The 72,089-nt window shown below is 37.2% G+C and overlaps 2 protein-coding genes across 3 annotated transcripts; one reads left to right on the top strand and one right to left on the bottom strand.

Moving 5' to 3' along the window:
* Positions 1-6,900: 6,900 nt before the first annotated feature.
* Positions 6,901-8,127, bottom strand: LOC121427843. The gene has a single exon (XM_041624412.1). The coding sequence runs from the start codon at positions 8,125-8,127 to the stop codon at positions 6,901-6,903; it is 1,227 nt and encodes a 408-aa protein (XP_041480346.1).
* A 19,809-nt stretch (positions 8,128-27,936) lies between these two features.
* On the top strand, positions 27,937-70,647 carry LOC121428030 (probable cation-transporting ATPase 13A3). Of its 2 annotated transcripts, none has more exons than XM_041624605.1 (30): positions 27,937-28,271; positions 32,648-32,738; positions 34,338-34,508; positions 35,809-35,876; positions 36,393-36,536; positions 37,172-37,252; positions 41,372-41,441; positions 41,985-42,119; positions 42,706-42,772; positions 44,101-44,232; positions 47,613-47,777; positions 48,454-48,564; positions 53,117-53,163; positions 53,548-53,736; positions 54,140-54,201; positions 56,781-56,925; positions 58,349-58,459; positions 58,824-58,977; positions 59,802-59,925; positions 60,550-60,674; positions 61,678-61,856; positions 62,841-62,954; positions 63,301-63,533; positions 64,400-64,496; positions 65,543-65,615; positions 66,263-66,413; positions 66,841-66,989; positions 67,410-67,498; positions 68,487-68,570; positions 69,568-70,647. In XM_041624605.1, exons 2-30 carry the CDS (start codon positions 32,661-32,663, stop codon positions 69,721-69,723), a joined length of 3,504 nt encoding a protein of 1,167 aa, XP_041480539.1. In that variant the 5' UTR covers positions 27,937-28,271; positions 32,648-32,660; the 3' UTR covers positions 69,724-70,647. The 2 variants fall into 2 exon arrangements, with proteins under 2 accessions (XP_041480539.1, XP_041480538.1); XM_041624604.1 differs by having other exon boundaries at positions 62,838-62,954.
* Positions 70,648-72,089: the final 1,442 nt, after the last annotated feature.

Here is a 72,089-nt window from a genome sequence, read left to right as displayed (position 1 = left end):
AGACGCAATTCCCCCCAATTTACCTCCATCCACGTCACTATAGAGCTAGATATCATTCTCTTCATCTTCATAATCATCAATTTGAAAATCCAAAATCGAGACAAACTTCTGGGTTTTCTTTCATTTCGTGATCGAAGTATTCAGTGCCCGGGGGGGGGGGGGGTGGGGGGGACTTCCATTCACGAGTGGATACCATGCGCGACCATGGGGTCTCGAAAAGCACCCTAAACACGTAATTTACATATTCTGAAAATGCACCCCTTAACAAGTATTGGCGTGTGAAACCCTACCCTTAACGAGATTTGGAAACAAAATCTCTTGGCAAATATTCCGTGAAATGATCCCCTAAACAAGTACAGGAATGTTTTATTGTTACGAGTCCTTCGGTCGTCTGCTTTACCTTATTGGTTTAGTACGACCCCAGCTTCTACACCTCGCGGAAATCGGACTCTAAACACGAAGTGTTGGGGCATAAGCATCTACTATTATTATTATTATCCTTTATAAAATATTTTAATTTTGTTTTATCATCCCCGCAAATTCGACCCTGAACACGTAATTTTCCTAGCGAAATAGATACCCTTTTTTCATTATTTTTGTGTTTTGACACCCATATCACGTTACGTACGTAACGTGCCCTATCGTGAAAAAGACATCCTTTTTACGTGTTTTTTTTTTGGTCGCGCATGGTATCCACTCGTCAATGTAAGTGGCCCCCCGGGATTCAGTGACAGTGTGGAGAATACGTGCCCTCGGAAAAGGTTTTGCATGCAAGCTAGTGGAGCTTGATGTGGGAGAGCCAATCACGTCTCTCGTACACTTATACACGTCATCAAAAAACCCAATTTCGCGGACGTAATTGTGCGTGTTTGAAGCATTCAGAGAGAAAACTTTAAACTATCAATTAAATGAGTTTCATCGGTCTCTATGATAAATGGTATACACCAACGTGTTCTCCTTAAGGTGTTGTGGTGTGTTATGGTCACAGAAATGGACCATAACACACCATACAACGCCCTCTCAGGCGCCAAAACAACAATTCCTCTGGCAACTACAACTAAATCTTTACCTTTACCTCTATACCGTGTATACCGATTATGATCATTTTGATTATGATGTTTATTCCTTATTTATAGTTGGGTTTTCTTTGATAACTTATACTCTTTTAATGCAGTTCAAAAATAAACAAAAACAACCAACAATTGAAAAAAATGAAAAATAAAAATACACCTCTTAAATCTGAATTTAACAAACATATTGTTTTATTTACTTAGAATATACAGGATATAGTCATCTCATTTACCTTCACACTTTATTACGTTGTCTGTTCTTTATTATGATGTTTTTACTTGATGATTATAACGATGATATGATATATACACGATGATAATTATGAAGATGATATGTTCATTCCTAATATTTAATGATAACTACACTGTAAAAACTATGGTGTTAAAACTGACACCAATTGGTGTTAATAGAGGACCACACCCTGAGGTGTTAAAATTACACCCTAGAGATTGAACATAACACCAAAGAGTGTAAATGTAACAACCATAGGTGTTGTAATAACACCTATAGGTGTAAAACTAACACCACCAATTTAACACCGGTGTAAAATAACTGGTGTGGTCCTCTATGTACACCGGTTAACACCACAGTTTTTGCTGTGTATAATGATGTTTATATTCTGATGATTCATAATGATGATTAACGGTGATTATTTAATTCTTTACGATAAATTCTGTTCAAGATACGATGATAGATCATGACCTTACAACGACTGATAATACAACTATTAGTGCCCCCTACAGGTCACCGTCCCACCGGATAACACACCGCCCTCTCAGGTCGATGAGAATTCAGCAATAAAATTACGGTAAGTACAACTGTATAATAATATAGGTATATTTACCCAGGGCAGCCATATCAGTTTCGAAAACTGTTCTACCAACGGGCCCTGCTATTATTATTACCCCGGCTTTAGCTGAGCTACCTAGGCGCTCAAGCATTCAAGGAATTTCTTCCTACCGGGTAATATTAAATGTAAATCATATTCTAACCATATATGTAAAACTCTTAAGCGTAATATAAACGCATGCAATATTATACCTAATATTAAACCTAATTAATATATATATATATATATATATATATATATATATATATATATATATATATATATTATATAATATAATATATATATATGTTAATACTATGTACGTTCCATCTGATTTCCTTTTTTGTAGGCCTGACGAAGGCCGATGATGGCCGAAAGCTTGCAATTAAAAAGAAACCTGAGACCTACGTCTGACTCGTCGTTATTTCTGTCTTCCAAGTATATATGCATATATATATATATATATATATATATATATATATATATAATATATATATATATATATATATATGCATATATAATATATATATAGGGTAAGTGCAGGTAATTGGAGACCACTGAAGCTGAAACTATCCTGCCCTGCCTGCGCCTGGCTATAATGTTGTTATAGCGCCATTTACAGTTTCTACAATACTTCTGCAAGATCACTCTGCTTGTTTACGATACAGGTCGTCATTTAGTGCAGCAAAAAACTTCGAAATAGGTAAAGGTATGAAATTTTCATCTTAAAATTTTGCTCTGGTGTAAAAATTCATTTTTCAAGGAATGTTGGAGCGTGTTCACATAGTGAAGAGGTGATCGGTAAAAGTACTTCCAATGGGAGGTTTTGTAAGTGGGCTAGCCACATAAACACTAAAAACGGCCACTGTGCGTTGTGTATGGGTGATACTGTGGCCACAATGAACTGGTCAGTCCAATTATGAGTGTAGGTAATGGGGGACACCAACATGGCGACTGTTTGTTATGAATGGCAGGTGTCACAGGAAAGTCCTTGACCTCCTGCTGGTGGCTTTATTGTCCTTGTGGGAATGAAATAGCCAAAAAAAAAAACATTAATTGCATTTAAAGCATCTTTTCTTTTATGCAATGAACCAAAAAAAAATGACTGCAGAAATAAAAATAAATATGGGCGTACTTTCCTTTCTTTTTTTTTCTTCAGAAAAGTTATTCTTAAAGCTCTTCAGAAAATTTATGATTTAAAGCATCATTTATTAATGCAAACAAAAAGACATGTTTTCAACCACATCTGGTTCATATTGTTTTAAAATGATGTTAAAATCATTAGCTACATGTATTTCTGTAAGAAAAGTGTTTGAACTTAGCATGACAGTCCCATTTTTACTAAAGTTTTCTTGCAAATAACATGATTTGTAACTGTCCCTCATTACCTACACATGTAGGTAACGAGAGACCTTTGATGATGACGTTATTAATCCTCATTATCTTATTAATCAATTAAAATGTGTTCACCATTTTGTTACCAAACATAGAGTAGAAGTTGCTGAAGAGGAAAAAAACCTTTTAAGTGTGTGTCATTTTCCATGTTCATGTTAATTATGCAAATGAGCTTAACGGTCTCCAATTACCTACACTTACCCTATGTATATATATATGTATACACACATGATGATGTACCCGAAAGCTTGATGAAGACGGGTATTGACCTTTGCTACGGCCCTCCCCATTCTCTTGTTCTCAAATATAATTTTGAAGGAGACACGTAAATCGCCAATATTGATCACAAGGAAAGAATATGCCATTTCTCGAAAGAGTATTTTCACCGAAATAATTTGATACCATATTAAATGTACTATAGGATTACACTTGGAAAATAAATAGGCATTCTCTGCTGTGATGTCAATTTTGATTTTGCGCCACAACTGCCGTTCATGCATCAAGATGTCAATGAAGTCATAATTGTAAAAGAGATTGTAGTAAAATCTATCTTTTCAATAATAATCGATATTAGAATTGGTTAATAACAATATAGTTTCAACTCTCAAGTTTATTTAATTTCAAGGTCAAGTCCACCCCAGGAAAATGCTGGCTGGAATGAATAGAGAAAAATAGAAATAGTATAGTGCTGAAATTTTCATCAAAATGGATGTAAAATAAGAAAGTTATGACATTTTTAAGTTTCGCTTATTTTTCACAAAACAGTGATATGCACAACTTGGTGAGTCAGTCGATGATGTCTATCACTCACTATTTCTTTTGTTTTTTATTGTTTGAATTATACAATATTTCATTTTTAATAGATTTGACAATAAGGACCAACCTGACTGAACCATATTATATTAACCATGTTAACAGTGCTAATTCCACATGTTCAGGGAGGAATTAATCGTTGTATCACTAGACAATGAGGAGAAAATTAGAATATTTCATATTTCGTATAATAAAGTACAAAAGAAATAGTGAGTGGATGATGTCATCAGCTCCTCATTTGCATACCAGCCAGGATGTGCATATAACTGTTTGTGAATTTAAGCAAAACTTTAAAATGTCATAACTTTCTCATTTTACATCCGATTTTGATGAAACTTTCAGTGCTATGCTTGTTGGATTTTTCTCTTTGTATTCAATTCAACATTTTGTTGGGGTGGACTTGTCCTTCAAAAGAGATTTTGCAATGACGTTTACTGCAACTCTTGTAGGATAATGCCATCACATCTGGAAACATTCATTTCAGCAAAGAATACCTCCTGGGACCCTTCACACAAAAGTTAGCGTTAATCGCTAATTTTAAAAGAGCAATTCTGATTGGTTCCTAGTCAGTCTACTGAGCAAAATGCACATGAAACAATGATCTTGATAGGCCATTTCATTTGGCGTTGAAATCGCTATAATCTTTGTGTTACGGGGCCCTGATCAAACGTTTGGTTACACTTCGTAATTCCGAAGGTTCTTAATTCCGAAACACGTAAATTGCCTATACCTCGATGTTCGTTAATCCGAAAACGTAAAAGGGTTTAATCCGAACATTTGTGGCGTTATTCCGAAGGTTCGATAATCCGAAAACGAAATAAGGTTCGAAGGTCTGAACGTTTGTTAGTCCAAAAACGAAATAAGGTTCGTTGTTCCGAAGGTTCGTTTATCCGAAAATGAAATAAAGTTCGCTAATCATTACCTTATTGGAATAACGAACCTTCGGAATTACGAACCTCGCTTTGTTTTCGGACTAACGAACCTTCGGAATTACGAACCTCATTTCGTTTTCGGACTTACGAACCTTCGGAATTACGAATGTATGCGCAAACGTTTAACACATACCAAATGAATGTGGTATCAAAATATTTGAGGGACGATACTCTTTCCGTTGATAATATAATGGTTATAACTGTTCCCCATATAATAAGGTAAAAATGAATGACTTGTATAAAGTGAATTGACACGGTACATTAATTACTAATTTAGACATATTATCAATGACTTCTATAACTATGCTGTGTGATGATGTGTAGATGGGCGTCCCACAAGCAATGTTTCCAGAAAACATAGACACGAAAAGCATACAGAGCAAAAACTAGAGGACCACACCAGTACTTTTACACCGGTGTTAAATTGGAGGTGTTAGTTTTACACCTATAGGTATTATTACAACACCTTTGGTTGTTATATTTACATTTATATAATAAAATATTTTACTATATAAGATTTAGTAAGATACTGTTAGCCTTAAACAAGTTTGAGACATTACTTTGTGTTCGAGTTATTATTCCAAAACATACTGAGACTGAGTCTACACTGCAAAAACTCCGGTGTTGATTTAACACCAGCCTGGAATCTATATATGTCGTGACAAAGGAGAGGTGTTAATAACACGAGTGACGTTTTGGTTTAACACCGGATAGGTGTTTATGCAACACCAAGTAGTATTAAAACAGTATCGGTTTGATTATAAACTGGTGTTGTTTCAATACTTCTCTGGTGTGGACATATAGATTCCGGGCTGGTGTTAAATCAACACCGGAGTTTTTGCAGTGCAATCGTCACATATGATATAATACAAAGCGATGAGAAGAGTGAATGAAAATCGTAAAAAAGGGGAGGGTAACAAAATCCTTGCAACGAATATTTTGCTATATTGCCCAATGCAGATGATGAATTTCTAATCAGAGTAAACCACAGACGATAATTTATCAACCTTAAGAAATACAGGCCCAGTGTTTCCCGTGGTTTTATAATAACATTAATAATATAGGGTATTTATATTGCGCACATATCCACCCTGTTAGGTGCTCAAGGCGCTCCTATATTACCCGGCTAAGCTAGGCGTTCATAGCGCACACAGCTTTTTAAGGAATTACTCCCTACCGGTACCCATTTACCTCACCTGGGTTGAGTGCAGCACGCTGTGGATCAGTTTCTTGCTGAAGGAAATCACGCCATGGCTGGGATTCGAACCCATGACCCTCTGTTTCAACGTCCGAAGACTAATCCACTGGGCTACAACGCTCTACGTAATAGCTTTCCTGAAATGTATTACAAAATTGAGTAAAGCATTTATTCCTTAACTGCAGTTGTTACAAAAATGATAAAATCATTTACAAAACATAAGCACTTCTATTTTACAACAAAAATCCATCTCCATCATTCTAATACACTGTTAGAAAATTTATCCTTAAAATAAAAGAAGTTCCTGCAGCAGAGTCTCGAGAACACCTGTAATCTTACCGATTTGCGTAATCTTACAAGAAATTGGTATTTAGAGTATGGAATCTTACAAATTTCCTTGAATAAAACATCCTCTTCCCCTTTTTAAACAGACCTGTTCTGTTAAATTACAGAAAAATTCCTGTTTTATGAATTTACAGAATGATTCTGTTATTGCTTTCTGCAAAATCTTCTGTTTATTTTCTGTAAAATCACGTTTTTTTAACAGTGTAGTACTTGCCAGTATATATATGCCTGCAATCTTAGAACTGCAATAATTTGTTTTAGAAATTAAGAATTTATTGAAAAAGGGACAGATGAATCATAGTTCCCTCTCCCGTTATTCATTTCCCACCAACATGACCAAGCTTGCTGAGTATACTAACGAACAACGCATTGGTGTCCTTCCTGAAATGTTCATTGACACCGTAGTAGACAAATATATTGATGATGTGGTTGATGATACGCATTTGAACAAGGAAGTTGACTGTCATTTCCCCGACGGTCGTTTGCTGCATCTGCTTGATGTATTTCTCGCCCAGATTTTCAAGTATCACTGCAGGCATAACGGTGAGGACGTAGATGACGGTGACGATGAACATCATCTTCGTCATCCTATCTCTCTTGGTACGAGGCTTAGAGGAGGTGAGAGATGGAACAGCCTTTGGATCGGCCGGTTCTGGTCCTGCAGCTGGGGTTGGTGAAACCTGATTTTTGGCGCCAAGGTGGCACTTCGTGTATGAGGATTCCGGGATATCAACAGAGCCAGAGACTGAGGGAATTGCGAGATGGTCAGAACTAAAGGCGACCCGTGAACGTGAAGCGACTTCATGGATATCCGTTTGTTCGGAAACGCTTCCTTGCTGATGAGACTTGCCAGGAGTAACGAACGGAATGTCATCTGCATTTTCTGTACGAGGTTGACTCTGAGATACAAATGTGCTTCCGGAATCGTTGGTTGACACGGGGGCAGAACGATTACTTGGTTGGATATAGGCAGTCTCCTCAAAGTGGCGTTTGATTTTCCTGTAGATCATCAAGTAGCAGAAAGGACAGCTAATACCAACAATCAGGTAGATGATGTTCATCAAGGTTAAGAAAAAATAGTGGAAAATCTTGGGCCCGTTGTACGTGCAAACTACACCGACTGCATTGCCGTAGAGAATAAATGGTATAGAAAATGTAAAACACAATGAATTGGTGACGACAACCCAAAAGACGGCTTTCCTTTTTGAGGTTCGCCAGTTGAAGGGACTGCAAACCATAATGTATCTATCGATGGCAATGACGCTTGGCATGAAACCAGTTTCGATGGCGAACGTTCGACGGAAATACCAGAAGAAGACACAGTTAAACTGGGTTCGAAAACTCGGATTGACAGCCCAGATGATGGCTACAATGAGAAGGACGCTGCTCATCAGGTCGATGACGGCGAGGGTGATGAGGAGAATGTCTGTGGACATTTTCGGTCTTTTCTTCGTGAAAACGCGAATGATGATGGCGTTCCCGGGAATTCCTAAAAAGCAACAGACGACCAGATAAGCTACGTAGGTTGCGACCATTGCGTCCATCTTGCAGAATTGTTATCAAATGCACGGCACTCTCGGAATATGCACTAGTATATATAAGCCGTTATTAATTGGTAATAAACAAAATGGCCAACCGCAGATGGAAATCGTAAAACTCAACCGTGAAATTGACGCTACATTGATAAATTATAGGACAGTAGCGGACCAGGGGGTGGCGCAGGGGGCGCCCCCTAATATTTGAGCGGCACCGAAAGAAAATAAAATAAAGAAAAGGCGCTGCTTGAAAAAAGAAAAATAAAGGAAAGAAAAAAAAGAAAAGGCGCCGCTTAAAAAAAATTATACACTGGTATAATATTGTCATTAGTCAAGCAAAGACTATCCCCCACAAAAGCACAATCATATCATCTCCCTTATCTTTTCTTTTACCCTTTTCCCAACAACTTCGCCGGTTAAAGATAATCAGCGGTGCGCTGCCTGCATATAACTGGCGCCAATCAAGAATAATCAGCGCCACCTTAATCTAAATCGGCGCCGGACAAGAATAATCAGCGCCATTTGGTTATAAATCGGCGCCAGACAAGAAAAATCGGCACTGCCAGAGTCTTAACCGGCGCCGATCAAGAATAATCAGCTCCACCTAAATCTAAATCGGCGCCGGGCAAGAATAATCGGCGCCATCTGGTTTTAAATCGGCGCCGGCAAAGAAAAATCGGCGCTGCCGGAGTTCGTAACCGGCGCCGATCAAGGATAATCAGCGCCACCTATATCTAAATCGGCGCCGGTCAAGAATAATCAGCGTCCCGTGGTTCCAATAAATAGGCGCCGGTATAGAATAATGAAGAAGGGCCTATTGCCAACCAAATCTAGATTGGCGCCGGTCAAGAATGATCAGCGGCAACTGGTTATACATTTTATTGTTGAATGATCATAACAAAGCTTATCGCATGCCCTTACAGAGTGGACTGGGCGGGGCAGTTGCCCACAGATGTCATAAAATCTTTAATTTGTTTAAAAAATACCAGAATCATACAAAAGCGTAGCAAATCCTTTAATTTTGATCTTATTTTCCAATGCTTTAAAAAAAAAAGGTAGGTAACTTTTCTTCATTACACATTCCACATAGTGCCACCACTATGGCCTTTAGTGTAAGACAGCTACTATATAGTGTATTATGAAGATGATTCGATATTTTAGTCCAAAACTTTTCTGAAACCCGTTGCTAGTACCGGGAATGTATAGTTACCCAACCAGACGTGTATTCGTTAGACCTTAAACCACAAATTCGCGATCAGCTGTTGTGAAAAACAATTATTTTTCCTCAAGATTTCATGAAAAGTAACTATGAAAAATTTGCAATTGTGAGATGTGCACCAAATCTTTTATTACACTTGTAAAAAAAAAATAATCGCCCCATTGAGCAGCTCGATCCCTTTACTCTATCGTTTTTATATGATTTTTTTCAAAAATTTTCTTGAGTCTTGCTCTTGCCCCCCCCCCCCGGAAATATCTGCGTGTGATCATACAAAATGGCATGACTGGAAATCTTACATTTTGAAAAGAGCATTTGTCAGGATCAGACTTTACCCCCATTTCAACATTTTCTTTTATGGCGCCGGTGAAGTGCAAAAATATGTGCGCCGCTCGGCAGTGCGCCCCCCCCCCCCCCTTTCGCCAAACGCTGGATCCGCCTGTGCAGGAATTCATAGAAAGAACAGCAAATTGGGACAAATACAGGCAGGGGAATGTAAAGTTTCACATTTTCAGTGATCTCTTAATTCAAACAAACCTTTCAACGAACATGCCGATTTTCTTCAATCTTTTGGCTACCGTGTTTTTCATTGTTTCTATCATTCCAATGAGCCTTCGGGTCTTTTCACATGTGAATCTTGAATTACCATTGTAATGGTGAGTGCAATTCGTCCTTATAATCATCGGCCCTTTCACACGGAATATTCGTACCATAATTTGAGTGAACTTAACTGGAATTCACCTCTGGAGTAGAACTTGAATTAATTTTCGTGATTGTGATTAGCGTTCGTGCCCGGGCGTTCGTGATTCTAGTTTGGTTTCACACGTGCTAGAAATTCGTCATTAGCCTTATTTTTCTCTGAAATCAATCATTTAATTACGATTCTTTTTTTGTCTCACCTGCATAGCAGAGTACGTGAGACTAGGCGCTACTTTCCCGACGGCGGCGGAACCGAATCATAACCGAATCGTAAGAGTAGAAAAAATGTCACAAAAGTCCATCTCATAACACATCTATAAACACCATCGCATCCTATAAGAACACACCGTACTTATGATTTGGAATTGTTCATTGTTTAAGCCTGGCGCTTATTACTTCATATAAATGATTTGAAAGGTTTTTTTTCAACTTCAAATAAAGATACTGATTCAAATACACAAAACATTGTATTTTCGCAACGGGAACTAGAGTTACATAAAATATGAAAAATATGAAATATTGCTGAATAAAACGATTAACCATAATAAATGGTTGGATTAGCTAAAGCATGGTAAGGTACCACTCATAATTTTAAAAAAAGGAGTGGATCCAGGATTTTCCAAAGGGTGGGGACACATTTTTCCCGAGGAAATATTTGACAAGCCAAAAAAGGGTCTTCACTTACACTTACAAGGGGGGGGGGTGGCTAACACTTACGTTTTAACCGCATTTTTACATTACAAATTCTGATTGCGCCTCTCAAGGGGGGCGGCTTTGCCCCCCCCCCCCTCCCACTGGATTTGACATATGATATGCGTTCCTTGGAGGCACTGCGAAGGGGTGGGGAGCGAACACCTAATTGGCATTTTTAGACTTTTTTGAAAATACACAGGTCTAATATTACTAGCCGGGTTTAAAAGTCCGTATCCCAGCCACGGCGCAATTTCCAGCAAGATTTTTAGCAAGAAACTGACCCAAAATGTGCTGCACTCAACTCAAGTGAGGTAAATGGGTACCGGTAGGAAGTAATATTCCACAAGAAGCTGTGTGCGCTCTGAACGCCTAGCTTAGCCGGGTAATATAGGAGCGCCTTGAGCACCTAACAAGGTGGATATGTGCGCAATATAAATCCCCTATATTATTATTATTTCAAAACTCCGATCTTACTTGGGTCATGGTCTAACTCTGTGTTAATATCACTGGAAGCCCAAACTCTCAAAGCTGCTGTTAGATTATTTATTTTCCTATTTTCTCTGGACTCTTTCCTCATGTTTCAATCATGAAGGTATAACTACTTCAGTAATTATTCCTTGCCAGTTGTCATTGAATCGATGACTAATTCCTTTCAATTATGCAGTGTTATGTGAATGTCAAATGAATGTGGGGGGGGGGGACACAGATCCACTGGGAAATAGCATATGTGCGGTAAAAACAAGGGATGCTTTATAACACTAATTTTGATTTACCAATTGGACAACCACAGCGTCATTAAAAAAAATGTGTTTCGCACGGTAAATTAATTCCTGGCAAAATAGGCGGATGAATTTAATTTAATAACGATATGATATATTTTCCACTTTATACATTTCAAAGAATCGGCATGAATAATAGGCTCGGTGCAAAAATGGCAGAGGTATAAATGACCAGTCTTAAACCCCCATGCCAAAAAAAATCAAAAAGTCCCTCCATGATGTATACAGTAGATTAAATACGAAAGGTTCTGAGAAGAAAATGATAATGTTGGACTAACAGAAAGGGTAACATTCTTAAATCATACTGTAGTCTTCCGCACCTAATTGATAACACTTGAGTTGGTATTTCTTATTTTTCCTGGACTTACATGCACGGCCTTCTCTCGTCTTATTAAACTTTGAAGCACAGTTTGGATCATAAGTTTTGTACTTAATGGATAAAAGGGGCAATTTACCCTGAAATAAAGTTTATGGTAAAAATAGCAGAAAATAATCAAAATGATATCGGTGAAGGTCTAAGGGAATTCATCAAAGATTTAAAAAGCTCTTAGAATTTTATATTTATACGGTGACGTCATTTGCGAGCAGTTTTCCCCATATCTTCTCTAATAAAAAATATCACTGAAATTTCATTTAAAAAAAATAAAATGGTTTTTATTGTACCTTAAGTGTATCAACATACAAATCATTTCACATCCACTCCTGAAAGATTTTTTTTAAGCAAGCATGAACCACTGATTAAAAAATTGAAAAGTATACATTTTGGTGCATAAAATACGGGGCAGTATATGACGTCACAGATCAACAACTCACACTCCTGAAGAGGGACAGTCAACCTGCCAAGGGCTCCGTAACACAAAGGTTTGCGGTGGATTGCAAATATGAAAAAAGCGCATTGATTGGTCCCTGGTCAGTATTTTACAACATATACGCATGTAACGTTGATATTGATTGGTCAGTTCATTTAGCGATTGATCGCTAATCTTTGTGGTACGGAGCCCAGAACGTCGAGTCTCTCTATGGTTCTACTCATCATCTCTACTCGCCGACACAAGCCAGCATCTCCTCATCAGCTCTACTACTCACAAGCTGTTCTCAACTCACCAATCTCTTCTGGTTTACAGTCCTTTTCAGGACTACATTCAAGAAAGATTACTCTCAAATTTCTACACTCTCGCCTATCCATTTCTTTTTCTCATTCTATCCACTGTGCCTATAACATTCCACATGGTGTACCGTCACATCAGCGATTGCAGCTTTAGTTCCACCTCCCCAAGATGTGCACCCCCCATACCACTTTAGTTCCACCTCCCCAAGATGTGCACCCCATACCACTTTAGTTCCACCTCCCCAAGATGTGCACCCCCATACCACTTTAGTTCCACCTCCCCAAGATGTGCACCCCATACCACTTTAGTTCCACCTCCCCAAGATGTGCACCCCATACCACTTTAGTTCCACCTCCCCAAGATGTGCACCCCATACCACTTTAGTACCACCTCCCCAAGATGTGCACCCCATACCACTTTAGTTCCACCTCCCCAAGATGTGCACCCCATACCACTTTAGTACCAACTCCCGAAGATGTGCGCCCCCATAACACCTTAGTTCCACCTCCCCAAGATGTGCACCCCATACCATTTTAGTTCCACCTCCCCAAGATGTGCACCCCATACCACTTTAGTTCCACCTCCCCAAGATGTGCACCCCATACCACTTTAGTACCACCTCCCCAAGATGTGCACCCCATACCACTTTAGTTCCACCTCCCCAAGATGTGCACCCCATACCACTTTAGTACCAACTCCCGAAGATTTGCGCCCCCATAACACCTTAGTTCCACCTCCCCAAGATGTGTACCCCATACCATTTTAGTTCCACCTCCCCAAGATGTGCACCCCAATACCACTTTAGTTCCACCTCCCCAAGATGTGCACCCCCACACTACTTTAGTTCCACCTCCCAAGATGTGCACCCCATACCACTTTAGTTCCACCTCCCCAAGATGTGCACCCCCATACCACTTTAGTTCCACCTCCCCAAGATGTGCACCCCATACCACTTTAGTTCCACCTCCCCAAGATGTGCACCCCATACCACTTTAGTTCCACCTCCCCAAGATGTGCACCCCATACCACTTTAGTTCCACCTCCCCAAGATGTGCACCCCATACCACTTTAGTTCCACCTCCCCAAGATGTGCACCCCATACCACTTTAGTTCCACCTCCCCAAGATGTGCACCCCCATACCACTTTAGTTCCACCTCCCCAAGATGTGCATCCCAGGCCATACCACTTTAGTTCCACCTCCCCAAGATGTGCACCCCCCATACCACTTTAGTTCCACCTCCCCAAGATGTGCACCCCATACCACTTTAGTTCCACCTCCCCAAGATGTGCACCCCATACCACTTTAGTTCCACCTCCCCAAGATGTGCACCCCATACCACTTTAGTTCCACCTCCCCAAGATGTGCATCCCAGGCCATAACACCTTAGTTCCACCTCCCCAAGATGTGCACCCCCATACCACTTTAGTTCCACTTCCCCAAGATGTGCACCCCCCATACCACTTTAGTTCCACCTCCCCAAGATGTGCACCCCCATACCACTTTAGTACCACCTCCCCAAGATGTGCACCCCCCATACCACTTTAGTTCCACCTCCCCAAGATGTGCACCCCATACCACTTTAGTACCAACTCCCGAAGATGTGCGCCCCCATAACACCTTAGTTCCACCTCCCCAAGATGTGTACCCCATACCATTTTAGTTCCACCTCCCCAAGATGTGCACCCCCATACCACTTTAGTTCCACCTCCCCAAGATGTGCACCCCCATACCACTTTAGTTCCACCTCCCCAAGATGTGCACCCCATACCACTTTAGTACCACCTCCCCAACATGTGCACCCCCATACCACTTTAGTTCCACCTCCCCAAGATGTGCACCCCATACCACTTTAGTTCCACCTCCCCAAGATGTGCACCCCATACCACTTTAGTTCCACCTCCCCAAGATGTGCACCCCATACCACTTTAGTTCCACCTCCCCAAGATGTGCACCCCATACCACTTTAGTACCACCTCCCCAAGATGTGCACCCCCATACCACTTTAGTTCCACCTCCCCAAGATGTGCACCCCCATACCACTTTAGTTCCACCTCCCCAAGATGTGCATCCCAGGCCATACCACTTTAGTTCCACCTCCCCAAGATGTGCACCCCCCATACCACTTTAGTTCCACCTCCCCAAGATGTGCACCCCCATACCACTTTAGTTCCACTTCCCCAAGATGTGCACCCCCATACCACTTTAGTTCCACCTCCCCAAGATGTGCACCCCATACCACTTTAGTTCCACCTCCCCAAGATGTGCATCCCAGGCCATAACACCTTAGTTCCACCTCCCCAAGATGTGCACCCCCATACCACTTTAGTTCCACTTCCCCAAGATGTGCACCCCCCATACCACTTTAGTTCCACCTCCCCAAGATGTGCACCCCATACCACTTTAGTTCCACCTCCCCAAGATGTGCACCCCCATGCCACTTTAGTTCCACCCCCGGTGCCCCCCCCCTGGTTCCACCTCCCCAAGATGTGCACCCCATACCGAAACCAGCCTTCTAATTACAATCACGAATTCAAATTCTACTCCGGAGGTGAATAACAGTTAAGTTTAACTCAAATGACGATACGAATTTTGCGTGTGAAAGGCTTGACCTCCAAAACATCTTCTTATTTTTTTTTTTTTTTTGGGGGGGGGCTTATGTGACCTTTCAAGCACTTGTTCAGGGGCCTGTTGCATAAAACTTTTTACCTGAGAAAACTCTGGTAAAAAGTGAAAACTAAGGTTAGTCTCATTTCTGCCATTGACTTTATCACAGGGCTAAAACTCCGGTAAAAACAACCTGAGTTTTCTCAGGAAAAAAAATATGCAACGAGCCCCTGGGGTCTCATTCTCTCATTCATCCCTTCCGTATAAATTTGCGATGCAGTGCTTTGATTGACAAATCACCAAGGACACATACAGCCTTCGGTCAAGAATTCGAATTCAAATCATAGTTTTCAAGTGAGGGTGTGAAAGGTCCGATGGTGCTATAGATGAATTGCAATCATCATTACAATGATGATTCAATATTCACGTGGGAAAAGGCCCTTATAATTCTAATCAAGGACCTTTTCTTTTATTTTATCAACTTCCAGTCACCTTAAAAATACAAATGACAAATCTATACACTAGACATGCTAAAAACAAAATTATACTGCATATTCTATTACTACCGATAAATACTTGGGATAACCTAATATAATTCTTAAAGCCACTATGAAAACAAAATTGATTATTTGATTTTATTCGGCAAGTCGTCCCCCACATATATACAGTAGCATCATGGAGCTATTGTAGCATGAAATACAACAGGCTAGCATATGATGACCCACAAAAGCTCGAAAGCTTTTTTCAGTGGGGTCCTCGACATGTATAACATTACAATAATAAAAGAAAAATCTATACTAATCACACATTGAAAACAAACGTAAAAAGAATTTACTATTAACTATAAATAAGATATAGAGATGATCCAAAAAAAATATATAGAAGAAGAAAAAGAAGAATGAGAAAAGAAGAAGAAAACAAGACAAAGAAGAAAAAAAATATAGAAGAAGAAGAAGAAGGAGGAGGAGGAGAAGACGAAGAAGAAAAAGGAAAAGAAGAAAACAAGAAAAGGGGATGAGGAGAAGAATAACGGAAAAGGGAGGAAGAGGGGAGGAAGAAAAAGAACAAGGAGAAGAAAAGCATAAAAACCAGGAAAAATGAGGAGAATAGAAGAAACAGAGAAAAGAAAAAGAAGGAAAAACGAAAGGACATATCACCAAAAAAATCATTCATATTATGTAAAATAAATGATAATACCTGGCAGAGAAGATGGTCTGTATTCAGGCTAAATCAACCGTATGATATTTCATTTGCATCTTCTCTTTGACTCTCAAGTGAAAGATATTCTTTCAATATCCTCTTAAAATGGGAAAAAGTTTCATAATTTATGTCATTGGGAAGGGAATTCCAATGTTTTATATGGCGTTGTAATAAAAGGAGTTACCAATACTACCTACCCTTTCTGGTAAGCAGAAGTTAAAATGTGCAATTCAATCCAGTTCAATTGAAATAAACATTTATTTTCTTCCATTTCATTATATTTTTCGTAAACATAAATTCATTCAAATATCAATTTTTTATTAAGAATATAAATATATACATGTTGGGTTTAAAGAAGAAGGCATATACCCTAAAAGTTCAGGCTTAATTGTGGTGGGATACGCCTATAGACAAAAATACAATACAATAAACAATATAATGGAAAGGGCAGAGAAAAGAAGAGAAGGAAAGGAAACAAGAGAGGGAGATGTGAGCGGGGAGGCGGGCATGAATTACTAAATAAAATAGAATGCTCAACAAATGTATCAGTGGGGGCAAAATATAAATGCCGCAACAACAATTGTCCATTGATTATTATCATGTTATTTCAAAGTGCTTTGGGCCATGTTATTTCAAAGCGCTTTGGGCCATTCTGGGAAAAGCGCTTTATAAAAATTGGGTATTATTATTATTATTAAAGTCAAAAGGAAACGTAAAATGGAAAATATTCATCTATAAAATGACAGAACGTTTTTTTATATTTTTATATACTTAAAGCTAGTTGTCGATAGAGATTTTGTTTTTATGTAATCCGGAATTTGGTTCCATATTTTGGGGCCAGTATAACGAATGTTGTGTTTGAAGATTATTTTTCTATGTTTGGGAATGAATATTTGATTATTTGAGCGGGTATCAAAATGATGTATGTTGGAAACATGAGTAAATGTATCACGAATTTTTTGTGGAATTTGAGAATTTAAACACCTGTAGAGAAAATGACATTGTTGAAGTTTGTTGATGTCGTCTAATTTTAACAAGTTTAGGGAATGAAACAAATTTTGTATTTTGTAGTGGTATCTTGTCGTCTTGAGATATAATACGTACAATTTCATTTTGAAGCGAACATAATTTTTTAATGATGGGTTTGGTATGTGTTAGCCCATACCAAATTACAGTAATAAAAATATGGCAAGATTAAAGAGCGATATATTGTACGCAATACAGTTTTAGGCAAGTAAAAACAAGGCGATGTATTATTCCAATATTTTTTGCAACTTTGTTCTCAATTTCATTTATGTGATGTATCCATGTTAAATTACTATCAATTATAACGCAAAAACATTTTTTTTTAAATCTGGGAATAATTTGGTTGTTAATTAAACTTCACCACTACATGATTAAGATCAATGAGAATTGTGGAGTTACGGAGTATAATGTAACTGCATTTTTTTTATAGTTAATAGTAAGCTTGTTTGTACAAAACCATTTACACACATTTGTTAGTTCAGTATTTACAGTTCCACACAAGTGATAAAGATTTTTATCAGAATAAACAATATTGGTATCGTCGGCGTACATGATAAAGGAAAGGAGATTTGACGTCATTAATAAATATAATAAACAAAGGTGGGCCAAGTAATGACCCTTGTGGTACTCCACATTCAAATTGTCCTAAATTCAGACTGAACAGAATTATAAATTGTGCATTGTTTACGATTTGAGAGGTAACTAGAAAAAAGGTGGAGGGCAGTTCCATGAATACCATAGTCAATTAGTTTTGATAAAAGTTTATTATTATTAATCGTGTCAAACGCCTTTGACAAGTCAATAAATATCCCTATTGCGAATGAGTCGTGCTCAAAGGAGTCAATTATTGTATTTGTTAATTCCAGAAGAGCTAATTCTGTTGAGTGGTCACTTCGAAATCCGTAATGAGATTCAAAAAGACTTGTTATTTTAAAAGATGTAATTCGGTAACTAGATTAAAATTTGATCCAATATAATAATTCTATCTATTGTGATAAATTGTTTGCAAGTGGTGTTGTTTTGATCTTTGTTGACTTCAAGAGAATCTGCTCCAGAGAGTTCGGTGTAGCCAATGTGGGTTTTGGGACCAGAACATTCAATGAATCTAACCATTTTATTCACTGAATTCATTTTATTGACTTTATTCATTTTATTCTATTTTATTCACTAAATAAAGTTAGTGTTGTGAAGTGAGTTTAGACTATAACGTACATAGGCCAGATCAAAAGAATGCTATACCCTTTTAGTTTCCAGTATTGCCACATCCGAACAGTGCATTAGTTTCTTTTCTGAAGTGGTCATTGACGCCGTAGTAGACAAATATATTGATAACGTGATTGATGAGACGGAGTTGATATAACAGATTAACAGACGCCTCTCCAATAGAAGAAGCCTGCATCCTGTTCAAGTATCGGGTGGGAATATTCTCGAGTATCATCACGGGTAAGACCGATATGACATAGATCACCGTAACGATCAACATCATTTTGGTCATCTTATCCCTTTTCTTCCGACCTTTAGCTTCTGGAACCTTGCCTGATGTAGCACCAGTTGATGATTGAGTCTGCGGTGATATTTTATTCTTGAAGCCGACAAAAGGCTTGTTGATATGAAGCTGTGACGAGTCAACGGTTTTGGAGACGGAGGGTACTGCGTCTTTATTTCTTTCCAAAGTATTTTTTTCGTCAGTAGAACCTTCCTGGTTTCCTGGAATTGATGGGCTTTCTTGCAAATCAAACTGACCACGGGCATCCGACGAATGTCCAAGTTCTCGAGATTTAGGCCCATTGGATATTTCCGTTTCTTTCCTTTGCGTGATGAATGTTTTTTCGTTGTTACTGACGGACTTGGCTCCAGAACTGATACCAGACTGCAAGACATGTCCGGTCTCCACGTTGTGCTTTCTTATTTTTAGATAAATCATAGTGTATGAAAATGACCAACTAATGACCGTCAATACAAGCAACAAGTTTGGTACTATAAAAAAGGCGGTCTTGAGCCATGTTGGACCCGTGTAAGAGCACACTTTCGTGCTACCGACGCCAACCGCATCACCGTATACAGCAAAGTATATGTTTGAGGCAAAACAGATCACCGAGCTCGCAACTATCGATATTTTTGCTTTTCCTTTGGATGTTTTCAGCTTGAATGGACTGCATACGATGATGTATCTATCGAAAGCAATGAGGATCCCGAGAAATGCAGACTCGTAGGCAAGCGATCTACGAAACGTCCAGAATAATACACAGTTGAAGCGATTTCTGAAACCTTTGTCGACGGCCCATAGGATAGGCGCAAGAAACAAAATACTGCTTAGAAAATCCACAATGGCCAGTGCTACTATAAGTATATCTGTAGAAATTTTCCCATTTCGTTTCTTGAAAACGCGCATGATGACAGTATTTCCAAAAATGCCCAAAACACAAAATATTACTAGATAGCTGATGTTGAATGCACCCAAAGGCTCCATCTTTTCAATTTTCTTGCCAAGAATGTTTTCTTTCCAGATTGACTGCCATAATATAGGCCAGTACCATTCTGGAAGATATTAAAAACTAAGTACAGAAAAAACAGCACGGGTGAACAGTGCCAAGTGAAATAAACAAGCCCCGCCCCTTCCAAACGTCTGAAGACAAAATAAGCTTCGCTATATTGAGGTCGTATATACTTTTTTTATATAAATATATGGTTGTTGCGGATTCATTAGATTGCCAATGGTTGATCTATCAGGCGCGATGTTAACCACTACGGTAAAATGAATTGTCAAATCAAAGTTCGCCGATCACTGGTCTCTTTTTGAAAGTTATACACAGCCGTGGTTACACAAACGACTTGAATATTATTCATAGTCGATGAATAAGCATGATCTCAATAGATTTGACAAAAATGACATATGGACGGAGGACGGAGTCATACAGAACCCCGTATATAGCTGGATCATTCTCACTCGTTTATTGCGAACTAAATGGGGAGCTATTTCCTGCACAAGACATTATCTCTCCTGACCAAGCATCGCAATAAAGTACTTTCAATAGCAAAATGGCATTTTATAAATATGCATGAACACAGGTCGTAAGGATGTCATGAAACTAATAGTACATGCTTGTCAGTTTCGTGAATCATTTGGGGCTGTTGACTGGAAACTTTTACAAACTGGTTAAATGCAAGCACAAATGAAACCTCAGCCCGCTCGTCTCTGTCAAGCCCTTAACATCGGCAGAAGTTGTTCAGCTGCGGTATCAGTTTGGCTTCTATCATTATATAAAAGCAAAACTACAAATCCTTTTCAAGACAAACCATTGAAATAATACTCTTTATTCATTTAATCTGTCTAGCAAAAAAAAATCAATCATCCAGCATATCTAATAATAATGAACAAATAATGAATTATGAAAAAAGAAGGGGTACCATTTAAATGGTCCTTGAATATCAATGAATATGTGTGATATTCATTTCCAACCTATTATAATTCAATGAAAAGTTACTTTATTACTAAATAAATCATACGTTACATATATCTTACAAAACACCAAATAAATTATTATCATCGACCCGTGAATTTCGATATCACTCTTATGTTGTGGACAGTGCTTTTTTTTTAAATTAAATCTGGCATAATCTCATTTCCCTTCCGGTTTTGATCACATTTTCAGTATTTCGCTTGTTGAATATTTACCTACTTCTATAGGGGTAACGAGTAGGCCACTCATCGTTATACCAAAGTAGTTAATAGAGTGCGTGTGAAATCAATATTAAGGTTAACGCCGTAAAAGCCTGCCATATCATTAAAAATGCCAGATCTCTATCAGAAAAAGGAAACCGTTGCTATAATGCTCATCTCTTTTAATTACATTGTAAATCAAACTTGCTAACAAAGCGACCAATCAGTCATTTGCCCCCGACCCACCATCTTTGAATTGGTCGGACGGTATATTACCCGGTTCCTCAATAAACCATAAATATCGCTGTCTCCAACGTATAAAAGTTAGAGAATATAACGACCCGGTTTATAAAACCAGTGACAATGATATGGAAGGAATCATGGGTGTTAAAATTCCCATCAAATGAATTGAATAAGAATCCCAAATCACACTTTAGAATGCAATGCAGACAGTGTCACAGAGTATCATCAGTGTGTTCACACACACACACCCACACACACACCCTCCCGTATATATTTATATACATGCATATGTAAATTTACATATAATACGCATTTTAGCTTTTTGCTTGAAAAGTATAAGGGGCAAGGTATTCTGAACAAATCCCTCACATTTCTTCCTATGTCCAGTTGTCCAATATAACAACTGGGTGTTGAAACTTGCACCAATCGGTGCCCCTTGATGACCACATCGATCATAACACCAATAGGAATTTTAAAGTAACTACCGAACGTGTTGTAATAACATCCATGTGTACACATTTCGCACCGGATGGATGGCGTCGTCCCTGGGCAGGGAAGTGCCCTCTCACGTCCCTGCCCTACGCAAACCGCTTAACGCCACATTGTTTTGCTGCGTGGAATTGATGAGTCTACTTTGTACCGATTAAAGTTCAGAGGGATCTGGGGTAAAAGAGATGTGTACTTTACTCTGTTTAGTATGTACATGGGCGGAGATCCGAGGGGGGACAGAGGGGAAGTGCCCCCTACTCAAACTAGTAGGGGGGCACAATATCAAATGTCCCCTACTATGATGGTATTTTATGGTGGTAAGAATCATTCAAAATCGAAATAGAACATGTATCTTAGGACGAAATTGACCTTACTTTTGGGATATCCTTTTTTGGGGGGCTTGTCAAATTTTCCAGCCCTTGTCCCCCCCCCCCTACCTTTTGGGAGAGATTTCCGCCCCTGGGTATGTAGGCAGTACGAACATAGCCGAGCAAACATTATCCGTAGCATTTAACTGTCGAATCTAATGCTGAGTTCGCGATACTCTTTAATAAGACAAAATAATCATTATCCGAAGACCGGTATTTAACAGAAGACGAATTCACACTGCAGTGCATAGTTCCGTAAGTGTTTATAGGCCTAAATGCATTACCAATTTTGCAGAAGTATGTTAGTCATGAATGTAATTTTGTTTTTTTTAGGTGACAGCATTTATTAGTGCTTTGGATAATCGAAAGGAAATCTTGAAATGTTAAACATTTGAAGTCATCAAATAGATTTTGACTTGAGCATGGACATCACTTCGATCTGAATTGAAACGCAGTAATACTGCCATGAAGTTTTTCATAAAAATAGTATAATTTTTTGTAATCAAAGGAGCTGATGTGAATTCTAATAACTTCAAAGCTAATCATTATATATAACAGTTATCTTAATGTATTGTTTTAAATTTCATTTTGTTATTTGAAAATTGAATAATTTGAACGGATATTGTAAAACAGGACAATATCAATCTTTAGAAATATAGGCGACAATACAAGCCAATGTGTGAATGAGTGTATCAAACCATTCTTTTTTGATGACCGTTAGTTCTTGAACAATTGGTTCGTTTTGTCTCACCAGTTTAATATTTGTTTTTTAGTCGGTTTCAATCCTATGAATAGAGTTATTATTTTTTTTTATTCATGTGCTTACGATGTTGACTTGTGCTCATTTCTTGCATTGAAGGACCAGATCATGGGGGGGGGGGCAAATGTTCGTACCCCAGGGGAGTTTATCTGTACCCACACATTCATTTCTGTTTTCCATCTTTTTGGAGTAAAGATGAAAAAATATGTCTCGAAGGAAACGGGACACTTTTGGCTTGTATTTTTCATCTAGTAATCAATTAATGATGACTTGTACGAATGCATGTATTCTTTCAAGTATCAACCATAATTATTACGACTGTAATTATCATCATCATTCCTGTTGTTATTATTATTGTTATTTTTATTATGATTACTATCATTATCACCTGGGGGTGTGATGAGTATTTCTCTCTCTCTCTCCCCTCATTTTTTGGATTGTTGATTGGCAAAAAACAAGAACAAAAGAGAGAGTTGAGTGTCCTCATTGTGAAATCATTGTGAACTGGGAATTTGAAGATGCCACACCACGGTGAGGTACAGTAAGTGATGACAAATCAAACCAATCATGCTAATATGTGCACTGTACCGTTTTTCTTAAAACCATGTTTACCGCGAAAAAAGGAGAGAGAGAGGGGGGGGGGATAGGCTTTTGCTAACTCCCATTAATCCAGTACGATCATGAGTGTGTTCCAATTGAAGTGGACCGACCCATGACAAATATTTTTAAATGTATCTATATTTTGTATGTTCATCTATATCCGTAACCCCCGTATATATATTGGAAGTAAATGAAAATATGTGTCTACCGTTTCATTTCCACTTGACATGCACACACTGATAACGTAATATACTAGTGCATGATATAGAGCCGTGATTTAGAACTCATCTTTTGCAAGGAGACGTAAATAATAGAAATGAGAAAATTTGTATTTTATTACTGTGTTGATGATACCCTTGGAGTGAACTCCTGATTCAACTTTTCAAACAAAACGTGATCAGGAATTTCAATTTGACCGTAAAATTGCTTTTAGTTTCATTCTATTTTTATTTTTTGTACAGTATCTTTTCCCCGAATTCGTCTGTGACAAAGAATATTATCTTGATATAGATAACCCCATACTGATTTCCCAGTATTTGCCATACGTTGCATAGAGTAACAAAGCCTTAATACGCTTGTCCGAGACAATCTATAAAGTTGTATTTTTTTATGGAATTAAACATGCTATATAATAACAATAATAATGGTGGGTACTTATATAGCGCACAGGTCCACCTTTCGGTGCTCATGGCGCTTCAAGGAAAATAAACACATCCACAACTGTATAGAAAACGAAAACGAATAGAAACTGAATATAACCGAACCGAAATAACCACACTACCAAACTGTTAATGGGAGATCAAATTAGTTTTCAACTGGGACGTGAATTTTTCTTTTAATGAAATTTGACGTGATTGGATGGGCAATTGATTCCATAGCTTTTGGTCCTATAAAAGAGAATGCACGGTCCCCCATTTGTGCTTTGTTCTGGGTGTCTGGAGCAGTAGAGCATCAGATGATGAGCGAAGACTACGTGAAGGCTGATATTTTGAGATAGAGCTGCTGAGATATGTGGGGAAGAGAGAATAAATTGAATGATGTATTAGTAAAAGAATTTTGAAGGTGATTCTTTTACCAACAGGCAGCCAATGTAGGGACTGGAGGATTTGTGAGATGGAGTCATACTTTTTAGTGTAAGTTAGGAGACGGGCAGCAGAGTTTTGTAGACGTTGAAGTTTTGTCAAGTCTTTTTGTGGGATGTTAGAGAACAGTGAGTTTGAAAAATCTAAACGGGAGGAAATTAAAGCATGGATAAGTATATCATATAAGTATATCATTTTGTTAACATTTAGAATTCACTTTGCAACTAACATATCAACAATATACAATATATGAAGGTGAAATGAACACCATACACTGGTACTTCATTACAATGTTAAAGGTCAAGTCCACCTCAGAAAATTTTTAATTTGAATCAATAGAGAAAAATCAGACAAGCACAATGCTGAAAATTTCATCAAAATCGGATGTAAAATAAGAAAGTTATGACATTTCAAAGTTTCGCTTATTTTTAACAAAATAGTTATATGAACGAGCCAGTTACATCCAAATGAGAAAGTCTTTGATGTCACTCACTCACTATTTCTTTTGTTTTTTATTGTTTGAATTATACAATATTTCAAATTTTACGAATTTGACGATTAGGACCTTCTTGCCTGAAGCACAAAATAAAATAATGGAATTCCACGTGTTCAGGGAGGAATGAAACTTCATTTCACATGACAATGACGAGAAAATAAAAATATTTTATATTTCATATAATAAAATACAAAAGAAATAGTGAGTGAGTGATGTCATCAGTTCCCTCATTTGCATACCGACCAGGATGTGAATATAACTATTTTGTGTGAAATTAAGCGAAAATTAAAAATGTCGTAACTTTCTTATTTTACATCCGATTTTGATAAAATTTTCAGTGTTGTGCTTGTTTGATTTTTCTCTTTTTATTCAAATCCACTTTTTGTTGGGATGGACCTGTCCTTTAATATTGTGTTGAAACCATAGGGTAGAGGTTTTTATTTCTTTTTGGGGGGGCTTAACAGAAGACATGAAAAGAAATCTTTATCAGTGTGCCGAAACTTCAGTGTTTCTCGGCTCTACAATTCCCGCCTCCTTTCTCTAAGAACGATATTTTGCCCCGTCAGTGGCCATATATTTGCAGGAAGCACGCATTTAATAATTTCTTAATATAATTGATGCTCATCTGTTAAAAATGAGGTTTGAAAATAGGAAGAATAACAAAGAAACAAACGCCCCCCAAAACAACAGAAATGAGCATTAATAGGCCTAATGGCGAAATAACTTGGTAAAGTAATTTGGCATAATAATGATAATAATAATATTCCGCATTCATACAGCGCTTAACACATCGGAACGATGTCTCTAAGCGCTTTACAGATATATCATTACCCCGGTCATCGGATCCTTGCATGCCCTTGGGGACCATTCCAACAAGAGATCCAAGACTCAGTTGCTAGACATACTACATAGGTTTTCGCACCCTACCGGGTACCCATTTCACACCAGGGTGGAGAGTGGCAAATTGTGGATTGACGCCTTGCCAAAGGACGCTAGGCCATGGTGGGATTCGAACACACGACCCTCTGATTACAAAGCGAGAGTCGGAACCGCTACACCACTGCGCTTCCACGCTATATATATCATCCTGAATCCTTATAATCCTGCACTATAATAGATACAAAAAGTAAATGTGTTCCCGTCTGCTGATCCCCATCAATCCTACGTTTCGTTCCAACATTGACAAATTTCTTCTTTGGAACCAAGTGTGAATTGCATTTCAAATAAAAAGTCGATAAAATAATTATATCATTACTAATTAAAAGAAACAAATTGCTTTATATATATTTGCCGAAAATGACTGCCAATTCTTAGATCATTGTGATTATAGTCAAGGTTCAATCGAAAGAAAAACTCTTTTGGAACATTCTTGTGAGAATTGGTGCGTCAACAATTCACTTTTGACCCGTTTTTCATTAAATTCCAATCGACCTATTGAACGACGAAGAGCAAGGGGTCATGAGTTATTTGCTCGCTTGGAGTCTCGGAAATAAATAACAGTTGAAAACATATTTGCATGGAGCTATTTAATACAGATATTTGAATATGTCATCGTGTGATTGGTTTGAGCCTTGGGCCATTCTGTAATAGCTCTATGGTTTGAGGCAGTTCAAACAAAGACCTGGGTCCCGTAACACAAAGGTTAGCGATTGATCGTACGCTTGTACATTGTAGTCAATGGAATCAATCGTAGAAAACTGTTTTACGATCATTGCTAAGCTTTGTGTTACTGGCCCCTGTTCACCTCAGAAGTTTGCTAAATCAGTATAACTCACCATATTCATCGTAGACTTTTCAAGGACATGCGTTCAGATTTTTTTTAGGTATCCAATCAGAAGCTAGAACAGAAAATCTGCCTACATATTTCGTTTCATTTCATGATAACGATTTTTTTTTATGATATATGAATTCACTCACCCCCACCCACACATCCTCATCCTCAAACACCCACGCATTACCTGCCAAAGCGATTCAGTGCCAAAAAGTTAGAGGTTCGAAGTTTAACAATGAAAACCTAAATCGCATACATTCGTAATTCCGAAGGTTCGATATTCCGAAGGTTCGATATTCCGAAGGTTCGTATTTCCGAAGTTTTGTAATTCCGAAGATTCGTTAGTCCGAGAACGAAATGATTAACGAACCTTATTTCGTTTTCGGACTAACAAACCTTCGGAACAACGAACCTTATTTCGTCTTCGGATTAACGAACCTTCGGAACATCGAACCTTACTTCGTTTTCGGAATATCGAACCTTCGGAATAACGCCACAAATGTTCGGATTAACAAACCCTTTTACGTTTTCGGATTAACGAACATCGAGGTATAGGCAATTTACGTGTTTCGGGATTACGAACCTTCGGAATAAAGAACCTTCGGAATTACGAAGTGTAACCTATCAGGTTGACCCTTAAGGTGGTTGACGACATCTGCGTTTCCGACTTTGTGGACTGGAAAACATCCATAGGGTCGACCCCGCATCATCAAAGGCCCATCATTTCTTTGAAACCGAAACGTCTGGTAAATTAGATTAGAAATTTCAAATGGTAAGGACCGTGTCGGTTGGAAGTTCTCATCAAAGATTCCATCGATTTATGAAAGACCCAAGCGATGACCCCCCCCCCAAAAAAAAAAGGCGAACCCCTTTCCAATAAATAAACTAGGTCGCTATCGCCCCACTAGCTTGTTTTGTAACGCAGTATACAATCCTCCCTACACTCACATACACAGTACCCTTGTCCCACTTTTGCAGAGCGCTGTTTTTATCGCCCCCCTCAATCATGGGACTCCCTATAATACCCTACTATTCTGTTTCGTCCAGCAAAGTTTAAACGCTGTTAAATGTGGTGCCACTAAGATCAAGGATAAGACCTACTGAACGGTTACACAGGACAACGCTGTCTTCTTGATCAATATTGCACTTGAGCTGATGGCTAGAGGGTTGCTGAAACTAAAGTCTGGTCAGGTTTCGGAACCACACATCACATTTTCAGCCATTTTATGTCCCGTGAAAAGTGAGGAAGACTCCCAACGTATTTATTTGTGTGTTACCATCTCTAGAACACGCTGAACTTCGGGAGTCGCAGATGAAATTGGAACAAACTCTGGTGTGTGACTTCGGATGAACAGGTAATATTACCGTTTTATTTTGTTTGTTTACTCCAAAACCTGTTGCTGTAATTTTGATGTGAATCATGTTTAAGATTCCCCTGTTTCATTTGTTTATCATGATGCTGTCAAAGATGATGGTCATCAAGAGCTTAATCACTAAACCACCACCACCACCACCACCATCATGATCATCATTCTCATCATCATCATCACCATCATCACCGCCACCACCACCATCATCATCATCACCATCATCATCCCCATCATCACCGCCACCACCACCATCATCATCATCATCGCCACCACCATCATCATCATCACCATCATCATCGCCATCATCATCACCATCATCATCACCATTATTTTTCCTACAACCACCAGCACAAGGAATGGTCCGGGCTGAAAATATTTATATCTTAATACATAGAGTAGAATTCACTGAGCAAAACATTGAAAATTTAATCAAAATTGGATAACAAATGATAAAGTTATTGAAATTTAAAGTTTAGCAATATTTTGTGAAAACAGTCGTCATAAATATTCATTAGGTGGGCTGATAATGTCACATCTCCACTTTCCGTTTTCTTATGTTATTACATAAAATCATATTTTTTTCATTATTTCATACTTGTGTGAATAATATGTCTCCCTTATTATGAAATAAGTTGCAGCAATAAATATCTAATGCACCATTCAGTTGTCAATCCAATTTTTCTAGTTCTTGGAGGAGAAATTTTGAATAAACCTAATTTCATATATCAAAATACTAAACAACAAGTGGAGATGTGACATCATCAGCCCACCTAATGATTATTCATGACGACTTTGTTATCCGATATTGATGAAATTTTCGGCATTTTGCTCAGTAAATTTGTCTCTACATGTCCCTTTGATGGGTTAAACACAGTAACAAACACCTTCAGTTATCGTATTTCCTAATTGATTGGCCTATATTTTTTTAAAGAGTGGATTATTGTACGCCTACAAACCAAAACCCAAGAGAACTGTTGAGTGCGACTCCCGGCAAAGACAAGGCACGAGCAAATGTGGAAAATCTCACTTATCATGCCTTCATGCAGTTAGTTTTCTCTATACCCGATTTCATTTTTTTTCTTATTCGCTTACTACATTGAGCCGTTCTTAAAACTGTTGTTCAAGGTATGGACGACCTTACAAAGGACTGGAAATTTATAGACACATATTTCACTAATCATTTACAACATCGATGTTGATTTTCGTTTTTATTGTAAAGAACTGAGTATTTCCAATGCAATGTATTCTGCCACTAATCAATTTAAAATCAATTATTTGTGTACAGTCCTCTTACCTTTTCATGCCTAAAAAATTCACAATTTAGTCGTTCGTAGAGTCATAATTATGCAATCTCATAGGAACAGCTCTCTGAATGATGATAGTAATGATAATATATCCTATTTATATAGCGCTTAATACACGGCGTTGCTAAGCGCTTTACAAAACGATTAGGTAACATCCGTTAATAGAATTGAACCGTTAACAAACAAGAAAGGAAATGTACTGTATAATTATTCATCATATTACAAATAAGGTAAAAACAGCCTACTAAAATTGAAAATACAAAAATAACGATACTAATAAAAGCAATGACGTTTATCAATTCAACAGCTGGAATACAATAAATTAACATAATGATTTACCATAATGGCATTATGTTCGAATGATAAAGCAGCTTAATTGCTACACATTTATCATACAAAAAAAAAGATTATTCGATTGATATTCACAAGAGTAAACATAAACTGAAAGGGAAAAAATTGTAATGTAAATTAAAATGCAACGATCACTGATGTGCGCAGATTATCTTTTTGTATTCGAAGTTTCCTTTTTATAGTTTTATCTATTCAATGTTCCCAATATATCATGTGTCATGCAGTGCTATAATACATCAATATATATCATGCATATAAGAAACATTTATTTTCATGGCATGTATCTCGACATAATCTGCCAAAATCACTTGATATTTTATCGTCATGTGTTTATTCTAGCTACCTTTGTACTCAGATAGTTTGCAATTATTTTTGCGATTCGGAATACTCGTGTTTGGAGTATCTGGAGGTAACCAAAGGGCAAAGTTTATTTCCAGTCAAAGGCATGGCTTTTCTTCAAGGTTTACGCTATGGTCCTGATGTGATTCATTCATGTATCATATATATGAAAGATAATTCACAATTACCATTCCAAGAACCAATGTATTTAATTATATGAAAATATCAAGGGTTTGCTTTTGAGATGTGAAGAACTGCACTCGACTACACGTAATACAAGGAACCAATGCAAATAAATGCTGCATCATGAAATAAATATTTCCCATTTACAATTTGAAAAATAATCTATCCGTATGCATTTTATGGAGAGCAAATCCATGGATGTTAAAGCACTGCATACTAAAACATAACCAGACAACGCCATCATAACATAACATAAACGATAAATTTGTATATAGCGCAGCCACTATTGAAGTATACTCTACTGCGCTTTGGTTACTCCTACTGCTTATACTAACTAAAAATGATGATCTTATTACTTAAAGGGGAATTAAACCTTTGGAATAAATAGGCTTGTGTAGAAACAGAAAAAATCAAAGAATAAGAATAAAGAAAGTTTGAGAAAAATCGTACAATAAATGAGAAAGTTATGAGCATTTAAATATTGCAATCACTAATGCTTTGGAGATCCTCCCATTGGCAATGCAACAAGGATGTGTGATGTCACTGATGAACAACTTTCCTTTTGGTGAAATATCCTCAAAATGTCTCTTTTTGCTTTTTCTTATGATGATACAAACTCTTTATCCATGATGTATTTAAAAAAAATATGTATTACATGCCCTCATGTAGAAAGAACACATGATCTATGGATAGATGTGATAAAAGAGGCAATTCAAGTGAAATATATACTAAAGTAATGGGGAGAGTTGTTCATCAGTGACATCACACATCCTTGTCGCATTGCCAATGGGAGGATCTCCATAGCATTAGTGATTGCAATATTTAAATGCTCATAACTTTCTCATTGTTTGTCCGATTTTTCTCAAACTTTCTTTGTTCTGTTTCTTTGATTTTTCTGTTTTCACACAAGCTATCTTGTTCCAATGGTTTCATTCTCCTTTAAAAGTTTCCTTAAACAGATGCGTCTTCAAAAATGCTGCGAAAGAAGGAACAGACTGGGTCATTCGAACGCTAAGGGGAAGTCGGTTCCATAATTTAGGAGCTGCATAGCTAAATGCACAGTCTCCAAGAGTAGCCTTGGTTTTAGAGTAGGGTTATTTCCAATAGGAATTTATCCTTCGCACTTCGCAGGTTGTATGATGAGGTTGATGGCGTTTTCACGGAAATCAATTCTGAAAGATAACTAGGGGCTAGGTCATTCAATGCCTTAAACACCAGTAAAAGCATCTTGAATGTTATTCTATAATTAACAGGTAACCAATGCAATTCTTGGTGTTAGTAACATTGCGGAAGACATGTTTATGTTACATTCTTGTTAGGATTATATCAAAGCAATTTTTCAGATAGAAAGATAAAGAATGAAGTATTATGACGATTTCAAATTGATTCATACCGAGACTGAATACCAATATTAATGAACAAATTCTGTGCAATTCTGTATATCCTCATACTATTGCATTTCATGAATGGAAAATCATGAGGCACTATGGTCACTCGTAATTTTATTTCCATGCTTTAATCACATAATTCTTAATATGATTTGTTTTTGTTTTGGTTATCGTCTTAACACTTGTATTTTATAATAATTCATGTCATTACCTGCATAATCTTTGAATAACTAGCTTACTTTGAAATTATAATTTCTATCATTCATCAATAAATAAGTAAATAGAATAAACAAACTTCATTACTTCTATATTCCTATACAGCATGCAAAGTCATGCAGCTGACAGCAAACGTAGAGCGTTGTGGCCCTGTTTCAAAGTCTCCAGACTTTGAAACAGAGGGTCGTGGGTTCGAATCCCAGCCATGGCGTAAATTCCTTCGGCAAGAAATTTATCCACACTGTGCTGCACTCAACCCAGGTCAGGTGAATGGGTACCTGGCAGGACTTTATTCCTTGAAATGCGTGTGCGTTGTAATCCTAGTAATTACGACTGCCAAGCTACAGCTGGGGTAATAATATCCAAGTCTTTTGGAAGCGCATAGAGATATTATTCATAATTGTGATATGCACTATACAAGAACTGTGTATTATTATTATTATTATTATATTAATTATTGACAAGCATTTTCTCCATTCTCAGGTCTACTCTCTCCCTTTCCTAGCAACCAGCGCTTAATATTTCTATTGTTTATTTTCTCTGTTGTTGTTTTTTTTTTGCTCCCCAAACGACTCCATAGTTCATGAAGCAAGATGACGTCACATACAAAGCTCTCGAGCGGGGATTTCCCTCATCATCTAATCGTTGAAGAAGAAAGAGGCGACAAAATCGTAAGTATGCACGATCGCCGAGAAGTGCAGGCATTGCCCATGAGAGAAATTATCCGGGGAAATTATATTCCTTTCATATTTGAAAAATGATCACCATCAATACGAAATGAACATATTTTTAATACCTGACGTAAAACATGTAAAATAAGGCAAACAACCGTTGAAGTCGATCTAAAGTTCAATTTCAATTATTTAAATGAAAATGAATTATTCATTAAACTATATTTTTCAACCGAAAGTCAATAACGATTATTATAGTATGGAGTACAATGTCAAGTTCTGGGGATAGAATTTCGCAAAATGCTATTGTTTAAGATTGCAAATTCGCCTTAAGATTGCAAGATTAAGATATTATATGATAATTACTAGTACTACAGTAGATTTGGTAGGGGTTACGGTGAAGCTCCTTCCCTAATTCCCTTTTTGCTCCTTTCACTTTTGGTGAAAAATGAGCGCAGAGGAGGAATGAGTATCTCATGCCACCTCTACAGTCCACTTTTCCATTCAAGGTTAAGGTCATGACCTCGACCTAAATTCGCAAAGCATTATCAAGGGTGAGTAAACATCATGAGAACGAGTTAAATAGTCGTTCAGAGTAATACTATGTGCGAGTGCTCATGGTATTTGGCTGGTTGACAAAAAAACCTAAGATAATTTAAAAACCATTCCCTTTCAATAAATTCGAAACTCCCTTTGAATACAAGTAAACAAATTGAGTTAGTTTTCAACAAAGCGCTTGAATTCGCCCCTTGTCGTAGGAAATTGTAGTACGCCCTATTTGCCTGAAGGATGATATCAAGTTTGGAACGTGTAAAAGCTAGAGTGAAAGGACACTAACGTTCCGTTTATTTACTTCTTTAGTGTTTGGTGTTGTTAGCATACATTGCATCGATTCTGGTTGTAATCCACCATCTCACAGTTCCGTACGTGTATGATCACATTTTATGTGTATTCACTTTTTGATAATACATTAATTAAGTGTGTATCTAGATCATTCAACCCCCACACCCCCATCAAGCATCCTCCCACACACACACAAACACACACCCTCACGCACTCACAAATGCACAATCCCCGCACCGCACACACGCCCGCAACCCTCCATAACGACCAACATCATCCACACATCCACATAGAGGACTTTATCCCCGGACTTTATCCCCCATACACTGACGAAATAGGACAATCCCCCCATACACACACAAACACACACACACGCACTAGTCCTCTGAACACGTACACTCTAAAAAATGAAGCGCTAATTCAGCTCTTAAAGAGCGTGTATAGTGACCATGGTGACTGCACTTCGGAGTGCTGATTTTTCTCGTTCAAATTTGAACTAGACAAATCAGCACTCCGAAGTGCAGTCACTATACACGCTCTTTAAGAGCTGAATTAGCGCTTCATTTTTTAGAGCGTACGCATCCATCTCACTTTTTACGGATTTCCTCAGCAAGTTCATTTTCACTCGTCAATCATATTTCGTCTTTTATGACTTTAAAGGTGCGAAATATCAATACCATTCTCTGAGCTGAATTCAAATGTTTAAATGGTGAAAAAAATACTGAAAATGAACATGCCATTATTTATGTTTTGCAGGAGTGTTGGGGATACAGAAAGAGTACCGTTCGAACTATCGGAGTGTACTGTGCCGGAATCTTGACATGTGGGGCACTTTTTCTGATTATCTTTTATTGGAAACCCGACTGGGGCCTGCGTCTAACGCACATCAAATGTCCGCACGAGTGCGCAGACAGTATAATTGTAAAGGTAAGCTCTCGACAATGTAACGAGTTTTTAGTTACTCTGTTCTAATTCTTTTAAAAAATACAAAATCAAACAGGGTAAAAATTTTACAGTAATATGTTACAGGTATTATCGTTCTATAAATACTGAAAGAGTTTTAAGTCCCGAAAGTCCTTTGTTTTTCCTCTAAAAATGACTAATCAACAGCTAATTGTTACATAGACGTCAATGTTAATATGAATTCTTTGAATGCGTTTTTTTCTCAAATTGGATCTGCACAAAAATTAAATTCATAACAAACATAACAATGGCTATCACTTCTTTCATGCATATTAATTACACTAGATAAACGATGCTTAATTTTGCAATTTCATTTCAAAAGTTACTGTCGCCGTGTTACTTTCCCGGAGAATTTAAAACATCACGGATAGAAGAGTTAGTTTATGTAGTGATACAAAATTTTCATACTAGAAATGAAGTTCACAAATTAGATATATTTCGTTTTATTTCAATTGATCGGGTTGCAGATGAGGTCTAACAAACATAGTGTTTTTCAAATTTGTCAAACTTATTTTAAAAGATTATTTTTCCTTGCTTGAAAACCATGATAACTGCCTAAAAATATTTATATTTTTAGACATTCATAATTATTACCCATGTTGTAAAGTTGTTTATTAAGTTTAATCAACAATCTATCATTGACTGCAGCCACAGGATCTCTTTCCACTGTAACTCCAGACTTAATGTTATGTAGTATTTGTCGCTGATATTTTATTCATCCCACTTATAAATATATAATTAGCCTATTGTTCTAGCTTAAAAATGGCATCTTATTGAGCGAATTCAGTCATGATGCTGTGATGTAGCAAAATTTTTTCCGCGGCATTATGTGGAAAAAAAACCTTCTTCCCTTTTGCATACCCAACTTATGGAAATGCGATATGGTCTTGGGTTAAAGCCAAACAAGATAATTTTCCGATTGTGTGGGGTACTGGATTGTCATAGAAACGGCGTATAACAATAAATCACTGAAACTGTTTTTAGAAAGTACGGACCAACTGATAATAGACCATAATGACTTCCTTGTGTAGTTACAGTATGTTATGTATTGGCGTTTTGAAAGTATCAGATGAGAACAGACTATTAAGATAGAAATAATAAAAAATACCAAAATGTGCCGTTAATGTCTAAACACATTTTGGCAAATTTACCAAAATGTGCATTTACCAAAATTCGTTGTAACTTCGTAACGGCATAAATTACCAAAATGTGTAACAACAAATACATCTCACCCTTTTTTTTCCTTCTTCTCACTCTGTCTCAGGATATCTATGCAAGGAACCATAAGTGCAGCATTCTTACAGAACATGTTAACACGGATCCAGACACGAGGTTAAAAAATTCTCCTTAAATTTTTTTAGTTACAAATGTATAAATCCTTAGTAAATGTCACAAGGATTAAATTATAGTAGCTTTGAGCACATAATTCCAACTCAGACATGGATGAAAAGAAGATAATTTGATCAGGGGTACTTAAAACAGACTGCTGTTTCAATTTTGCCAATTTCTGTCATTTTGGCGCAATTAATGCCACTTTTAATGTTGTGGACAAAAATTGTCAGTGCTTGCTTAAGCATGACGTACGGATTATCATGAGATAATACCAGATCATCTATCCACACTATCATATAGAGTTTTGATATTAATATATGATTTGTTTATTTTTTAATCACAACTATATTTTTGGATACTCTCTTATAGGGACATTATGCGAAAGTAATAAATGTACTTTGAGGTTCAAAATCGAGTAGTGTTTGATTTTTTTGTCATGTTATAATTATGCCAATGCGACCCTCTGTGCTTTTGTCCTCCTGAAATGATCAACATATCTTGGTATTTTATTTCCAGAAATGGGCCTGCTTTATCCTCATCCATGATAAACACGATATCACAAAGAGACATGAAGTTAGACAATGGCAACATGAGATACTTTAAATTTCAGAAAGCCATCTATATTTGGGATTCTGACGGCCAGCTCTATTTCAAACTCAGGTATATTCATTTTTCGTTGGAAATGGGGGACAAGTTGAGGGGCATATTCTTGGTAACCCATAAAAGACAATACGTGCACGTCAAATACAAAGTTTTACCTCGTTTGACTGATGCATATAGGTTTAATCAAATTTAGATTTGTCAACGTATGGAAATCATATATACCTAGTCTATGTAATGTTTTAGAAATATCGTTAAATTTCAGAATCATCTAATGTTGAGGAACCTTAAGATTTTACCAGTTTGAACGATTATTTTACAGATAAAAATAATTAATGTTTAATGATCTTTAGTAATAACGATGAAAAATGGGAGACAATATCTGTGGTCGATGAGGTTTAATATGATAAACATTTTATGTGACGATATTGGATATTTTGCGGGTAAACCATTTTTTTTAGTTAGATTTGGATTGACAATCAGTTGGATAAAAAAAATGCGAAAACATGCTTACGGTCATTTTATTTTATAATTTTCCTTTGGATGAAGTCAGATAATCGCTGCAGAACGTTCAAGAAAAAAAAACATTTTGTGCTTAATAATAACTTGTAAAATCTGGCAAATCATTAGAAAATAATATGAGGGGTTTTGATCTGATAAAATCCCTATTCTTTTATTGTCTTGCATTTTTGCAGAGGCCTTGCACACAACATACCGTGTTCCGATTTTTATGATATCTATAATAAAGGACTCGACAAAGAGGCTATTCAAGAAAGGTAGGAAAATCAACGTATTGAGGATAGGAAAAAAACAAGAGAAGGCTGACTTGAATTGGAGAGATGAAACAAGGCTGGCTTGAGTCTGCTCCTGCTCTACAACTACACTAACCGACTCAAGTCAGCCTATTCTCAACTACCCAAACCTCTCTTATCTCACCAACTCAATCTTGTCCTCTCTGTCACATTGCGTTTGATAACTTGTGTGGCACAAATAAATTTTCATGCATATTCAATTTCGCAACTCACCGACAATCCAAAATAAACCTTTACTCGCACTTGACCTTGCTGCGCATGCTCGTTGCTAGCAGGAGTGTTGGTGCACTGGATGGTCCTTGGCCCACTGACACAAAGAACTTGAAGGATTTCGGCTAAATTCTGAAAATTGAACAAGAAATTTCTCATAAGTACATATTACAAACTCTGCGAGAGGTCCCGGGTTCGACTCCCGGACAAGCCCCCAAATTGTCACATTGTGTTTTATGTGAACTTGACTTATTAATCTACTCAGGCTGTTTGACCACCCAAGAATTAAACTATAAGATAGGATTGTACATTTCAATCAAAATGAATTTATTATATATATCCATACTGCCATTATCGAGGCTCACAAGCTGACAAAACGTAAAGACCAATAAACCAGTATCAATAAGTTTTGGAACAATCTGTCTCAATTCAAATTAGTATAATCTAAATACACTAAGTATTGTGACCTGCTATTCCTATTCAAAGGAAGAGCATAAACTATGTGTTTATGAAAACAATTATATAGTATACCGACTTTATAATATGGGGAAAGTTCAGTTTCTCAAGTCTTCACTCATCACGTCAGACGTCGAATGCTTCAATGTCCGAATTGATCATGCGATGCTGAAGAAATGGATGAGCTGTGCCGAACGGAAGACGATAACTTGCGAATGTGATGAACTTGCCAAACCAGAAGAAGAAACCGGATAACCTAGATCTCGGGACTTCCCGTGGATAATGTAGCAATCGTAGAACGTCGTAAGACGTGGAAGAGGCCGTGAACGTCACAAGACGTAGGACGTAGCTAAACGAGGCGAACCATGGCGATACGTGGAAACGTGGAGACACGTAACGTCAACCAGTGTACCAACCACGGCTGGCTTACATGCCACTCCAAATTTCAAAGGCGTGGCACCAAAGTGATGGCTTTCCCAGCCAAGGAGCTGCTGAAAGCTGCTGCTAATTATTTTGGCTATTTTCCAGGGTTGTTACGTTTTCAAGCTTTGCTTTTGTGACGACCCTTGCAACTATTCTGTTTATTGTAACAGAAAATACCACTTAATGATTTTCATTTATGTAACACTATGAGAATTTATATACAAAACTAGTGTTCATTTTGATGTCAAGTCTCAGATATGTATTTTCGTGTCCAGAATTTTGTTATGAAAAATGTTGCAAAAACCAATAAATGAAATGAAAGGTGCTGCTGCACCCTATGCTTGCTTATCTGCAGAAAATTTGCTTGCATAGCCCTATGTCGTGCACACACACAATAGCTATCAACAAACACAGTGAGGGGTTGCCTACTCTTGCAGTTAGGTTTGGTCTATTCATAAACATATTAAGGAGTTACTCAACCAAATAGGCTCTTCCACTGGCTAGTAAAGGGGAGTTTGAATAAGCTTCTGACACTCTCATCTTATCTACCACTCAAGCTTCTCTACTCTTTGTGGTTTAAGGCCTACATTCATTTATTCATTTTCGAAAGATACTCTACTTTAAACTTCACCTTTCTCGCCTCTCCATTTCACTGCTGCCTCTATCGACTATTTCTAGTTCTGGTTTAGGGCTTACAACATGGTTTACAGAATTGACCAGTCATATCACAGTGAGCTGCTGAGAGGTCTTTGTCGAAAACCGGTGAACCGGGACACATGGGTCCCGTAACACAAAGGTTAGAGATTGATCTTACGCTCGATTTCTACGATTGATTGTACTCGTAGCCAATGGAATTAATCGTAGAAAAATGTTCTAAGATCATTGCTAAGCTTTGCAGAGGCGTCGATCCGGGGGGGGGCAGGGGGGCGATCTTCCCACAAATGAAAATATTGGGGGGCAAACATATCGTTTCCCCCCCCCCCCATAATTCCGGATGTGCAATAATAAAATAATATTGTAATGTTCAGCAAGCGAGATTGAGATACACAACTAGTTCTTTATTTTCAGATTGGAATATAACAATTTTCAGCTCGCGCTTCGCGCTCGCATCATTTCTGTAGCAAAAATATATACTTTTCATGATTAAATAGGTGAATAGAATGTCCCGTTTTCAGTTCTAAAACTCAAAAGAACTCCCGCTTCGATTTGCAATAATCTTTTATTGGATATATATCTTGTTCTTTATCAAAAACGTCCATATGTCATTTTGTGCAGATCGAAATATCAAAGTTTTAGGCACGCGCTTCGCGCTCGCATCTATTGTTCTTTTAGATACCAATCTTAATTCCTTGGTACCGAAAATGCTTAAAATATCAAGCTTTCAGGTCAAAATATAAAGAAATTTCAGCTTTATTTTAGATACCAATCTTAATCCTTGGTACCAAAAATGCTTAGAATATCAAGCTTACAGGTCAAAATATAAAGACATTTCAGCATGCTCTCGGCACGCGCATTATCTGTGTAGTGAGATATGTATCCTACTCATGAGTTACTACAAACAGTCCTGAACAGGTACCCTTTTCCTTTTTAAGGTCGGTATACTAAGAATTTTCAGCTCGCGCTTCGCGCTCACATTAATTTGTTGGTGAGATACGTGTCTGTATGACATATATATATATATATACAGTTGAGGCCAAAAGTTTACATACACCCATGGAATTCAGTGAAATTCGTTCACTTGCCAAACATCGTTAAATTTACTATATCTTCAGAAATATAAATACTACCATGAAGAATTTGGTATATTAAGCTCTTCCACATGCCGTTGGGATCAAAGTATATTTCAGGTGGAATTTTCTTTGAAGAAAAAACTAATATTAATGACATTGTATTCTATTGTTAGTTTTTAATATTTTCAAACATTGTTTCATAAAAATATATAAATGTCAAATCTATGATTTATATTACATTTTCTATCATGATATGTCACCACTGAACAAAAATGTGTAATCTGAAATGTTTGTTTTGAGAAGTAACTAGCACAAATATGATATGTTTTTGTCAAGTTTTTATTTTTAATTCGTCTAAAATAAGATTTTTGGGGAAAAATTTCACCTAAATATTTTTCAGCTCCTGGTGACAAAGCAATGTGATGAAGGGGCATGACATACTCATTAATTTGATATCAAATGTGTCATGATAGCACAAATATTTTATAAGAAACAGTAAATTCTATGACGTTTGGCAAATTTCAGCATTCTTTGAATTTCCTGGGTGTATGTAAACTTCTGGTCTCAACTATATATATATATATATATGTGTGTGTGTGTTGTTTGTTTTGTACGATCGAGCGCCTTTGGAACGTTGATTCATGATTTTGCCCCCCCCCAAATCTGATAAATGGATCGACGCCCCTGAAGCTTTGTGTTACGGGCCACTGATCGTCGTAAAATTCTGAGCTGTCGAGTCACGGACGACACTAGATTTCTACATTCTAAAAAACGTCTATAGCTATAACTTCTACTCTTACGGTTTGTAATAATCGTATACATTCGTAATTCCGAAGCTTGCTTATTCCGAAGGTTCGTTATTCCTAAGGTTCGTATTTCCGAAGGTTCGGAATTCTGAAGGTTCGTTCATCCGAAAACGAAATGAGGTTTGTAATTCCGAAGGTTCGTTCATCCGAAAACGAAATGAGGTTCGTAATTCCGAAGGTTCGTTAGTCCGAAAACGAAATGTTTAACGAACCTTATTTCGTTTTCGGACTAACGAACCTTCGGAACAACGAACCTTATTTCGTTTTCGGATTAACGAACCTTCGGAATAACGCCAGAAATGTTCGGATTAACGAACCCTTTTACGTTTTCGAACGAACATGGAGGTATAGGCAAATTACGTGTTTCGGAATTACGGAGTGTAACCGTAATAATGATACTAGTCTTGCAATGTTAATACCTCATTCATTCTTTATCACCTTTGATTTTTTTCCCCTAGGCAGCAATTGTACGGTCTCAATGAGATTCAAGTACGAGTTAGGCCAATACTAGTACTTCTTTTGAAGGAGGTAGGTTACATTCATGGATGGTGTCGAGGCAGACCTCGAGACCACATAGTTCATGGTTGTATAATCACAATGGAAGAATATGAGAGGCATGGCAGCAAAAGTCCCCTTAACACGAACATTTGCGATCAATTGCTGTAGTTGTGATTGGTAACTGGCCTGGCCTTCATCAATTTCAGAGGTAACAAACGAAATTTATTGAACACTGTTGTTCAGAGATCAATGGGGGTTCCAGATTATGCAATTGTCATATCGCTCTTCTATGTTTAAAGAAAATGTTTTTTTTTATTATACTATATGTACAACTGGGCGTTGTGGTGTGCGCCTGTAATCCAAGCTGTGGAAAAGTTACAAATTGAGGTTCGAGCCCTGGTCACGTCTTTCGGATGGTGACGTTAAAGGTCGGTCCCAGACGTAAATAATCATATCTGATTGATACACGTCTGACAAAACTCAAATACACACACACTATATGTAGCATGTCAATCTATGAAATGTCAACGTCTTGTATAGCTTTCTGTTGTCTTTTTAATCACTATTGATTAGGTGATGAACCCTTTTTACATATTTCAACTGTTTGTGGTGATCTTTTGGTTTTCAATCAACTACATCTACTACACTCTTTGTATAGTGGTGATGTCTGCAGTGTCAATATCTGTCTCACTCTATACTACAAGAACAGTAAGTTTTGTTTACTCTTATCAATTATTGCACTTGCTCGATATTAATGACTAAACGTTATACTTGGGCACCCGAACTTCCCATCGAATATAAGGAAAAGATATTGCATTTCAAAGTTATGTATTATTTCACTTAAATAGCTGTATGCTTCATTATGACTTGTGTACGAGACATTAATGAATTCGTATGAACAGATGAAACGTACAGTCAGCTTTACGAAAACCACCGAGGAGTAATCGAGGGCGGTATAAATCGAGATTTTTAGTTTTTACAACCTTTTAGTCTTCAACTGCCAAGACAAAAATAAACTGAAAAAAGTCCCAATCCTCCCATCGATCACTATAATATCTCCTGACACATCATTTCTGTTCAATAAAGAAATAGTTGTTCTCAATGGATTAACACTGTTATCCCAGTATTTAATCATTGACGTCATGAAATGTCACCATTATATGTAATCAAGTTATGGGAAAGATCTTACTATTGCTAGTTTAATGGATGGGAACATTTGCTTTACCTCTATAGATTTGCTTGAAGAGAGAGAATATAGTGTTATTCTAATTTTATTTTAAATAACTCTTTATAGGAAAGCACCAGACTTAGGGCGATGGCAGACGTTCACGAACCTGTCGAAATCTTACGCAGAAACGGAGGTTGGTTTAATACACACATCGCTTTCATAAGTGCCTAGGAGCTCTCATAAATACGATTGGATATAATCACCATTTTGAAAATTTTCTTTGCCTTCAATGCTAATATGTGTACAATTGACAAGCAGGGACCCGTTGCGGAAAGAGTTGCAATCAATCGCAACTCTAAAAATCACGCGCAACTTGATTTCCAACCAATCAACAGCGCGCATTTGGGACTTGCGATTGATTTTTTGGCTTGCGTTTAAACGCAACTCTTTCTGCAACGGGCCCCAGGTCTTCTATTGTTGTATATTCACTGATTTACTCGTATCATTCATTCTAACAAAGATTTACGATTGATCTGGTCAACCGCAACTATGGGAAGCCATCAACGTCATCATCTCTGTTGCATATTTGTTCGATATATATATATTTGCTTTGAGATATGTTGGTTATATTAATAAATGCATCGTTTTCTTAAGATTTCAGTTCGATTTTTTTTTGTTTACAAAGGACATTGCGTAGAAATACTGTAGCATTGATGGATTTCCATAGAGTTGAAGTTGATATAATCAATCGTAACTCTTTGTAAGACAGATCCCAGGTTTGAATATATGATATGATTAGATGAAGCATCTGAGATCGGGATTATACTTTCATCCCTACCATGTACATCTAAAAGACACTGCTGGGTGAGGTACAATGCAGTTAAAATACGCTTTAGCACTTCATACATCGAGACGTTGCTTTCAAAAAGATCGACTTTATGAACATTATGGAACACAGTTTGTGATTATCTTCTGAACATTTATTTGGTGCTGTTTTTTTTAATTTCTCATTCATGATTCCTTTTCACAGTTTCTTCTACCATCGAATCAAAGATATCGTATTCAAGATTTCGGCCTCTACTATTCGTATCATAACATTTTAATTTCTTATTACATGAATTCATAGGGCTATTCTTGACCGTTGTAGCTACTTTAGTAAACATGAATAAATGAACTAATAATTGATTAAATTGTTAATATGTTTAGAATTGGGAAATTGACACTCGTCAATTGTTCAGAATTATTTATGTTATAAAGCACTTCATTTTATTTTTTTCAGTTAGGTTTTGTTTCTAAAATTGCGGCCAAAAGGCAGTGATAGATAAAAAAAATGTGACCACAAAAATAAAAGAAAACTTCAGTTGATGTTCATAAGGAAATGGCTCCATAAAATGTGCCCAATAAAGTATACATATTGAAATAAATAAATGAATTAAAAAAATAGAAATAGTACAGTCATGACAGTTGACTGAAATTGATCTAACGAGTGTTTGATACCATCCACTTCTTCATCTAAATTAGATCGTGAAACACTGGCGAGTTCGGAGCTTGTACCTGGTGACGTCATCATAATTCCAACCAATGGCTGCAGTCTCACGTGTGATGCTGTTCTGTTAACCGGGAACTGCATTGTCAACGAGAGTATGCTTACAGGTTAGTGTGTGACCCCCCCCCCCGGAAAATCAAAATCAACTACTGTAGTATATCATGTATGTTGCAGGGGCTGAAGAATGACCATTGTGATTTTCTGCATGGTCAGCCCCCCCCTTGAAAAACCAAGTGTAATATTAGCCTATGATTTATCAAAATACATAAATATTGATAACTTTATAGCTACATTGTGATTTTAGCCCCTTCAGATGAAACGCATAAATAATAAAAACATAACATAAATAATCAAACAAGACATAACACGAATTGTAATGAAGATGAAGGATCAGCATACATATAACAACTCCAATATCTGTTATTTATGGAAGCTTAAAAGTGCCACCGAGATGTTGAGATAATTATCTCATCATGTTGACATCTTGTAGAAGAGATGATGAGATGACAAGATCCCGGATCTCATCATGTTGACATCTTGTAGAAGAGATGATGAGATGACAAGATCCCGGATCTCATCATGTTGACATCTTGTAGAAGAGATGATGAGATGACAAGATCCCGGATCTCATCATGTTGACATCTTGTAGAAGAGATGATGAGATGACAAGATCCCGGATCTCATCATGTCAACATCTTGTAGAAGAGATGATGAGATGACAAGATCCCGGATCTCATCATGTCAATATCTTTTAGAAGAGATGATGAGATGACAAGATCCCGGATCTCATCATGTCAACATCTTTCAGAAGAGATGATGAGATGACAAGATCCCGGGATCTCGTCATGTCGTCATCTTTTAGTAGAGATGATGAGATGACAAGATCTCGGATCTCGTCATGTCGACATCTTGTAGAAGAGATGATTAGATGACATGATCATGGATCGAAGATCTTGTCATCTGACCATTTCTTCTAAAAGATGTCGACATGACGAGATCCGAGATCTTGTCATCTCATCATCTCTTAAAAGATGACGACATGACGAGATCCCGGGATCTTGTCATCTCAACATCTCTTCTAAAAGATGTCAATATGATGAGATCCGAGATCTTGTCATCTCATCATCTCTTCTAAAAGATGTTGACATGATGAGATCCGGGATCTTGTCATCTCAACATCTCTTCTAAAAGATGCCAACATGATGAGATCCAGGATCTTGTCATCTCATCATCTCTTCCAAAAGATGTTGACATGATGAGATCCAGGATCTTGTCATCTCATCATCTCTTCTTAAAGATGTTGACATGATGAGATCCAGGATCTTGTCATCTCATCATCTCTTCTTAATGATGTCGACATGATGAGATCTGGGATCTCGTCATCTTATCCTTTGCTATCAAGATGTCGACTTCCCGATATAATTATCTCAACATCTCGGTGGCACTTTTAAGCTTCCATAGTTATTAGCCATGCAACCATGTGAAATAATCGCATCTCTTTTAAGTACATCCTTACAACAGAAACTTGGACATGGAATTAGTTTTTTCCTATGTCTTTTAAAAAAGAAAGATAAAAGGAGATTTTTCAGTGATACTTGATTACCACTATGTCCACATTTCATAAACTATAACTTGCCAAAAATTTATCAACCCTAAATGACCTATGACCTGTCATGTGACCTGAAACTCGGTCAAGATGTTAAGTAATACTTGATTAATATTATGTATAAGTTTCATGAACTAGGTCTTTATACTTTCTAAGTTATGATGTAATCTCACAAACCTTATCTTCGGTAAAGGTTTTAATGTTGACGCCGCTGCCGCCGCCCTCGGAAAAGCGGCACCTATAAATTCTCTCTCAGCTATGCAGGCGAGACGAAAAATTGACTAAAACCCTCGGCTTACTGTGTGATGAAAATAAGTTTTCTTAACTTGTTTGGAAGTTTCTGTGGTACACTTTATCTGTCCATTGAACTCGCTTGCAAAACCAAGGTATGAAATCAATCGAGAGAAGCTTCATTGACGCATGCATTCTCTGAGGATATTGGCTTGCTTGTGTGGCGGACTTGATTAGATATCTGCGGTCTAGATCCTAATGCATAGGGGACCTACCGTAGACCGCTAAAACGCCAATATGCATTAGATTTGTTTGAATGAGCTCGTTTTGTTTGTATCTAAAAGAGAAATATCGCATGTAACTTTTGACCGAAGGAAAAGATTTAGAAATGGACTACACACGCGCCAGTTTCGTAACAACCCCTAATGAATAAAACAGAAGATGTATTAATACATTCGCTGCAATTTACTCTCAAAGGATGTCCGTATTATTTACTTCTGCTACACTGCCCTCTTCTTTCTATCTTTTGATGCTTCTCCACCATTGCTTTTTATTTCCTATTCGCTCCCTTTTTTGTCCTTATATTAAAAGTTTTGTTTTTTAAATGGGGGGGGGTGATCTGCCGCAATATTTGCACGATATTTCCTTCTAGTACGATTACCTGTCAAAGTGATATTCGAGCAACTACGATTTCTCTCTTGCCGGCCCTTAGATGGGAAGCTATATGGTTCGCGTTGGGTTCTTAATCCGGAATATTGCGATTCGCAGTCTACCTATCAACTAGCCCTCGCAAATTTGCTCTATTCCTCGTCAGGTAGTGGCTGAAATGAGATTAGCGGCCTACCGAGAGAACTGGCGATACCCGAGTGAACGCGCGAGCCGAACGACTTGTCGTGAGGAATCCTCGCACTCATTCGGCTCCTTGCGAATAGTCTTTTCTCCAGTCGTATTGGTATGTGATGTAAATATCACAACAGACACAGAGCCTTGTTTAAAGGCTACTGATCAACATTCCTCTGACAGATGTTGTTTGAAGGTTTGCATGGTGGCATGTACAATTGCTGATGTGGTTTACGGTACACCATGTGGAGTGTTATAGAAGCAGTGGATAGAAGAAGAGAGGAAGTGGATAGGCGAGAAAGTGGAGATTTGAGAATAGAGTATTCTTTCTTGAGAATAGTCCTGAAAAGGACTGTAAACCAGAAGGAATGTTGAGTGAGAACAGCTTGAGTAGTAGAGCTGATGAGGAGATGCTGGCTTGCGTCGGCGAGTAGAGATGATGAGTAGTAGAGAGACTCGACGTTTCGGACAGGTTGACTGTCCGTCTCCTGAAGACGGACAGTCAACCTGTCCGAAACGTCGAGTCTCTCTACTACTCATCATCTCTACTCGCCGACGCAAGCCAGCATCTCCTCATCAGCTCTACTACTCAAGCTGTTCTCACTCAACATTCCTTCTGGTTTACAGTCCTTTTCAGGACTATTCTCAAGAAAGAATACTCTATTCTCAAATCTCCACTTTCTCGCCTATCCACTTCCTCTCTTCTTCTATCCACTGCTTCTATAACACTCCACATGGTGTACCGTAAACCACATCAGCATTCCTCTGACATGTCTGAAATCATGTAATCTATGATCCTTCCTTTTCCAGGGGAGAGTGTTCCTGTGACAAAGACACCCTTACCAAATCCCCAGGGTGTAAAAATGGAATACTCCATGGACACACACAAAAGGCACACACTCTTTTGTGGAACTAAAGTCATCCAGGTTCGCACACATGGGGATGAGGTTGTGAAATGCGTAGTTACTCAAACAGGTAAGGTAAACGGGTATTGAGTTTATTTATAACTTTGTGTTAATGATAGAAAAGACGTCAGCGACTTATTTATTCGTAGCCTATTTTATAATATTGAAATAATTGAGTATCAAGATAAGACTATGAAATATGAGAGAATGAACATGTAACTCAACTTTTGCAAACTCAACTAGTTATGAGGTATTATGATGGGGGTCATTAAATTAAATCATGTTTATATAATATATGTATGTGTGTGTGTGTGTGAGGGTGTGTGGGTGTGTGTTTGTGTGTGTGAAAGAGAAGGGTGGAGTGATCTAAATTGTGTGCGGTAATTTATCACTTCCATTGACCATAAAAATATAACATACAAAAATCATACTGACTGCATGTTGAAAATATCTTGACTAAAATGCTGTCATAATAATTCAGACCTTACTTCAACAAAAAAATCTAAAAGGAAAACATCGCTTAAGTTGTGTGGTTTCGGACCGGATAACTATCTACCCCCCCCCCAAAAAAAAAAAGAGAGAAATAAACAAATGATAGTAATATTTGAATTACACCTGTCTTATAAAAAAATCTAAGCTTATCTTATTTTGCCTTTCTTTTGTTTAACAGTAAAAAATGACACATTATTTGGCATGCTAATTAAATTTCTTACATATTTTTTTTTCTTTTTCATGATACATTGAAGGATTCTCTACTGCTAAGGGACAACTAGTGAAGTCTATTCTATACCCAAAGCCCACCGAGATCAAATTGTACAGGGATGCATTGCTCTTCGTAGGAATCCTCACAATAATAGGTAATTTTTATGTTCATTTATGATAAGAGTTGGTCAAATGCAGCTCAGATAGTGACAACATGCTAAATCGTTCATTCCATTATGGCATTTAGATGGGGATGGGGGCGTTGCTTTAAAAAAGGGGTTAAATATGCTATTTTCTAAATCTACAGTGCGTATCAAAAAAAAGTTTACACTTTCAAAAAGCCCTGGGAATTAAAAAATATACAACATGTGGGTAATTTTTTCAAATATAATTATGGGTTTGGGTCTCATCTATCCAATGAAGGTAAATTTTTTGACAGAATGTTACACTCGAGTGAGCACTGTCCATTTTTGTAAAGCTCGCAGAAACCTGTTTGCGCAGAAATGCTTGTTTTCACGCTGTGTCAAGGGGAAAGGGCGAAATCAAACTTACCCTGTGAAGCATTTCTCATAAATTTCGCTAGCACTTTTAGCCAATTGAAATAAAACGGATACATTCAAGCATTTTGTAACAATTTTGCCGCCCAAATTTGAAATTTCAACACTTAGTAAGCACAACCTTTACCCTTTTTGTGCCAGCTGGATCTGAGGACATAACTGAATCCGAACAAAAGTTTATATCAGACATCTCCAGCATTTTTCACTAAGTTGTTATCATTTAAAGTTGGTATACATTTCATTTTCATTTAATACTTGTTTCTCCACACTTTTCCCAAGCTTGGCAATGATTAACAAAATGAAAATCAAGCCTAAGCAATTTCATGTAAATCACAGCTCAGTGTAAAGCAAATATCGTCACGATGGACTCGATGTGTGGGGGAGTGGGATGGGGCGCAATGCACTCTTCGAAGTGTTTTGGGCAAGGAAACAAGTTTAAAAAAGTAAAGATATCTTCATATCAATTTTACTTGCTAATTTCCACGTGTTCTTCATGATTAAACTATTTCAAAGTTCTGCGCAAATCATTTTTCACCAACTTTTCAAAACTAAGTGGTGCTCACTCAAGCAGAAATATTTTTCGACAGTTATATCGTCATTTGCTTAAATGGATCTGTACCAATGCTAAAATGTGGAAAAATCGTCAGGATATTACAAATATATAATTTTACAGGATTTTTTCTAAGTGTAAACTTTTTTTTGATACGCACTGTATAACTTATTTCGCTCGCGAGGGGGTATTCAGAAAGTTTGCCACATACACAAGGTTCGGCGCCCTCAGTTGGTTAAATTCGTTACTGGTCTATTTTAGTGACCGTTGTAATTACAGCCCCCCCCCAAAAAAAAAAAAGTTTCGTATATGAAGACATAATGTTATGGCACGTTCGCATGGACAGTCAGGGCCGTCTTATACAAATAGAGTACCGAAGCTATGACGTCAGTTGCCATGGTGTCATGGCGGCCTGGATCTAAGCAAATGAACCCGCCGAATGAAAGCGTGACTGTTTCTTACAGGAATAAATGGCTGCTATCGGAATTTCATCGCTTGCAACCTATATTTTTTTCAGATGAGCGAAAACCATACAATTGTGTACAGACGATCGTCAGGTGCGACTCTGTTTAGAACCAGCCCGCCATGACACCATGGCAACTGACGCCACACTTCGGTGCTCTGTACTTGCCACTTGAGAGATACAAACAATTCGTTTAGTATGGGGGTACATGTATATCTTGGGCATTCATTGGAATGTGTTTGGGGTAAATGTTGCGAGAAGTGGATGGCAACCTAAGTCAATATGACATGGATTTAAGATTTAGAGCTCTGTTTTTAAAGGAAATGAACTAAAATTTCAAATGACTGGGGGCTAATATGCGAAAGGAGAGAAAGAGAGAGAAGGGGATTTATTGACTCATTTCATTTCTTTCCTTTCCATTGTTCACATACAAGTCAAAAATACATAAATACAAATACACAAATACAATTACAAAAACGAACAAAAGCAAAGACCTTACATTTGCAAAGATTGGGCAATCATACGAACAAATACGATACTTATATCATCATTTTATAAAACTTAACATTCTTAAAACCATGTATTCGTGGGTATTCGTGTGTATGTTAAAGAAGGAAAGGGGTGAAATGAAGAGAGACCAGCTTAGAAGCTTGGCTTGTTGGACGCTGATCTCTGGAATACGTAAATAATGTAAATAACGTAATATAATGTGAACTTGGTAAATGATCATTCGAATCAATGGAACGTAAATAGTAGGAAAAAATCGCTGAACATTTGGAATATAAATGGTCATGGAATATATATGGTCATGGATGATAAAAAAAATAAATGAAAAGAAAATATTTTAAAAAACAGAACAATGGACGGGGACAAGGAGAAAGAATAAGATACCAAAAAACGACAAGGAAAAGACAAGTAAGGAAAAGGGAGTGGGGAAAGGGGGTCGGTGGGATCTGTATGATTATCAAGTAATTGAGGTTTGTTGTGAGTAGGGGGCAAGTAGTGATTTTTTAACTTTAGATTTAAATGTACCTATACTTAAGCTCTCTCTCGTATTCAGGGGAAGGGAATTCCACAATTTGGGGGCAGTAAATATAAAAGTGTTCTGTGTAAATGCTGTACGAGACCTTGGCAGGTGATACAAATTGATTTGTCTCGTTGGGTAAGACGAGAGTAAGGGAGAGGGAGACAGAGAAAGGGATGAGTGGTAGTATGGTGGAGGAAAAAACACAAACTTGTGTTTGAAACTTTACTAAGTTAATGTCGGCCGGGTCTTTTTATTTGTAGTTTGGTTTTGAAAGTACATCAGGAATATCGAAGAACTAAACACCGCAATCAAGCAAGGAATCGATTTCTTACAGTTGTTCTTCTTGGGTTTTCTGGTAATCCCTGAAAAAATCCATTCAAATACACATCACTTTTCTCGACTGAGTTGGTTTAATGTACTGTCCTTCTTCTTTCATTTGCCGCATCGACGCTTCATTTCATTAAAGTTTCAGCCATTTAACAAAACTTTACTTGCCACCGAGGATATGGCTTCGCTGGGGAAAACGCCTCTCCAATTTTCAATGCCTGTTTTGTATGTTCTTGAAATGCCTTAGTAAAATGCAATATGAAACGAAATCATCTGATATTATCAAATCAATCATTCATGCATAGGTGTTTTGTCGAATTATTGTTAATCATAGTACACTGTTAGAAAATTTATCCTCAAAATAAAAGAAGTTCCTGCAGCAGAGTCTCGAGAACACCTGTAATCTTACCGATTTGCGTAATCTTACAAGAAATTGGTATTTGGAGTATGGAATCTTACAAATTTCCTTGAATAAAACATCCTTTTCCCCTTTTTAAACAGACCTGTTCTGTTAAATTACAGAAAAATTCATGTTTTATGAATTTACAGAATGATTCTGTTATTGCTTTCTGCAAAATCTTCTGTTTATTTTCTGTAAAATCACGTTTTTTTTAACAGTGTAGGACTGTAGGTCCAGAGGTGTTTATTAGCGTGCGATGAAATAATCGCTTAATACCCCTTGAAAAATGATCTTTCGACTATGTACCCCTGGTTGTACAAGTTTGAAAGGTTCTGTTTTATTTTTGTTCTCCAATTCCATTCGAGAAAAAAAAGCTGTTATATTCAACAATTTTTTTTGTGGATAATTGTTTTATTCTTTGATTCGTAATCTGTTTTGCTATAATCACTGTTTGTGAATTACATAAACACTTCTTTAGGTTATTTGTTATTGTTTTTTTCTGGTATAAACCTGACGCTATGATTCCCATGTAATAATCCCTCCATTAGAAGAACACAGTACACAGTATGAACACAATATTTACTTGACATGACAAATTAACATAGTGACCGTATGAAATTAGAACATTCTTACGCATAGCATTGTTCAGACGCGTATCCCGAGTCGAAGCAAAATTTTATTATGCATAAACTAGAATTCTGAAGATATTTACCGAGACGTAGGTTATTTTGGTCAGAGTAAGAATGGAAGGAAGGGTCGGAGGATGCCCAGTCGGTGTAAGGTCGGGGGAAAGATCGGAGTTTAGTGCCCGTCTGAAAAGAGTTACTGTCTTCATATCGTGTCATGCTGTGTTCATACCAGTAGGAATCTCTAACAAGATAACTTATCAATGTGGTAACGGATTAAATGGTAAACTATAAGACGTTTATATACGCCTGGTAGACATCAGGGAAACCATAAGAGCTTCCAGGATATTATTACTATCAATTCACAATAATCCTGTCTGATTAGAATTGACGAAAAACTACCCCTTACCTGGTGTCGCAATGATCATAATCCAGGATATGTATTATATTTCTAAAAATTTAAAAGAGACAAGAGTAATTCATAATGGGTGAACAAATTAGTAAAGGGGTGAATTTTGAACATACATTATTATGTAGGACGACGTAGAAATGTTTTGATAAAGGAAGACAAGAAGAAAAGGGGGAAAATTTCTTTTCTGAATGCAAAATTGGGGTGTCGATAGTTCCGTCAATCAGTTTCGGTCTTAAACTATCACTTTATATTCAGATATTGTCTCGATATCAATATTCTTATTTAAAAAAATATATATATCAAGAATATTTATTCTTGAATAATTGTTTTTCTTTAATTTCTAAGCTATCTTTGGATTTATCTACACGGCAATCATCATGGCACTACAAGGGGTAAGATGGTTCAAGCTTAATTTGCAGATCGATAAACAATAATAAAGTTATGTTCGTGAACCAAGTCCACAGTGTCATTTCGTTTTTTCCTAACAAACAATGGCGAACTGTGTTCAGGCGAATTTGAATGCATAAAGTGATTTGAGAACGGGATTCTATGGAGCTTCGAACAGAATAATGTTTCAAAACGCATACATGTAATGCTATTCGACCTTATAAACATGAAATCCCCCCCCCCCCCCAAGTTTCTTGCGTGATCACTTTCGAGTAGCAATTTTTGAAGAGAACATCTGACACGTCTCTAAAAAAAATGATGAAGCCGTCTAACATATCAGATATAATTTATTTTATGTAGGCGTAATTTCTGCATTTCATTTTTTCAAGGCAAGTGCTTCTAAAACAGCAATCCATGCTATTGACATAATCTCCATCGCTGTACCCCCAGCGCTTCCCGCAGTACTGACCATTGGGATGGTGTTCGCGCAATTTCGGCTGAAGAAACAAGGCATTTACTGCATTAGCCCTCAACGAATTAACCTATGTGGGACTGTAGACGTCGTCTGCTTCGACAAGGTATGGTTAGGTATCAAATTAAGCTCAAAATTGATAAATGTAAGTAATCTTAATTTTCATATCTCACTTATGGCTGTTCCTCAACTACCATCGATCACATTATTGAGTTGTTTATGTAAACGAGACATTAATGCAATAAGGACGTACATCTCGATTTGAATGGTTGTGATAAAGTTGTTACTTTAATATCGCTGATAAAGTACTACAATCTGTGTGGTAATGATCCACTCTGTCTTACCATTTATCCTGTCATTCTGTCCCTTTCCACACTCTCCATGTAAGTTCCCATTTCTTTTCCTTGGCCTAAGCTTTGTCCCCTCCGTTGACCGTCATCGTGATCTGTTTCCATGTCAGCGCAAGAGATCTTTTAACATAAGCTCTCCTTCTCTTGTAACCTTTTCAGACGGGTACACTCACTGAGGATGGACTCGACTTGCTTGGAGTGCAGCCTGTCACAAAAAGAAGGTAATAAAGCTATTTTTTTTATTTTGTAGAGAATTATAGCAAGTAATGATAGCATGTTCTCGGGAATTGTTTTACAATGTTTTATTTATTAAAGCAATGTATATGCGGCCATATTTTGGTTTGAAACTTTCAGACAAGGTAGAAAATTAAGTTCACGTCTAAACTCTCAGAGTCATTATTAGCAGTAGACAATGATACTCGGGATGTTATTAACTCCCCTTTTCCGGTAATCGCGTTTGACTTGATATTCGAAACTACATCAAAGAAGATGTAATGACAGAGACTGTCTCAAGTATAGATATACCGAATATATCACTTTGTAAAAATATTAATATATTAAAATGACACATCCATCATAATATTTGTGTGGCTGTAAGAGGGAAAAATGTCAGGAAATTATTTTATTGCTTTAATTACATATATATTATATCAGAGGTAGATTCATCTTTTACGGAGTTACTTTTTATGAGTCATTATTCCATATTAAAGTGACAAAATTGAGACTTTCAAAGTAGATGCTCTTTTATTAGATATATATTATATCAGAGGTAGATTCATCTTTTACGGAATTACTTTTTATGAGTCATTATTCCATATTAAAGTGACAAAATTCAGACTTTCAAAGTAGGTCTTTTACAGTAACCAATAATACACAGTAACGTGAGAACCACTGGGCATAACATGATTTGATGGATGTGCGTGAATGTATTGAACATGAAATGTGTCGTACGTGTGGCGAATGTTTACGGTTTGATTAGATTTCTCTCAAGTTAAAATATCATGAATCAAGAGAATTCTCACTTCTGAGAGAGAAAAAAGATGAAAGAAGCGATGTTCGGAGGACCCACATCACACTTGTAAATAGTACACAAAACTTAAGTAATTCAACCGTACAAGAGACAAGTTTTGGTGAACAAAAACTGAATCGTACTTTCATGTACTCATGGATTGCATAAAAGTTAAACCTCTGTGGCAATTTTGTATTGACCATATTTGTTTAGTTGAATTAAAAACTTTGACTTGGAGGGAAATATTCTTAGGATTATCTGGATTTTTTGAAGAATTATATGGGTCAATTCTGTTATTCTTTTTATCAAATATGCAATTCTTAATTCCAGAGCTGAAGGCCGGGTACCTTCATTCATTAAAATAAAAAAAATATATTACAGGGTGTATAGAGGAAGAAAGTCGCCTGGCAACGAAGTCAGGCAAGACAAGTTTACATTTACAGAAATGGGATGAACTGAAAGTGAAAAGAGATTTAAATGTGAACAGGTAGGATGGGTGTGGTGCGAGTGTGAATCCTGGTGTGAATGTTGATGTGTTTTTTTTACCAGTTCTTTTCAATTTCCCCTTCTCCTGTATCAATGGGTGATTTCAAGTCCGGTGTTGGCCTTGGTGTTGGTGTTGAAACTTTGATTGCTTCCCCTTGCTCCAAAACTTACTCAGAGTTTGTAAAACTGATCCAGATCACATTATTGACATCTCAACAACTAGGGAGTGACTGACTTTTCTGGACCATCTTCATAGTTATGTTTGGTGTTATAATCGTGTAAAAATTGACCTAACACCAACACCAAAAGGTCAACACCGAACTTGAAATCACCCAGTATGATTTGCCAGTTCTTTTCTTCCTGTATCCTATTTTGCGAAAAACTAAACGTTCATATGCAGATTTGTATTTTGTTTACGTATGCATGGTAGGTGCATGTGTGTGTGAGTGTTAAGGTGGGTGTGTGTATATGTGTATAATTATGTTAAGTTATGTTGAAGCTTGATGTAAAATGGGATGCAATGATAATACATGTATGTTGATTTCTGTTTTCCTTCAAATCATTCAGTCATTCAATATTAATTCTTATTAAAAGCATAAAGGGTTTAGTTAGTTTGTTTTGGGTTTTTTTAGGTATAAAAGTACATTTTATTTGCTTCAGTTTTGGGTATTTTTTTGCATATCCTTCCTGATGCATATCTTTCCTGATATAAAATAAAGATTTGTAATTGTTTTGTATTTATCTCGAGAATATGTAATCCATTTGAATGAAATCCTTACTAAAAACATGTTGAAATAATAGTGAGTGTGGGCGTGTTTGTGAGGGTGTGTGTGTGTGTATAAGTATGAAATAAAGTGAAATTGGTGGAAGTCACTTTATCTGGGTCTTCCCGGCTGGTGCATGTATTTTATGTCGTGTATTATGTGGTGTCTTGCGTGATATATTGTGCTGTGTCACGTGACAGAGGCGACCGTGGGTGTCATGAACATGATGAAGAATGACTTAACTTCAACTTGACCGGAATCTGATAATCTGAGGATTATAGGTCAGTAAAAGTGTATCTTTCAAACTATACATTGTTATTAATTGTACTATGCTATCAGTGTACATATTAACACAACCCAATATTTGCCTCGATTCTCCTTCATCATCCGATTCCAGTCAAATTGAACTTAAGTATAAAAAGAAAAAGGCGATAAGGGGATGTAGATTGAGAGGTAGAATATATATTATTCTTACAACAAACAAACAGAATGCATTTACCAGCGAGAGTTTAAGCGAAAATGTCTTCTGTATTCGATCCAGTTTCATGCCGATGGTGGCCGATGCCAAGTTGCTCTCATCTGATCCCATTTCAGTTGCTATGGCAACGTGCCACGAACTGTTAGAAGTGGAAGAAAAGATAACTGGAGATCCCCTCGATATTAAGATGTTTGAGGCAACTGGATGGGTAAGTATATAACACTGAATTTGTTACGTAAGATTTACATTTCTCATGTCGCAGTCTGCCATCCTGACACGGACACTACGCTGTAAAAACTGTGGTGTTAAAACTGACACCACTTGGTGTTAATAGAGGACCACACCCTGAGGTGTTAAAATCACACCCTAGAGATTGAACATAACACCAAAGAGTGTAAATGTAACAACCAAAGGTGTTGTAATAACACCTATAGGTGTTAAACTAACACTGTCAATTTAACACCGGTGTATTACTGGTGTGGTCCTCTATGTACACCCGTTAACACCACACCTTTTGCTGTGTACTATACTACTTTCTCTAAAGTTACATTAAAGCCTTTCTACCCATGGGGACGTTATCAAAATTTGCGAACAATGTCCGAAAACTTTACAAGCAGTTCAAATGTGGAGAAAAAATGGGACCATTGTTATCACTTTCCATTCACAAATTCCTTGTGGAGAATTTTTTTTCTTAAGTAATTTAAATTAAATGTCAGTCTTAACACCTTCTAAGGTCATGCGTTTGTCAAGAACTGTCAAAAGCAAGATAGAATAGGGAAGGAAAACAGCTTTTTGGGAGAGAAACACGTAACAATATTGAGTGTTGACCTTCATTTTTTTTTTTGCTTATGAAAGTTTTTGGAGGCGAAATGTCAGACAGTTTTGAGTAATGACATTTTGGTTTTTGACCTTTTCTTTCTTGTAAGATTTTTCAGCTGGACAATTATGTTAAATAACATCTGGATTTAAAATTCTAAAAAAGCACATGAACATTTACATATGAGCGTGAGTTGCATATACATGATATAGGCATCTACTTTTCTTGGACATGTTCGAGTTTGCGAAATATTAAAAGCAATGATGCGCATTGCCAGAATATGATATTCGAGAATCACAACCCCAGTTCTCATCCATCCTCTCAAGGACACGCCCATTAGACATTCTTTAGTACTCCCATGCACCCCCCCCCCACCACACACAAACGAACCCACCTACACAACGCCCCCACGTGCACACGCTCATATACAATTAAATGTACATTATACAAATTCGCTCGCGGGTGCCAAATGCCGAATCAAATAATATACATGTTGTATGCCATGGTATGGTGATTATAAAGAAGACAAACAAAAAGGATAATGGCCTATTTCTTCTAAGTGTAAGGAAAGATGCACTATTTTTGCACTAAAAGTACACAACACAACTTCAACTGCACGCAGATGGAGGAATTTAATGATGATTTTAATAATACTTCGATGATAAGGCCGAGCTGAATAATAGATTTGCATTCCATACAGATAACGCCCTTTAAATATTTTTATATCAATGAGATTTTGTTAAATTTTATTTCAATTCAATGTAATTTATAATATCATAAGAGTGTATAATAATACATCGTATTCTTTCTTCAGACTCTAGATCTGGGTGAGAGTGCTACTACCAAGATACCAGGTTCAGTAGCAGTTGCAAAAGCCATGTCAGCCGAGCAAGTCAAAGGAGAAAAGTTTCTCGATAAAGATCAGGTTAGATAACAATTTCTTCAAATATTTTTTTTAATTATTGCGTATACGGAAATCGAAATAAAGACAGACCTTCACAGAAATTTCCTTTAGACGTTAAATTCATGAAAATAAATGTTTAAATCATATTCAGCGACTTCGGGAAAACTTTGTCTCATGAAGGGGGAGGGGAGACAACCTTCTCTCACACGCTGCTGTATAGAAATTTAAATCGGGATAGCCATCATCGTTTATATAGATTATTTCTGCTAAAACATATGACCACTATGCTTATAGATACCAGCATCTTGCTAATGCATGCATGTAAAAATGATCCAATCTTTCACATACATTTATACATTCTAATTAATTGATTTCTTTTTAACAGGGTTTATGTGAAATTGCGACTTTAAAGATATTCCCTTTCGCGTCCGCTCTTCAGACCATGAGCGTTGTTGCCATGGATACTGTGACCCGGAAGACGTATGCCCTTGCCAAGGGGTCACCGGAAAAGATATCAAAGCTTTCACGAAGCGATACAGGTAAACCACATTATAATGACAACACCTTACATTTTTTTTTTTGGGGGGGAGGGGGTGGCGATGGGCAAACTTAAGAATATTCAAAACACCTTTTCTTCCAACAATGATCAAGACGTTCGGAGAGACAAAGTTAGCATCGCGGTCTTTGCAGACCATTATTGGAACATGAAGAATATCGCGGTCTTAATTTCCTACTTTGTGATTACATAATAAACTAATAGACTGGATAAGCATTGGGAGAAGATTGCCTATGACTTTGAGTAATTTTCGTTTCTTGTGTGTTTCCATGGGATTTTTCACTGTCTACGATACCCCTGCCACCCCTCCATGCCAACATAAGTAGCGCATCTAATTTTGTCTGAAGGAGAGCAACAATAGACATTTCTACTTTGATCGATGAACAGGCTTCGTCCTACAACATCGTTGGAGTAAACTAAACTAAACTATAACGCAACTCTTTGTCGGACATTATTTTGCTTTAAAGATATGTGTAACTTATTTCGACCTAGTAACCGTATTTTTTAAATGATCAACAAGCCTACAAAAATTCAATTAAAATAATGTTGTTGAGGAACGGATTTTGCTCATTTTTACAAGGTGTCTGTGTGTGTGTTTAAGGGTGTGTGGGGGTGTGGGGGTGTGTGTGTGTGTGTGAAGGAAAGGGAGGGATGTTGACTGGTAAAAACGAAATGTTCAGTTTGTCAGCCCATCGTCTTTACATGTATGTGATTCTGTAAAAAATAACGATATTTTAATCTAAAATGTATGAATGTGAATCTTCATCTTAATGACAGTGCTTCCATGTGTTTTTTTTTTCTAATAAGTGCCCGTCGACTTCCAAGATGTTTTAGATGGATATACTAAGCAGGGATTACGATTGATTGCGATGGCGTGGAAACCAATCAATATCAACTTAGACGATCCCAATGAACTTTCTACGATACAAAGGTAAGTAAAATTGCGGCAGAAACGTCTTCTTTTGATGCCAAGGATAATGCCGATGATGATGACGATGATGACGGTGACGAAGACGGCAATGATTGTGATGGTGATAGAGTTGACAGTGATCGTGGAGATGATGATGGCTCATGGTAGCTCAGTGGTAGAGCGTCCGCCTAATGAACGGGAGGTTGTGGGTGCGATCCTCGGCCGAGTCATACCAAAAACTTATCAAAATTTGACCTCCTGCCTTCTTGCTAGGCGCTCAGCATTGAGATTGGAGAAGGGTAATTATAACATGTTATGTTATGCAGGACCCACTGGTAGAACAGTTTCCTAACTGAAGTGGCTACCCTGGGTAAATAAAACGTTATTATTTATTTTTTAGTGGTAATAATTATGGTAATGATCTTGCTCATAATGCATGTTATAATGGTGTTGATTGGTATAGTGACGAAGATGATGTTAATGATGATCAAATTGGTAATAATGACGAAGACGACATACTTTAATGATAATGTCACAAAGTGATCACAAGTTTAAAAAAAGCACTAACATTTACTCCAAACAGCCAGGCAGTGGTCGGTTCTAACTTAGCCATTTCATGCCCTTTCTTGAATTTATCATCAACAGAAACCTTATTGAGTGTGATCTCGAGTTCATTGGTCTCCTCATCTTGCAAAATAAACTGAAGCCTGCTACGACCCCAGCCATCACTGAACTCAATGAAGCAAATATAAGAACCATAATGGTAACAGGTAATGAACCACCTTTACTGTTCATCATAACAAGTTTATATGAACGAAAGAAGTGGCGATTTGATATATAATTTTTTTTTTAGATACAGGTAGTTCCCCCTTTTCCATTCTTTTTGTTTTTGTATCTTAAATTGAGACTTGTACAATGCATGCACAGAGTAATATGCTACAAATGATTATACATGTAAATTCATCTCGATGTGTATTCCGTATAGAGTAACCTGTATCGTTTTAATGTTTTATTTTGATTTGCGTCACCCTTTTTATTTTTTTTTCATTTATTTTTTATTTTATCTTTGTTTTGTGATTTGACTGCTTTTGAACTGTTTCAAATCATTTCCAATTACCTGTAAATATTGTGATTATATGTGATTTTGAATACCAATAAAACACATAATTAAAAAAAAGTTTATATGAACGAACAGACAAAAATAAACAAGGTCAAATGATGACGTTTTAATGTATATTGAACGTAAAATTGGGAATTTGCATAACACTTGTATGCAGAAATGAAGGAATAATACACTCATTGTTTATTTCTTACACTCTGCATTCTACTACTTCATTATCATCTTCATCATCATATATTGCATGAATTCACGTTTCGTATTTGAAAATATATATATGCCAATTCTGCTTAATAAATGTATTAATTAATTCAATTAGTATAAGTTTGGGATTGTCATTTTTCAAGCAATCTGTGTATGATGACAATCTTCCTGCAAATTGTGAATATCATATAGTTAATCATTTTCGTCTGGAATTATCGTTTTAGTACTCTTTATTTATGATTCATGCCAAAAATGCTAACATATTATGTTTATTATGTTATGAAAAATGTATTATACGAATGTTATGGACGCAGAAGAAAACAATAAATCAAATCAATTATAAAACATGATCTGATATCCCCATGAGTATGTTGAACTTGAGAAATTCCCATTGCTATGAAAGCTAAATCTCCGTCGATTTTTTAAAACATATTTTTATTTTGGTTTGGTAGGTGACAACATCTTCACAGCGATCAGTGTGGGTCGGGAGTGCGGAATGGTTCGGCGCGGCGCCACAATCATGCGCGTAGAGGCGGGGCTTCCGTGCGACCACGCCAAAGCCAAGCTTGTCATCACTCCCTTGATCGATGACATAGTGAATGATGAGGAGAATGATTACCATAACCACAAGGTAGGTATTTTTGATATAAGATATTTATATTGCGCACATATCCACCTTGTTAGGTGCTCAAGGCGCTCCTATATTACCCGGCTAAGCTAGGCGTTCATAGCGCACACAGCTTCTAAAGGAATTACTTCCTACCGGTACCCATTTACCTCACCTGGGTTGAGTGCAGCACATTGTGGATCAGTTTCTTGCTGAAGGAAATTACGCCATGGCTGGGATTCGAACCCACGACCCTCTGTTTCAAAGTCCGAAGACTAATCCACTGGGCCACAACGCTCCACATCATTTTTCACATCACTTTGTTTTTCTTTTCTTCATGCATTTCCCATCATTCTCTCTTTTTGTTTATATCTCTGTATTATTTGTTGATTTACATTAAATGCATGGTTAACATTGATCACCAGTGACTGTTTTAGAATGAAGCCATAAAAAAAGATTGCACCCCAAAGTTATTATTAAGAGCTTCAAGCGAAAGAAAGGAAAAGCAAAGTGACTGGAAACGCAACCAAAATTTCATTCTACATACTAACATGTGTAACTGTAAATCTCCCAAGAAGATTGTACAGGCCTACATTGCACAAATTTGATTACAATGTTTCCGGGATCTTTTTCTTTCAATCCATATAAACAGTGTTAAATGCAATACAATTCAAAATTCAGGATTTTCTATACGACTTAAGTAATACTGACTAGTCTTTCATTTGTATTTATATGCAGTAATATTTTGTAAACAAAAGAAAAATGTGCTAAAAGTCTATGATGTGTTCTCTCTAAGTGCATTTATTAAAAAACAAAACATTTTTTATCAAGTGAGAAAAATAACTATAACTTTTCGTTCATTTCAGCAAGAAAACATTTTTTTAGGAAAGTGGAGGACTGTGGGACCTTTCAAAAGGTTTGGCCCTATCCGTAACATTTAATAAACAAAAATTAGAAAGCCACAATCTCAAATGACACGGTATCTTTTCTGTTTAATTGTTGTAGAAGGCAAGAGAGGATGAAAGGCTCGTAATCATGAAGGAAGAAGAGAAACAGTTAATAGCATGTGACGGCACAACGTTCGGCATCATCCGAGATCATTACCCACAAATAATACCAAAGGTAATGAAAAACACACCACTTTAAACATCATCATGGATAGATCATTCGTTCTCCCTCTATTTATCCTCTTCTTATTCCATCCAATCCTTGCCATTCATACTTTTCATTTTCTCCTCTGTCTTTTTCTTCTCCTCAGATTTGAATTTTTTAAAAACGTCACTTATCATGCTTATAATAACTTTATACACAATCACTGCTTAAAGAATATATATTCGTTTTTCAAGTAAACTCTTCATAGATTACTTCGTCTAAAATCTTTGGAAAACGCATGAACGATGAATTATATTGACACCTATCATGGATTTAGGACATCATTAGGGATTTAATTTGCCAAATTGTTTTGCAGATCGCAGCACAGGGCGTAATATTCGCACGAATGTCGCCCGACCAAAAGTCACAGCTCGTTGAATCGCTTCAGTCACTGGGCCTGTCTGTTGGAATGTGCGGAGATGGTGCGAATGATTGCGGCGCTCTTAAACAAGCGCATGTCGGGATAGCTCTCTCGGAAGCCGAGGCATCGGTAGCAGCTCCGTTCACCTCTAAAACGGCAACCATTAGCTGTATCCCGACAGTCATAAAGTAAGTTGTATGTTCTAACTTTATATCAGTTTCAGATTCTATAGAAAGACATACAAACGAACGGTCGATGGTGATTTCAATCTTTAATTTAAAAAAAAAATACAATGCAGGTAGACTTCAAATTAAGCGGATTTTGTGCGACTGTATATGACCACACCAATTATAAGGGTGAGCTTTATATGTGCACTTTTTCAAACGATTTTTTTTTCTTCAAGAAATAAAGATACTGTTAGTAAAACGTTAACTGATCTATAAGCCACACGTGTACTTCTGTTTAGAAAAAAACGATAACAACAGTCTAATTATACACTCACTGGCATACTGCACATGTATCTCATCCAAAGGTAGATTCCGTCCGTATTAGATAAATTCAACTGCTAAGTTACCCCCCCCCCCCCCCCCCCCCCGTTACACCAGCCTTGCTATCGAAATTGTCAAATGCTGTTCGAAAATCATGAAAATTTACATGGTAACGGTAAATTTATTGCATGGTGTCTTGTATAATATGTGGAGCGTTGTGGCCCAGTGGATTAGTCTTCGGACTTTGAAACAGAGGGTCGTGGGTTCGAATCCCAGCCATGGCGTCATTTCCTTCGGCAAGAAATTTATCCACATTGTGCTGCACTCGACTCAGGTGAGGTGAATGGGTACCCGGTAGGATTTATTCCTTGCATGCTTTAGCGCCTTTATGGCCGCTCAGCTACAGCCGGGGTAATAATAATATACGAAGTATATTTCAGCGCCTTGAGCACATAATGTGGATTTGGCGCTTTGGACATACTGTCTATTATTATCATTATTATTACTATTACTATTATTATTACTATTACTATTATTATTATCATTATATGCATTTCTTTCTCCAGGGAGGGTCGTTGTGCTATGGTGACGTCATTCGGATTATTTAAGTTCATGGCTGTGTACAGTCTCATCATGTTCTCTACCGTTACTGTATTGACTTCGGTATGTATCATTGGTGTGAAGGCGAGAACCTGAAGGTTTATGCATATCTTGCCGCATTAGCGATATTTGAACTATTTGGTCATACCCCATCCTTATTCATGATAAATTTCAAGATTTCAAGTTTACATCACGTGACATACATGCTCTTGTTTCTTGAATCTGAAGCAACACTTATCAACCATGATTGTGGAGATGGTATGTAGATGACAATGAGGTACACTGTTAAAAAAACCCTGATTTTACAGAAAAATAAAAGAAGATTTTTCAGAAAGCAATACCAGAATCATTCTTTAAATTCATGAAACAGGAATTTTTCTGCAATTTAACAGAACAGGTCTGTTAGAAAAAGGGGAAAAGATTACACACACCAAATACCAATTTTCTGTAAGATTACGCAATCTGGTAAGATTACAGGTGTTCTCGAGACTCTGCTGCAGGAACTTCTTTTAGTTTAAGGATAAATTTTCTAACAGTGTAAACAGCTTCACCTCTGCCTACACTGTAAAAACTGTGGTGTTAAAACTGCCACCAATTGGTGTTAATAGAGGACCACACCCTAGGGTGTTAAAATTACACCCTAGAGATTAAACATAACACCAAAGAGTGTAAATGTAACAAAAAAGGTGTTGTAATAACACCTATAGGTTTAAGACTAACACTACCAATTTATCACCGGTGTAAAATAACTGGTGTGGTCCTCTATGTACACCCGTTAACACCACAGTTTTTGCTGTGTAATGTTTCACAAAGAGTCGGGTGAGAATTAAAATCATGAATAAGTGAAAACTCGTGCATTATGTGTAACTCGTATTTCCAAACAAATAATGATGAGAAATACAAAATGTGAAAGTAGGCAATGGTAGGCTTTAAAGATTTTTTTTAAAGTGAATGTGTAATCTTGGTCACTATAATTCTGTATATCAACGTTCTTGTAAAGAAGTTGATTAATAACAGAAAATATACTCTTGTCCATTCACCTTATTATTAATAACAAAGCTTATACATGTATATCATAAATGAATGTGTATTTGTACCCCCATGTATAGGTTCAATACTACGTTGGCGATATGCAGTTTTTCATTATTGACATTGTTCTCTGTACGTCATTCGTATTGACAGGTGGGTTAAGACCTTTTCTCACGGTTTCGAATTGTCCTATCCTTGGTAACGTGGACTCGTATATATAGTTAAGACATTTACTTTTCATAGGAATTTCACCCCCTCTCTCTCTCTCTGCTCCTTTCATGTCTATTCTCTGGGGGGGCGTTTCATGAAAGGACTTGTCGGACATTTTATCCGACAAGTACCATTTTATCCGACAGTTACCATAGGAACAGTTCCTCTCAGCCAATCAGAATCAAGGAAAGATGTCAGATCTGACAACTTGTCAGATGAAAATATTGATGAAACGCTCCCCTGATCCTTACTCAATGCACTGGGTACCCCTTTTTGTAGTGAAAGTGAGCACCTTTTTCCACTTTCACTTAAAAAGAGGTTAAGAAGTCGCACTTGAACGATTGAATTCCCATTACTTAAGGACTGGTCCCTCATTTCTCTTTCTAAGAGGAGTATGATTAGGGACCAGATTAGCTCCTTTGCATTTAGATGGTACTCACTTTCTTTCCTTCCTCATATAGAGAACTACTAATCTACTACTTAGTATAATAACAATCTATTTCGTTTTACTGTATTAGAATATAACGTCAGGACATCTAGCGGTCACTTTTTACTGCTATCTCTCGCATTATTTACTTGATTCCTTTTAGTCGGTGCCAACAAAGCCTATCACCAGATATCAATCAAACGTCCCATCACGAAGCTGGTCACACCTCCCATTGTATTCTCGCTCATCGTGCAAACACTAATCTTACTTGGATTCCAAGTCCTCATGTTGATCCTGGTCATTCGTCAACCATGGTAAGTCCTCATCCATGCGCAATCTCCTGCAAAAGCGCGCGATCTTACGGCGTACCACAAGGATTCTTCCTGTCACCACTTTCTTTCCCGCGAACAATTGGCTTTGTGCTGATACGCAGTCATACCAGATACCAAATGACAGTCGGCATGGTCGGTGGGATGTATCAAAAGTTGGATAAAGCTCAGAATTAGCATGGAGATTACATCACCTTGGTTTCACGCACGGAGCAACACATTTGTCAAAATCGGAAGCAATTCTCTGTAAAGATTGCACCGAATGTCATGAGCATTGCATATATATTGAATTATTTTGATAGGAATTTTATATCCGTCTTTAAAATCGCACCCACCTACATGACAAGCTAATTCCCATGAAAAAACATTACTTCTGCTTATAGTTCTTGTTCCTGTCTTTTAATCAATATAGGTATGAGCCTTCTGAGCTCGACAGTCATCATAGGAACGTGGTGTCCTATGAGAACATGGCAGTGTGGCTACTTGCCAATTTTCAGTACATCACCATCGCTTTTGTGTATACGCCTGGACCTCCATACAGCAACCGGTTCTACCAAAACAGTGAGTATCATATCAGTCTGAAATATCATATAAATCAAGACAGAAAAGGGAGATCAAAATGTATCTAATTTACCGTGTGAAAAAAATTGAATGATGTTGTTTTAAAATATAGCAGACATTGAAATATTAATTAGTGCTATGTTAGTTTCACACATTTGCCATACAGGAAATTTAAAGATCTTCCGATCTTACACAGTTTCATGTCTCGATCATACTTACGAATGAACAGTTACTGTCGACTGTAAGATTGATTGCCAATCTATATTGACCATGATGACAAATGGCAAATAAGAAGGAAGCATCCAATATTTGTTGGTTTCATGATCATATCTGATTAAAGGAAAATAAATATATTTCCTTTTGAATGAACACTCGACTTTAATGTCATATTTTGTTCCCTCTTTTCTTTTCAAATTTCAGTTCCTCTATTGATCGTTTTCATCGTCGACTTTCTTATCTGTCTTGGATTTCTGTTTTATCCGCCTGAGAGGATCATCAAAGCATTTGAGGTAAAGGTTATACCCCACTAGAGTGTCCTAGGCCTAACATGCTTGATGCCAATCTTGAATATAAAATAGTAATTGAAATACAGACGGCAATTATAAAGTGCGTCCCACAAAAAACGAAACCGAGATTTATCGATGATTTATCATAACTTAATCACAAATAACAAATGACCTACCACTGTAAAGATAAAAATCTCCTCTTTCATCTGAAATTACTTAGATTATTTTTCATTCACGCATGAGCGAGCAAAAATATTTTGAAGAGGAGATACCAAAAAGTCCTTTTGCGGGCTGTATCTGGGTCTCAAAAAGAAAAAGATGATAAATCATCGCTTAATCTTGGTTTCGTTTTTTTTCTGGGATGCACTGTATATAAGTTATAAGCAACACTGCATGTTCGATTAGTCTACATCTAGATGTTATAAGTTATTTGTTTGGAACACCCTACACTCACACATTGCATATACATGTAGTATACACACCAATCCATCAGTCCTTCCTCCTTGCACCTGCTCCTCATAGGGTGACACGGGGGACGTGTCCCCCCCTAAATTTCAAGTGGGGAACGCTCCCCCCTAAATTTTTTGCTGACGATCTTTTTTTTTGGGGGGGGGTGTCAATATTTTTTTCGCCTGTGTCCCTCCCCCCTCAAATTTTTGGTAGATAACATTTCTTAGTGTGCAATAACTGATAAATCGTATAAGCAGGGTGCCCCCCGCTCTTTTATAAAATCGCCTCTCATTCTACACGGGAGAATAAAACACAACTTCGAACAACAACAAACACACAAACACGCACTCACAGCTAAAAATTAAAAACAAAACACTCAAGCAATGGGTAATTAGCACTGATTTATTGTATTGGTCAGGTTGATATAACGGGAAAAACTTGCTAAAATAATACAATCATTTTAGGACAAAATCTACTTGTGATTTAATGATTATGTCTTACTGTGATGAAAATCCTTCTCTACTCTTCATATTTTACACAGCTGAAAGAAATTCCATCATATACTTTTAAGGGACTTATCCTGTTTCTAGCAGCCATTCATTTCGTCATCGCCTTATTTGTGGACGTAAGTATGCACTTAAAAAGTCAGATGCAGGTCAATTGACACAGAATGCTAGGTCATGTCCAATGGTGAAGTTGTTCAAATTGATATATAGTTATTCGTGCATTCGTCAGTTCGTCGTATAAGCAATGCTCCGTGATACACACTAAGAAATAAAGGTTCAAAATTGAACCCCGAAAGGTTGATGCAAAATCAGCACCCTATGGGTTCAAAACTTGAACCCCTGCTTTGGGGTTCAAAAATTGAACCCTGCGTTTGGGTGCATTTTTGCCCCCTGCGGGTTCAAAACTGCACCGCTAAATTTTAAATCGAACCCCTAGGGGTGCAGTTTTGAACCCACAGGGTGCAAAAAGGAACCCCAACCGCAGGGTTAAATTTTTGAACCCCAAATCAGGGGTTCAATGTTTGAACCCATAGGGTGCTGATTTTGCATCAACCTTTCCGGGTTCAATTTTGAACCTTTATTTCTTAGTGTGTACCTAATTTTACCGTCATTATAAAAGCCCGGGGTACTTAGATTTGGTTTGGACAGGGGTGTGCGATTGAAGGTTCAAAACCCATACCCATATTAACGGCTCGTTGTGGTTAAAAGGTACCCATTATCAAGGACTCATTGAAAATTTAACAAGCAACAAAAAAAAAGTCATCACCCAAAATTAGACGAGAATATGGACCCATGTTTAAGGCCAATATCTAAATATTGGGGCCATGTTTAGGGATTTTCCAGCATAAAACCATACCCCATGTTCAGGGATTTCTTCCCCCTAAAGTGACCCATTACAGCGGCACATCCCCGAATGCGTTATTTTGATTCCCCCCCCCTCCCGGAAAAAAGACAAGACGCGAAAGAAAGAACGACAGAAAAAACGTTAACTTATAATAAACATAATTATATGTTGAGTTAGTAACTCTAAAATTATACATCATTATAATTATTTTGTGCTTAATCTATACGAAGATAGTGACGTAACTTTATAATAAATTTTGTTTGTCATTTCAGAATGTTCTGGCGTCCTCTAAGAAACTAATGAACCTTGTCACGTGTGCATGCTGCCGCAAGAAAAAGAACCAAAAATATCACGGGGTCGAACTCAACGTTCTCAAGAAACCTCTGATGGATCTTCTCTCTGAGTCGGAAACTATTTATTGCGAATGAATGTACCGTATGTATTGACGTCATGGCGCCGCCATCTTAGAGGTCAGTGTGTTGGTGATCTGCAGCTGGCGCATCTCTGACAACTTCGTTCACGCGTATTCCTACATCTTCTGAAGGAGGGCGCTATGAGTTTATGACGTCACATGTATTAAATGTCTATTCCAAGATGACTTGCGTTAGGTTGAGCTGGAAAATATGTTTTTGGATGACCGCATGAATGGGATTAACATTGGACAACGGGTATGGCTAAGAAACGATAAGGATATTAAAATGACGTTTGAAATTTATATTTACTTTGAGCATGTTAAGTAGGGAAAATGGAATCATTTTATCAGAGTGTCTATGTCTAGCATATCTAGTAGGCTTAACAACAAGGACAGCACAACAAATTTTTGGACTTCATCAATTTCTGAAATAGTTTTGACTTAACCTAACAGTGTGTATGAAATATATATTGACATTGTGATCGCGCTTTGAAATTATATTAGACATTTTGAAATAGCGTTTTGATATAAAATTTTTAATGTAAGTAGCCAAGAAAGAACCCTCCTCTTGGAATTCATATTATTGTATATGTTTAGTAGGCTGACATAATTGAATATCACTAATTTTTCACTCGTTCAAAATTTGAAGTATTTTTTAAGATTATGAAACAGGTTTAAGGATGTAGCCAATAGCGAGTGCGTATGCAAATCACGTGTTTTTGTTTCCATTTTACACAACCTTCCAGCCATGCACTTTTGGTGCCTCATTGTTCATTTCTGATACATGTATTATTACCCCTCGGACGTAAAAAATGTTTTCGCCCTCTGAAATTCGGGCTCTCTGAGTTGGCTATGACAAAATATTTCGATGCGCCTACTAAAGCGCGATTACTATTGTTTCAATAACATTACAAGAATAGGCCGAATCCCCCCCCCCCCCCCCCCCCACAAAAAAATATTAGTACCCGCCCCTGGACAGGACTTGTGTAGTGACTCGAGAAGAAGAAGCTTTTCAAATTCCTTGTTATTTGAATGATATTTTGCGAGTTTCATTACGAAGAATGTGGGTTTGGAAAATTTTTGATAAGCAACAAGGATCAACTATGCACTCTTATTATAATGGTGGAATCAAAACAAAGAATCATGGCATTGCATGTAAATGGCGCTAAACCTGGCCATACACACATGCCAAATAAACCATCTGCAAGAATCTTCAACTCTGAAGGAGGCAGATTAAACCTGAAGAAGAAGAAGAAGTAATCGAAAAATTATTTGTACAGTGAGGCGTTATTAATTTTCATTAAAATCGGGTCATTTTTATTTATGTGTGTCCTTAAGATTTAGGAGAAAACGTAGAACTTTGAAGTGATGATCGGTGGGTGTTTTTTATATACTGTGATCAATTACAATACTTGATCGATTAAATAGTCTTGGATATCCGTTGTATTGAATGAATAAATGAAGACCTTTTCACACTTTTTAATGAAGTAATCCAATGAGTATTTCGTGTGAGTGATTACGTGTTCATAGACCTAGCTATGAATTCGATGAACAGTCAGAAGTTAGGTATTATACCGTGTGTGGGGGGGGGGGGGGGGGGTGGGCGGTGGTGTTTCGGGATTGATAAATAACAGAGAAAAAGGAATGAATGGTATTCAAGGTATTAAAATATCCTGTTGATCCATCGGTCATGAATATCTCATATCGACCTTATTTTGTAAGGCACATTTTCATACCTCTAACTTAAGTGAACACTGTTCATCGAAGCATGATTTTTTTTCCAATTTTTCATATCATATGAAAGGGTGGTCCTTCAGCTTTCTATACATATCGACATTTCTTCATAAAATTACATATGCTCAATTTGGCAACCATTTCAAAAGTGTTACGCTTTTTTTTTTTTGGAGACACACGTTAGTGACTGGTAAAGGGGAGGATGCATTACGGAATAACGGTGATACACGTACATCATGATCTTGTATAGCCCATGGGCGATTCCATACTAAAAAAAAATGCCATTCTCTCAACACTTTTCAACCTGCTTTCCAAACAAACGAGGAACTTCCTTTTGATTTGTGGTAATGAAAAAAAAAATGTCGTACATGGTAAATTAGAGATGAAAATGTAGCGCGTCGTATACGGGACATTTCTGTGTCCCGTACGATACACGGTATTTTCAGCCGTTAATTCACCCATAATGTTTTCGTTGGTTATCAGTTTTTCACATGACTATCCACTTTAAGTTTTTCATTGACAAAAACGAAAAATTATCGCTGAAGCATTCAGCTAAGAGACTAGGGGAGCGTTTCATGAAAGGAGTTTATCCGACAAGTCCTGTTTTATCCGACAATTACCATAGTAACAGTTCCTCTAAGCCAATCA

Source organism: Lytechinus variegatus, chromosome 14 (genome assembly GCF_018143015.1).
Source record: "Lytechinus variegatus isolate NC3 chromosome 14, Lvar_3.0, whole genome shotgun sequence".
In the NCBI taxonomy this organism is placed as follows: Eukaryota; Metazoa; Echinodermata; class Echinoidea; order Temnopleuroida; family Toxopneustidae; genus Lytechinus; species Lytechinus variegatus.
This window is presented reverse-complemented; position numbering and strand designations above follow the sequence as displayed.

Excerpts from the sequence above, each read along its gene's own strand:
- LOC121427843 (XM_041624412.1), bottom strand. The coding sequence starts at position 8,127 with ATGGACGCAATGGTCGCAACCTACGTAGCTTATCTGGTCGTCTGTTGC.
- LOC121428030 (XM_041624604.1), top strand. The coding sequence starts at position 32,661 with ATGACGTCACATACAAAGCTCTCGAGCGGGGATTTCCCTCATCATCTA. Across the intron at positions 37,253-41,371 it reads AAAGAGGCTATTCAAGAAAG|GCAGCAATTGTACGGTCTCA; the intron begins GTAGGAAAATCA and ends TTTTTCCCCTAG. Across the intron at positions 47,778-48,453 it reads ATGCGTAGTTACTCAAACAG|GATTCTCTACTGCTAAGGGA; the intron begins GTAAGGTAAACG and ends GATACATTGAAG.